This window comes from Trachemys scripta, chromosome 10, assembly GCF_013100865.1.
Source record: "Trachemys scripta elegans isolate TJP31775 chromosome 10, CAS_Tse_1.0, whole genome shotgun sequence".
NCBI lineage: Eukaryota > Metazoa > Chordata > Testudines > Emydidae > Trachemys > Trachemys scripta.
The window spans coordinates 23414324-23486412 of NC_048307.1; the positions used below are offsets into that span (position 1 = coordinate 23414324).

A 72089-nucleotide genomic window follows, 5' to 3' on the forward strand; every position below is an offset into this window, starting at 1 on the left:
TAAATTAAAAGGAGGCGTGAGAGAGGGCTCTCCACCTTACAAAAAGAAACCTCATGTAAATGCACAAACAGAGGCAAAGCCTGAGGTTTTTACTCAGTTTTACTTTATACACACTCAGCCAGTTTTCTAAGTCAATTGTACAGATAACTATACAGTTACTTGTCTGGGGGTGACTATGCCAAAGGCCGTGTTAAGCCTTTAAGCATGGCTGGCATAAACCAGATGTTCCCAGGAACCTGAGCACACGTCTGCACTGGGAGCTTATGCAGTGATTAACAATCCTCTGCAGTCTTTCAAAGCAACCTGCTTCCTCAGTTTGTTTGTTTGCTTAATAAAGCCAACCTGAGCATGCTTAAGGGTCCTTTGTGGATGATGATGTCTTCAGCAGGCTTTATGACAACATCACTGAGTCATAGAGGATAAAACAGCACCTGCAATAAAAGCGGCACTGGCCAGGAGATACAACCATTCCTCTCTGGGCTTTGAAACTACACTGGCTGCAGTGTTTGGGTTACAAACAAAGTAAGGGTGGGTGTATGAGGTAAGGAGCAGGATGGAGTTCCTTGGAACCACTCAGACAGCCAGCTACTGTGGCCCCAAAAAGAGCTACCTATTCCCTGAGCCAGTCTCCACTAGCACTACTCAGGACAGTTACCAGTCTTACTACCTGCCAGGTTACCGCTACCTCAACTCATGGAGACCCAGCCTGTTTTACAGAGTATCAGCAGTCCCCACCAACTCAGGTGAGCAGGGGAATATGCGAATCTCTGCCCCTTTACGGCCACCCACTATACTGCCCTCAGTGCGGTCTGCTTTATATGCTCGCTACTCCCCCCGTGACTGGTACCAGGCAAACACAGTTCAATACAAAGGATCGGAGTCCTGCCGGCACTGGGCTGGCCGGCTGAATGCTGATTCTTTGCGACTGATGCAAGACAAAAACCAGCTGACCCAGCAGACACAGGACAACACTGGAAGGAGCCTAGGACAGAGACTCTCTGACATCGATTTTTGGAGGTCGGAGCTGACCTATGAGCTAGAGCGTCTGCTGACGGAGACTCGTGCCCTGGAAACAGCCAAGAGGCGGCTGGAGTGTGCTGCTGATGAGGCCCAAAGGCCACTGAAGGTGGGTCAGCTACTGTTCTCTAAACCGCTTTGGGGAACAGGCAAAGCAAATGGATGGAGTTCTAGCTTAATACTGAATATATTAGTATGTCTAAGCCTAGCTCTTATTTTTACCAAAACACAGCCCTAGAGATTGCATTTTGAAGATCTAAGGTGCAAGTTAATTCCAAACAGAAAAATTGCACTAACATGGATTTAAGATTCGCTGTTTAGGAATGGATGTTAGCAAACACTAAAAACATCGGAAGTCTAGAGTTAGAGTTTATAAAAACTTGTAGAATATTATCTGTGAAAGTTATTTCTATCAAAGAAACTTGTATGCAAGTACAAATATAAAAATCAAAATTCAGGATCATGTCCTGCAGCTTGCCCTTAGAAAGAAAACACCAACAGAGATAAGCATAAATCATAGACATGCATCCGTTATATACAATGAAATCACCCCAAAGTATCAAGTACAATTCTATTCCATCTTTATTAGAAGGCCACCTCTTACCAATCTGTTCAACTGTCCCTTGATAAGTAAATTGAAGTTCCTTTGTATAGTGCAATACTGAATTTGATGCAAATTTTCCTCTGGTTTGCTTGCAGGTAGCCTTGGAATGCTTATATAATCGTGAGAAGCGGATGGGGATTGATCTAGTACATGATGACGTGGAAAAGAACCTCATACAGGTATGATGAGACTTGTTATTTTAAATTCATCTGTAGAAAACAACTAAAAATCAAAGCAGACTCTCCCTGGAATTCAGTTGCAAGACTGAAGAGAAGGGGGAAAACACATCAAGTTAAGGAACCCCTAGTAATTTTGAGAAATTAATCATGAACATGATTGTTATCTTTTGGCCACGATGGGTAAGGTGTCAGAAAGCTTTAGATACTACATCACATAAATTCTGTTCTAGTGTCTCACCATATAATTGAATACCCAGGCCAATCTATCCTGTGGGAAGTTAGTTGACAGTGAGAGACGGCGATAAACACTACGGGGGAGGGAGCTTATGTGAGTTTATGTGAATGCAGCAGGGGTCATGGAAGAGGGGAAGCTAGGGTGGAGGGATGAAAGCATACCCCTTCTTCCTCATCCAATAGCCAGGAAAGAAAGCTTCATTCTGGTGGTTCCTCCAATCACTGCTCTGGAGCTATCTTTGAGCTTCATCTGTGTAGCCACCTGTAAGGTAGTGTACTCACCACCCATCTTGTCCTCTTGTATCAGGGTGCAATGTTGCAAGCAGCCCTTGTCTCCAGCACCTTCTGCAGGCCATCTGCCTCTCACCAGGTGCTCCATAGCTTGGCCCTCCAGCCAAGTCACAAAGTTCTGCTATCTTCAAAGGTTCCAATTTGAAAATTCATAAAACATCCCAATACAAAAGAGCCTTCAGCCCCTTCTTGGACTATTCCTCAGCCCACCCTTCAGGGTCAGGCTTCAGTCCCAACCTGGACTCAACATTCTTTCTACTCGGCTTGCATGCTTCTTCCTCAGGAGTGGCAGGGGAGCCCAGGCTCACTTTCTACTCTGGGTTCCAACTCAGGGACCCTATATTAAGCAGCTAGGTCTGCTGCTTCATACATGCTGCTGTTTTCCTGGGCCACTTCTTACCTCCAACTTCCCTTGTGCTGCTTCCCCGCAGCTTGTGCTTAACTCAGCCTCCCTTTGGTTCTCAGGCCTTAGCTTCTCCCTAGGTCCTTACAGCTTTTCTATTCTCTGCTGAACTAACCCCTTTCCTGCCCTTTAGGGGATGACTCACACTCTGTGGATTTCTCTCTACAGAAGATTGCTTTCTCCCTTGTAGCTACCCACCTGACTGTAAGGCCCAGGAATCTAATGATCCTATCCTAGCTCTGGCCCCCCTCCTGGCCCTCCAATCAATCAGTCACAGGTTTTCTACTTGGCACTTAGTCCCATCAGGCCCCCTTACACTCCTTGCTTGTTCATCTGGAACAAAAACTAGTTGCTCCTGAGGGTATGTCTACATAAACCATAGAGTGTATGATTGCAGCATGTGTAGACCTATGTGAGCTAGCTTCAGTCTAGGTAAGCTTATGCATTAATAGCAGTGAAGCCACAGCAACATGGGCTTCAGTATGGTGTACAAACCTTCTTGGGATGCTGGTAATTACTCAGGTGGCTTGGCCCTGCTGAAGCCCATACTGCTATGGCTTCATTGTATCAGTACATGAGATAGCTAGATTAACGCTAGCCGGGGTATGTCTACCGAAGCTGCAATTACGCTTCCTGATTTCAGTGCAGACATATCTTTAGTGGATGGTGGGCAGCGTCAGAGGTGGAGTTCGGGGTAAAAAAAAAAAAAAAAAAAAAAATCACCTTATTGGGAAGGGTTCCTAAGAAAGTACTGGAATTGTTTTTAGAGCATTTGGAGGCATGTTTCAATTGGAGGAAGAGTGAATTACCCGATTAATTAAGCTTTTTGGAGCAGGGACAGTCGTTTTGTCCTGTTTGTACAGTACCTACCACAAGAGGATCCTGGTCTGTGACTAGGATTCCTAGGCGCTTCAGACCTACTACTACTACTACAGTCATGTGCTCTTTTAAATTCAAACTGGCCCCATATATATTTTCCTGTTGGTAGCCTTTGGACCTAAAGAAACCAGTCTTAGGCAAATGAATACAACTGTCATTTTGTTCAAAGTCTATGCCAGTGTGCGATCACTTTAAGACAGAAGAAGGTCTACTAAGAGGTGCTCTTGATGTTTTAGCATCTGTGAACATGAACATGTGTGTTCTGAGAGACTCACATTGCCTCTAAGTTTCTAGGCTTGTCATGGCAGAGGTTTGGGGCAGAGTTAAAGTTGTTCAGGTGACTGACTGTGCATTTTCTTATTTTCCTATCATTTTTTATATTTTTTTAAAGTGGGGACCTTGATTTTGAATTTCCAGCTTTGCAACATTTATGATTTTTACACCCTTAAGTCCAGGTTTAGACGATCAGATGTGTATGTAATCTGCAGAATAGTTAAGTTTATTTTATATACACTGAAGTAAATTAATGTAATCACAGTATTACCAGTTGGACATTTTTCATTATAGGAGGTTGACTTGTTCAAGTCTTGTCAAGAAAGAATGAGAAAACTTGCAGAAAGAATTGATCAACAGTTGGGGTAAGTGTTTCCTTTTAAACCCCATTTAAAAGAAAGGGGAACTGAATCCAGTTTCCTTGGGAAATGTAAAGTATTCTAGAATAAATAATATCTGATTTGATAAGTCTGATTACATTCACTTCCTTCAACTACTCAATAATGATATGGACAAAAAGATTCATGTTTCTATTCTCTCCCTGCTAGGTGCAAAACTGCCATTAGTATAACTGGAAGCAGTCACACATCAAAGGGAGATGATTATACATAATGGTTAGGCCACATGGGAAAGACATATATAAATAGATTTTATAATTACTGTTCTTGTCTATGGTACAGTTATATGAGTCAAGTTGAGGTGCATTTCTGACACTCATTATTGCAATACCTAAAATATTTTTGTATTTAATACCGATCAAATAAAAGCCAAGTTTATATTTTGGCAGCATGAATTCTACTCACTTCTATTGGCTGTGATTTCTAAGTTAATTTTTATACAGTTTTATGACCAAATATGGAAGACACAGATTATAATGTTTCAATTGAAAAGTATTGACAGAAGATATATTGCTGAGTTTAAATGCCAAGGTACTAGCAAACCTCTTACTACTGAGAAAAATAGGGTCTTGATCTTTCCCACTGAAGTCAAAGGGCCGGGTGTCCCCTGCTGTGGAAGAAGCAAAAGGAAGAGAAGTTATTACAAAAGTTCCATGTAGCTAAGAGAGCAAAAATGGAGCCACATATCCCCTCCTTGTGGGCAGGATGAGCAGTAACACTGGAGAGGCAGGGTGTGGCTTTCTCCCCACCCAAAACTTGACTAGCTTTAGGTCAATCTGACTCCAAAATCTGCAGTGTTGGGAGATCTGAACACTGTACTTACTACTTGTACATATGCATCTGAAGAAGTGGGCAGTAGCCCATGAAAGCTTATGCTCTAATAAATTTGTTAGTCTCTAAGGTGCCACAAGTACTCCTGTTCTTTGTACTACTTGTCTTTCCATTCTGCCTCCCACCCATAGAACATAGCTGGCTCAGGTGTTCCCATTGCAAGTTTCCTACCTTTTCCTCTCCAAGACAGGAGGATAGAAACTTCAAAAGCTAGTTTGTCACGCCAGCTACAGGACTTCGCTACAGATGCATAATGCATAAAACAGCCAATCTTTATCTCTATCCCTTCTGGCTATCCACCCACCACCAAAATGATGATTATTTTTAAATGTGTTGAGCTGTCCAGGTGGAAATACCAGAGGTTAAGTGGTGGGGCAGGGACAGTCCCTCATGGATCAGTAAGTGGTTAAAAGACAGTAAACAAAGTGTAGGAATAAATGGTCAGTTTAACAGTGGAGATAGGTAAATAGCAGGGTCCCTCAATGATCTGTACTTGACCCTTGCTGTTCAACATATTCATAAATGATCTGGAAAAAAAATGGTGAATAGTGAGGTGGCAAAGTTTGCAGATGATACAAAATGACTCAAGATGGATAAGTCCAAGCAGATGGCGAAGAGTTACAAAAGAATCTCAAAAAACTGGGTGACTGGACAACAAAATGGCAGATGAAATTCAATGTTGATAAATGCAAAATAATGCACATTGGAAAACATCCTAATTATATATATACACAAAATGATGAGGTCTAAATTAGTTGTTACCACTCAAGAAAGAGATCTTGGTGTGGTTGTGGATAGTTCTCTGAAAACATCCACTCAATGTGCAGCAGCAGACAAAAAAGCTAGCAGAATGTTAGGAACCATTAGGAAAGGGATAGATAATAAGACAGAAAATATCATAATGCTACTGTATAAAGCCAGGGTAAACCCATACCTTGAATATTGTGTGCAGTCCTGGTCACATCATCTCAAAAAAATATTGTGGCAGAGCACTGGCTTTGCCTGGGGGGCGGAGAGGGTGGGGTGTGTGTCCTACGCTTCTAGGCGGTTAGGGTTGGCATCAGAGGTTTGCTGTGACCCTCAGTGTAGCCTCTCTCCCCTCCTAGAGGCAAGGTTTACAGCTTACTGAGTCATCTTCATCATCGGCCAGTCAACAGGTTTGGTGTAAGAACCCTCTTTAGTCCCTGTTTTCCTTCTCAGGGAGTGTTTGTGTGTGTAGGGAGGGTTTGGGGGGAACCCGAGCTTCCAGCCCAGGGACCGTAATTGGCAGCAGAAACAGATAGTTTTCCTATACTACCGGAGCTACGGCCCTTCCCTGGGCTACTTCCCCAAACGGACCCTCCTAGGTACCTGACCACACTTGTTCTCCAGGGTCTTTTACTGCACACTTTCTTTCTCCCAGTCTTCCCACAGCACACCTTCTTACTCCCAGCTCCTACCAGTTGGCCTCTGTCAAGAGGATTCCTTTTAAACTAGTCCCAGCCAGTTCTAAATGGTCTTCAGGTGATCGGATTAGCCTGCTTCCTTTGATTGCTTCTAATTAGTTCTTAATTGGTTACAGGTGTCTCATGGAGTCTGCCTGACTTAATTGTTTCTAGCACCTTCTTGACTGCTCTGGGGCAGCGCCTGCCCTGGTCACTCAGGGAACAGAAAACTATCCATCCAGCGTCCAGTGTGTTTTCCTTCTACCAGACTCCTGCACCCAACCGGTCAGGGTCTGTCATATATCCCTTCCCCCTGCTCAACAACAAGAGGTTGGGCAGCTTGGGACGCCACACAGAGCACACGTGACAAACCATCGGCATTGCAATGGCAGCTCCCTGCTCTATGTTGCACGTGAAACTGGAAAAGCTGGAGACACAAGAACCACCTGGTTACCCTGGAGTTCTTCTCCTTGTTTCGCTGCATCTATTGAAGAGGGGCATGGTCAGTTACAAGGACAAATCTATGCCCGAGCAGGTAGTAATGTAACGCTTCCATGGCGATCCGCTCAAACGGAACTTTGATGATCAGTAGGGGTACCAGAGGGACTCTTAGATGTAGATGAGGGCTGTGCAATTGATATTTGGGACAGGAGGTGGACATTCTCATGTACCCCCAGCCAGAAGAACCTGGGCAAGATTTGCGCCTGGGTTTTCTCCGCCCTCACATGTCCTCCAAAAAGGTGACTGTGGGCAAGGTTTAATATTGCCCTCTGGTGTTTCCAGGGTATTAGGAGCTGGTGTTCCTCTTGCTCCTGCAGGCACACAACCAGGTACAGGAGGTCCTTCTTGATTATGAAGTACAGCCTGGGCACTCGAGTTTTTCCCCGCTATGGGTACCCCATCTATCTCAGCCACCTCCTTCCTGGTGCTCTCATACCTTGAATCCTCCACCTGGTCCCATCTGAAAGTCGCCCTCCCGGGACTTATCAACTGGAACTCTGAGGGATCTTCTTCTACCCTCTCGGCTGGCTCTGTGGGGGCGGGGTGTGTGTGTGTCGGAACCAGTTTCTGAACCTTCCTGCATCTCGGGGTCCTTCCTTGTAGTAGCCTGTGTCTGCCCGCCTACACAGGCAGCCCTTTGTCCTTATAGCAGGATTCAGGTACCCAACACCTAGGCAGCCCTTCTTTCCCTTTTGGTCTTCCGGCCTCCCTCGGGGGTGGGGAATAGTTCCTGGGATACTTCCATGAACACTGGGGGAGAACATTCTGCTGTTGAGGCCTCCCTCAGTTTGGGGAGCTCCTCTTCCTCCCACCCTTCCAGTGGGAGCAAGTTTCCAAACCCGGGAAAATCTCTTCTGATAAGCATGGGACAAGGAGGTGTGGACCCACCCCTACTTTCACCTGAGTGACATTTCCCTGAACTTCTAGCTTTACTGGTATGATGGGGTAATAGCTAACAGTCCTATGGACACATGTTATCCCTGTACATTCAGCCTGTATTAACAGGCTGCACTTTACTAGTTTACTGAGATCAGGGTAATAGCCCTCCTGGAATCTACAAGCGCCACGGTTTCTACCCCATCCACTTTTACTGGCCTTGTATATTTGTGTGGGGTGACTGCGACCCCCACAAGGTTGAGCAGGGAGCATGGGCCACTCCGGTCCCCAAGATTACACTGCATGGGCTCTTCGAGGTTAGGGCACTTGGCCGCTATGTGACCCAGCTTCCCACACCCATAACACCTATAATTACTTCTCCTGGGTTAGGAGGTTTAGCCTTGAGGTTTCCCCAGCCCAATCCATTCCCATCCTCCTGGATTCCCGTCTGGTCTTCGGCCTCCCTCTTCTTCCACGTAAGGGTCCCCGGGTGTCTGGTCACCTGAACCCCAGGTGTTGGCATTGGTCGCCTGCCTCGTATGGGGCCTTCCCTAGGTAGATGGGTCAATTCCTTGGCTGTCAATTGTCTCTCTACCAGCACGATTGTTTTGTCATAGGTGGATGGGTTGTGCTGGCCAACGCACGCACGCAGGTCTGGCGGTCGTCTCTGCATAAATTGGTCTATGACCAACGTCTCCAAAATTTTCTCCGAGCTGCATGCCTAAGCCCATAACCACTTCCGAGCAAGGTGCATCAGATCGAACACCTGAGACCTTGGGGGCTTGCTCTCCTGATACTTCCAATCATGGAAATTCTGGGTCCATACAGCTGCCGTCACCCCTGACTGTTCATCTTAGAAAAGAGATGAATAAGGGGGGATATGATAGAGGTCTATAAAATCATGAACCGTGTGGAGAAAGTGAATAAGGAAGTTTTATTTACCCCTTCACATAACCCAGCAACCCAGGGTCACCCAATGAAAATAATAGGCAGCAGATTTAAAACAAACATAAGGAAGTACTTCACACAATGCACAGTCAATCTCTGGAACTCATTGCTAGGGGACATTATGAAGGTCAAAGGTATAACTCGGTTCAAAGAAGTAAGTTCATGAAGGAAAGGTCCATCAGTGGCTATTAGCCAAGCTGGTCAGGGATGCAACCCTGTATTCTTTCTGGGTGTCCCTAAGCCTCTGACTTCCAGGAGCTGAGACTCAATGACAGGGGATGGATCACTTGATAATTGTCCTGTTCTGTTCATTCCCGCTGAAGCACCTGGCATTGGCCACTGTTGAAAGACAGGATACTGGGCTAGACTGACCATTGGTCTGATCCAGTATGGCCTTTCTTATGTTTTTATGGGGGAGAGAATATGCCATAGCTACCACTCCCCTAAACATGCTCTCTAACCCAATTGTCAGTGCAATAAGCTCATGCTGTCCATGCCACCCAGCAGAGGCCAATGGACTGTAGGATCAGGTGGGCGGAAGTCAGGCTATACAGGACTGAAATGAAAGGAACCAATTAATCTGTAAGCAATGCCAAAGTAAATGTGCTGATTAAAGATGGATTATATTTTAATGTAAGAACTTGCTCTTTGCAGTATCAACAGAGATGCACAGCATGCGCTGGAGAGAGATCTTTCTGACAAAAACTCAGCGCATTTTATTGATGAGAAGTGTTATAATCTGAGGAACACATCGGACAGCATCAGCTTCTATCATGGAGTGGAAAAAATAGATGGAACGTAAGTATGAATAGTTATTGTACTCTCTATCCCTGATATGACACCATCACATATCTGTGGGGCAGATTCCTGTGCATGCCTTATAGATTCATAGATTCATAGATTCTAGGACTGGAAGGGACCTCGAGAGGTCATCGAGTCCAGTCCCCTGCCCGCATGCCTTAATGTGCATCAGGGTCTCTCTGCTTCTTTAAGAAATGATAAAGAGAAAGAGAAAGAAAAAGAAGTGGCCTTTTCCTTAAGATTGCACATTTTGCCCTGGAGACCCTCCATTACCCTCAGTTACTCCTTGCTTTTTATTTATTCCTTCAGACGCTTCAGGGAATGTCTACATTACAGCAAAATACAGACAGCTGGCCTGTGTCAGCTGACTCAGGCTCACGGGGCTCAGGCTGCAGTACAATTAAATTACAGTGTAGACGTTTGGACTCGGACTGGTGCCCGGGCTCTGGGACCCTGCAAGGGGGCAGGGTCTGCACTGTAGCACTTCAGTGTAGACGCCACATGGACCGATGGGAGGGTTTCCCCATTGGTGTAGTTAATCCATCTCCCTGAGAAATGGTAGCTAGGTCAATGGAAGAATTCTTCTGTCGACCTAGCGCTGTCTACACGGGGGATGAGGTCAGCTTACCCACTCCACTTAGGGGTGTGGATTTTTTACACCCCTGAGCGACGTCGCTGGGTCGACCTAACTTTGTAGTGTTGACCACACCTATGACTGGATCTAGGTCCCTCTGGAGCTTATCAACACCCTTCATTTATCTGGCAGAGGGGAGATTAAATATTTACCAATAATACGCCACACCACCAGGTTTTGCTGACAAGGCCCCTTTGAAAGCATAGGTGGCCCAATGTGGAGCTGAATCCCTTTTACCTTCAACCCTGTCTCCACATATCTGAAACTCTTTGTTTCTTTTTAAAGAACATGATTTGAACAAGTAATTGTCATGAAAGTCTCCAACATTATTCTTGGAGACGTGTGGGAAATTGGTCATCTCTGGTGCCTGTACATAACTTAGCCTGTAGTGAGCTTTATCTTCCAGCTAGAATGGTCCTTTAAAGCCATGGGAACCTTCACAGGGATTCATGTAGATTTTCCACCACTGTTTGATTCATAAATATTTGCATCTTTCAATTAAAAAAAACAAAACAAAAATCAAAGTAAAATTTCGCTGTAACTGCAAAGTGTGATGTGATTTGGGTCAAAATCATGCAAACACACACCAAGCTTTGTACTACACGTTTCCATAAAATAGCCCAGGGTTACTTGAGAATTAGGTCTCTGGGCTTGTCAAAATTTTTTAAATCTTTCCATTAAATTGGTAACATTGAGAAAGTTCGGCATAGCTCTACCTTTACCGTCTGGATTTAGATTTTCAAAAGCTAATAAAAAAACAAACAAACCCTGGCACTAGTCAGTTAATGAGAAAACTACTGATGACTGATGAGAATCTGTCCTGAGGGTAGCCTTAGATGTAATCGAGAGACCTACATCTGGCTTAAAAATGACAGGAATAAAATAACTTCATGCAACAGAGGGCAGTGTTTGTTGTGCTAAAGGCATGTTAGCTGCCTGGTAGAGATCAATTTGTAATGCAGCTTTACTTGTGGTTCTGAGTCTACTTCATACATACGAATGATAGGTAGCACTACCTGCTGATGTCTGCTCCTGGAGGAAGAAACAAGGTGGGTGAGATAATATTTTGCACTGGACCAACTTCTGTTGGAGAGAGAGTCTATTTATTTAAATAGTGCTTTTTATAAGGGATCACACTTACTACTGAAATGCAGGCATCTCTGGGGTGGAACTTGGCAATCATTCCACTGGCTCTAGCATCACGACACATGTTGGGAATTGGAAGTGAATAAGAATATTCTAGCTAACTGAGGTAAAAACAGTCCAATGGGTAAGTTTTATACTCTTGTTACCATATAGCCATTTCCCTCTTATGCCCCCATGTTATCCACAGCAATGCCATTTTCCGTTAACGTGATTGAAAAAGCATATCTGTTCCATTCAGGAGCATAGCAGGTGTGTTCTACCTGAACCATTCAGCACAGTCCACCAGATAAATTATAGGCTGGGAAAATAGTGTTATGAACCAATTAAGATATTCAGTCAAGAATGAGACTTTCTAGGAAAGTTTGTTTTTATGATAATTCCATCAGAGCACAAAAGAGGAGAAAGTGCACAGAGATGATCCAGACCGGTAGCTGCAGGCAGGTTGGCTCAAACGAGCATGGTATTTAACCTATAAACTCATGCATCTAGCATGCTGATTTATGCACGATACTGTGGTGTGTCATGCACGATACTGTGGTGACAGAAGCTTTTCAGGACAACTGCCTAAATAAAAGTGTGGCATTTGGGTGGTTTAGTTTTCAGTGACAAGAGCTGCCAGGTCCCCTGGCTTTGTAAATTTATTATTTCAGATCTGAGAGAGAGAAACCACAAGGAAAACCATAAAATATCCATTGAGAAAACAAAAATTGACAGGATTATCTTTTCCCCGCCCCTTCAGCTGTTAACATTTAGCCCTAGTTTTCAGCTAAAATATTAAAGAAAAAATATGACTGGAACTCTAGCAATAGTGAACAGATCTTTAAGTGGTTAGATTCAAACATGTCGTTAGAGGGAAGCTTGGGGTAGAGGAAGGTAGATCTGAACTCAAACAGAAGCTTGACTTGGCACTTCAGTTTAGTCATGAAGATCTTTGTTCATTTTTGTTTTGATGGAGACAAGATCAAGTAGGCTCCACAGTGCATTACATAAATGGATTAAACTAATTCAAAGGAAGGCAGTGGTGTAGTTCCCCTTTGTAGGGTGTGTCCTTTGTAATGCTGCCACATCCAGGCTAGCTTTCCGTGTTTATCTTTCCATAATAGCCTTTAACATTTGCAATTGCACTCTTAGTAGTTAGCAGGATGAGTTGTAACTGTGCAGCCATGTTAGCTCTGTAACTTTCCAGCTTTTTGCCTTGTTGGTGACTTATTTTCCTTGTTGGATTTTCTTTAATTAAGCTAACTGTGGTTTTCCACAAGAGGATCTAGCTGCATCATTCCAATCACCCTGTAACTTAACAATTTTCATTTGAATCATCGTCATATTTCAGGAGAAGTCAGAGGAAGGAGTTGCAACTAATCCCCTTGCTGAGAAGCTAATGCTGAAAACACATGAGATCAGAAAAGTAATGATGTGGGAGAGAGAACTGGTTGACATGGCTCCTAACACACATTTACAATGGGGGTAGAGGGAGGTCACAATCCAAATGAAGGGGAGAGCCTGCTGAAAATCCACATCTGCAGGGTATAGGAGGTTTGGATACTGAAAGTCAACCTACAATCTTGTTCTGACTTCTCCCTCACACACCTATGATTTTTGTTGGGAAGCCATGCCAGTATCTAGGCACATCATCTGCACACAACCTCCCACCAATTTTAAATACATATGTTTGCAGCTATATCTGGTCAGAGAAACTCAGCTGGAACTGTATTCTGTTGGATTATGCGGCTCTAATGACATACAAACACTTTGTGAATGCCAGTCAATTTAGTCATAATTTAATTTCTGAAGAAAACATGGGGAAAAAGAATTCCAACAACGTTGAAATGCTCTATATTGACAGTCTTAGAATGAAACATTTCAGTCTTTCATTTTAAAATATTTCACTTCACATTTTGTAAATTTTGTATTATATTATAATTAATACAAAATAAAAATGAATGAAATACTTTAATAGTTTTGAAATGAGGTTTTGATCAACCTGAAACGAATTTTTATGGGGAATTTTCCTTCAAGGAGAATTTTGAAATTTTCAGGTTTTGTGCCTATTTGGAACAACATCAAATTTCAAAATCTCATATCCTTTCTGAGAGAGAACTTCTGTCCTCCACACAGCTCTATTTGCAACACGCAAAGCTTGGGAAGGGCTCAGACTGCAAATTTAGATCCAGATCCACACACACTCAGAGTTTAGTGATGTCTGAATCTGGGATTTTGGTTCACACTGTGAAGATACAAGCCAGCTGTGAAGTTTTGACATGAAACCAAACCTCCCTAAAGTTTGGGCATGTACAGTACACTGCAAAAGGAATGTTAATGGGTGCCTGAACTTTGGCTCTAAGCAGCCCCATCTACACTTCCACTCAACCTATTTACCGGCTTTTCTCTGGCAGTCACTGTATTATCCAAGTGCCTCACCAATATTACCAAATTTCTCTTCAGCACCCTTGTGAGTTAGGCAAGTGGTGCTCTCGAATTGGGCTTGTCAGCCAGAAGCGGATTCCGCAGGCACCTGAGCAGAAGTCTTATGTGTACATATACCATGATGTAGTTTGGCTTGAGGGTTGCCAAGGTTATCCCCATTTTACATATGGGGAATTGAGGCATGGGGGAATTAAGTGAGTTGCCCAAGACCACACAGAAAGTCTGGGGCAGAGGTGAGAATTGGCTCCAGTTCTGAATCCCAGTTCAGGGCCTTAAGCACAATACTCGTTCCTCCTCCAACTCCAGTCTGTGTATAGCAATTGCAGACTAGCACAGGCATTGGAAGCATGTAGGGTGCCCTACATCCGGGGTTCTCAAACCAGGGGTCAGGACCCCTCAGGAGGTCGTGAGGTTATTACATGGGGGTTGCGAGCTGTCAACCTCCACCCCAAACTCCGCTTTGCCTCCAGCATTTATAATGGTGTTAAATATACAAAAAAGTGTTTTTAATTTATAAGGGGGGAGGGTTGCACTCAGAGGCTTGCTATGTGAAAGGGGTCACCAGTACAAAAGTTTGAGAACCACTGCCCTACAGGAATACAACCGTACAATCATTCACTTCTCCGTCCTTTCCAACAACTCATCAATTCCCCTGAATCATATGTCAGGCTGAGTCAGGTAATGGCTCCAAATGTGACCTAGAATCATTGCACTAGTTGCAGCAGTGCTTCAGGGGTGGTGCTGCACTTGTTAGTACAAGGACTCAGGGACCTGAGGTAGGAGATCAGAAACACTGTTAAAGAGGGGGATAAGTCAGCAGAAACTCCATGGCTGGAGAAGAAGTTGGAGGCTACCCTATTGTTGCGTACCAGTGCTATTCCAGGAGCAAAGTCTCTTAGATGTGGTGCCTCGGGAAGGGGAGGGGCTACTTCACCTATGCACCCCACCAACTCCTCCTACAAGCATCCAAAAAAGACTGAAATACAAAAGGTCACAGAACCAGTTGTTTCACTAAAATGTAGTCTTCAAATCTGTCCCTCCTAAAATAATTACCAAGGGAGGAAAAGACCCTATACTTTGTCACTATTCTGAGATACTTTAATGGCATGTTGGGTGGGGGAAACAAAGTCAGATTCTTTGTGTTGGACAAAATGTGCCAAGTGCCAACTCACATACACCAGGCATGAACTCAGATTGCTCTATACACTTGTTAAAGAGCAGGATAGGCGTATAATGTTGACATACGTGCCTGATGTTGAAAAATTGTAATTTTGTGCTTAAGTATATGGAGGAAATTATGTAAGAACAGGTCATTCTTTAAAAAGTAAAACAAAAACAAACTTAGCCGGGTAATGAAGCCAAGTGCAATGAGACCTTAGGTTGCCTGTCTCACAAGTGTTGGCTGGAAAAGGAAGATTTGTCTGTGGGATTAATGTAAATCACTTAATTTCCTGAAAGTTGGATAAATTTTCCATTCCTCCTCCTTCTGCTGCCTGAACTAGCTTAACATCCTTCTTTCCCTTTATTCTGACCTGTTTCAAATTGTACATCTCTGGTGGTGCACTCAATGAATATATCTCCTTTGTATGTCAGTCACTTTCATACACATTTATACTTTTACAAGACAATTCATCTCTAAAGCTTGTCCTTTGGAACTAAGCTACATCAGATAAAGGATAATTGTCATTGGCTTGAGAATCTTACAAAATGGCTGTGCATTTTTTTTAACTGATATCGAGGCCTAGTCTTCACTTACCGGCTGGTCTGGCGGCACGCCATCGATGTTCTGGGATCGATCCTGGAAGTGCTCACAGTCGGCGCCGGTACTCCAGCTCGCCGAGAGGAGTACGCGGCGTCGACGGGGGGAGACTTCCGGCCGCGTCTGGACCGCGGTAAGTTCGGACTAAGGTACTTCGAATTCAGCTACGTTATTAACGTAGCTGAATTTGCGTACCTTAGTCCGAAGTCCGGACTAAGTGGGGACCAGCCCCTACTACAAAATCCAAGAAAGCTATAGGAACACTGTAAAAGCAATAGCTCTTCTGAAAGTTTGTTCAAAGTTGAAAGCATTTTTCTGTTCCTCCTGCACAAACTGGTTTTGATATGGAACAGTAAGATAATGGAATAATCCCCCCCACACACACACACAGTTAGCTCATGGATTTAAGTGTTTAATTCATTTGTGCTTTGCAGTTGTGGTAATTGAATGCAAGCTTCATTTTGGCTGAGGACTTCATTCTTTTCCTCTCAGTTCAAATTGTTTTCTTCCAGAGTTTCAGTTCCTGAGACATGGGCAAAGTTCAGTGATGACAATATTAGGCACTCTCAGAATGCACGGGCCAACTCCATCAAGCTCCGTGAAGAAACAGAAAACACACTGGAGAATGTATCTGAGGAAATGTGGAAGCAATTTACCGATACCAACTTGGCCTTTACCAATCGCATTGCTGAAACAGCTGATACAAAGAACAAACTACAAACACACCTGGCTAAGGTAAGAAAATGACTGCAGAAGTAATAGGGGTTGGAAGCTACAAGGTGATTCAGGACAGAAAGAACCAGAGTTTTCACTGGTGAGTTAAATACGCAACTAAAAGCACCTTCGTTGGCACATTACCAAATAGCTTTACTAATATTCTCCAAATGGGAGCACAAGTTGCATTTAGAGCCATAAGAAGAGCTGTTAGCATAGCAGCAAAATAAGATTTTGCTGCACCACAAAGCCATAAAGCAAAACGTGCCTCAGGAGGTGCACTGTGATGCTGCTTGAAGCTGGAATGTCAGAGGAAGGAGGAGGAGTAAGAAGGTGACTTAAGAACTGCCTCTTTTTACTAATTGACAGTAATTAAAATCACAAGGAAATGCAAGGTATTTTAGGACCTTAAGGATTTCAAGGCCTTAGCAAAGTACATTTTTTTAGCGGCTTTTGTTTGGTTAATCGTTTCCTTTGTTCTTTGTTAGTGGTGCACTAACCTTGGAGACAAATCAAATAGAAAGTACTAAAAATCCTACAAGCAGCATGCCTCAATTTTGGAAGAAGGGGAAGATTTGAATATTGCATGTTTATTTTAAAGCAACAAGGGGAGAGCCCACACAGAACATTTATTTTAACTTAAGTATTTTTAAATTTTAATTAAGAATTTTCATTAATCTAGTTCAGGGGAAACTGAGAATTCTGTACAGGCAAAACCAGTGCCCATGTGGACTTTTTAAACTTTGTAGATTTCTTTCATTTTATACCTGGGACTAGTAAAACAGATGGAAGAAGATTATGGATGACAGACCAAGGTTAGCCCACTAACCACATACCTTCCTTATCCCGAAGACCTTTCTGCACCCATAATTCCCATTGCCTGGTGGCCTGTGTAATGATTGTGAGATCAACACATTTTTATTTTCTTCTGCAAGTCAAGTCACCCTTGTGACTTGCTATCTCATTTAGCTCCAGACTCTCACAGCTCTTATATTGACCTGAATTATTTAATCCTTCGCTCTTTCATTAATAATTTAGCACCCAAAGTGAATAATTTAAGTGAGCAATAAATTCTCATTAAAAGAGACTTCTTGAATTTTTGCAAAAGACAAACAGATGACGTAATAGCTAGCAGAGAAGTTTCATTTTTCTGTGCAGGAATCTTTTTTGGTTGTTTTGTTGAAAACAATAACAAAATCTGCATTATTGTTTAGGGTCAAGCTTTCAAGGGGCCTGAAGGGATTTGTAAATTGTAGCTGCAAAAACACACACTTGCAGCACATATGCCAAACAAACTGGGTAGAGACTTTCCTCAATTTTCTCACTCAAATCAGAAGCCGGCTTGAGGCCTTTCTAGGTTTTGGAGAATAAAAATATTACATTTCTCTTGTTTTGAAGACTACCCTCTCATTTAATAGGATTATAAAATGCCAGTACAGTCTTCAGCGATTCATGCTCAAAGTTGTTTCATCCCTTTTGATATAAATATCTCCCACATCCTTAACCTAAGTTACAGCTTGGGTATGCTCAAGGAAAATAGTCTACTGTTCTTTGGTGGATCAGACAATCTGACTTTTCAAACATACATTATACCTCTCTTCTTCACACTTATACAAACCATGGATGGTATTTAAATAGCCAGTTTTGTATTTAAATTCCATCTTTGTTAGCTTTGCAGTAATTCTTTCACTGAAGTTTAAGAAGAGACACGACAATATTAGTTGATTAGCTAAAACATGTAGAACAAAGTCAACAAGAGGTATTCCCTCTGTATTGATAGATACATGTTGACTGGAATCTCGTTAAATTGTCTAGACTCACTGGGATCCTTTCATCTGACTTCAGTTACACTAGCTAGTTTCTCCATGAAAAGCCTCTTTCTGTTGCAAAGATGACAAGTTTGTTTCAACGTGCATTTGGAAACAATAGGGCTTTTCTTGCCATCCTGTTTGCCTGAAGTTCTATAAATTATTAGTATTAAAGTAGAGTAAAGAGTATCCATAGGAGTATAAAGTGCCCTGTATGATATCAGCAATCTGAACAGGAAATATGTCCCATAGTGATAGGGATATTATCAAATAATCTCCTACATTTGAAATATACCTGAAACATTCATTACAGTCTAGATGAAAAATTTAACATTGAAGTGCTTTTTTTAAATCAAGTTTAGCTGTGATTTGTGTCCCTGTAACAGTGCAGTTCTTTTCAGTAACTTGCTATATGAGATCGGAAGAAAGTAACATTCAGTTTACATAAGGAAATTATTATTTTGTATGTTACATGTTGGTAAGCAAAGTCTGCAGAGCTCCTTAGAAAACTGCATTATTTTCTCTCTCTTTAAAGAATCCCTCTGGTGTAAGTACTGCGTTACCAAGAGTTGGTGAGATATAGTGCTAATAATTAGCGCTTACATAGCACCAATTGATTAGTCAACCCATAATCTCCCAGGTTTGCTGAAGGTAATTACAAGAGAATACAAGAGAAAAGTACAACATGTGCTTGGGATATATCAAAGAAAACTGGTAGTTGGTGCCAGGTTTGGGTTCAAGGTTATGTTTCTGTTTTTCTTTAGCTTGACATTTTCATATGCTTATTTTGTGAAGCCGCTCACAATTTCAATGTATCTTTCCAATTTGTCACTACATATTTCAGGACAACCCACCAGAGCTTCAGAGAATCTCTAGCCTAGTGGTAATTCACTGCACTGCCATTTGAGAACTCTAGCTTTGATACCTGACCCTAGTGCATTGCTCCAAAGACAGCACTTAAGGAAAGGGAAAGTGCCTGGGTCACTCAACAAATCCTTTGGTAAAGATGGTTGATTGGATTTTATGGGGATGCTGTCCATGATCTATGTCCTTAAGGATGGTGGCTTTGACAATATCTCCAGAGTGAGGGCCTAGATGTAAGGAGGAGGGAAAGTGAGAGCCGGGATGAAAAAGAACTACCTGCTGAACAGTTTGGTATATTTTAGCTGTAGCTAAGGCTAGCAGACTGCTTGAGAGTTCATGCCCCTTCTCCTGAACCCTGAGAATGTGTCATAAAACAATGACATCAGAACTGGACCTAGGGGCTACCAGTCATTTGACAAGCTAACAAAGGGGGGTGGGCACTAAGCAACAGCCGCCAAAACCTATGAATGACCAAGCTTCCTCATTGCCTTTGTTCTGTCTTTGGTCTATGATTCTTCTGAAAAGCAGTTATTCATGATTCTGTTTAAATCTACTAGTCATTAGACAATGGGTCACAGAGACCCTTCATGTTAAAAATCCTTCTCCTTTCAGTTTGTTTTTGCATTCATTTCTCAAGAAATGAATACAACCGTAAAGCCCTTTGCTTGTGTGCCAAATTCTTTCCCCAGCTAAGCAGGCTACCTTTATGAAATGGGGAGGAGAGTATTGTTTGAAAAGGTTTGCTATCTTGGAACCAGTAAGAGTTATTTATTTAATGAGGTCTGGAACCCATTTCTGAATCCCAAATATTTTTCATCTTTGCAAACTGTCAGAATCTCTTCCAAAGAAACACAACCAATTTCTCAGTGTTTTTTCTAAAACCACTTCCTTGACAGAGGAAAGGACCAAAAATTATCTGAAAGGGCCAATACCATGGTTGTGGGGATGATAATCTATGCAACTGATACTCTGATGCATTGTTGCATTTGTGTTCTGTTTTGTATCGCTTGTGTAAAAAAAAAAAAAAAAGTCAGTCAGTAAAAATTCAGACCCATAAAGAGCTTTAAATTTCTAAACCCCTGGGCCATTGGGTGTGTTTTAAACACACAGTCCTGGATGAATAGCTTATATCTTACTCTGTGAACTTCATGTAATGCCTCTAAAAAATTACTTGGTTTCCTTTGGAATTAGGCTTCTTGTAAAAACTGATCTAATTAAACTTATAAAATCTTGGATCAATGCATTACACTGGCATAGGACTGTCTGTAATTGATACTGTAGAGATGACTATGTTGTGTGCTGTGGTTAGTAAATACAGTGTCTGCCTTCAAAATGTTTCTACTGGTCTGAAAGCTTTTACTTGTTTTATATTCCTTAAATAATGGGGAATACCAGTTGAACTGGTAAAAACTCAAACTCGTAAAAATTGCACCCATTGGACCTTTCCCCCAACTTAATCTAAATAAGTAAATCCCACTAGGAAATTCTGGCTATTTTCCTTTTGCCCTGTACAAAGTCTCACTTGCGTATTACACTTTTCCATTAAATTGCATGGACACAACATGTCACTTTTTATCTGCCTTTATATCTTGTCTCTTCACTGAGAAGGCAAAATACTACCCTTCATCTTCACATGTGCAGATGTTACCAGTTCTGCTCATAGGTCAGTGGAACTAGCCCATGACCTCATCACAAGAGCACTGTGCACTATTTCACAATTCAGTGAGCATGCAGCGTGGTTGCCAGTGTTAGCTGGAGAATAACTGCAGGGACAGAAGAACATCCTCCATTTGAAAGGTGGAGCTCTGTACTGCAGGTTGCAGCTAACACCAGCTTTTTGTTGCTATTATTAGAATTGTGTAACATTTAGATAAACATAATGTTACATACAAGCTCTCTGCATTCCAGTAAAGAGAACATTGCAACGGGCATGATTCTTTTCTTTTGGACCATAAAACTGGGGATAATACCAGGGAATATTGAAGTAAATGGGATTGAGGTGCATTAGTAGAGCCAAGTGGGAAACCTGTTCAGCTCCTGCCTGTTCCATAGTAAGGCTGGCTTTGGAACCACCACGTTACATTCCTGGCATTTGTGTGCAAGAAGAACGTCATTGCCCCAACCCACTGCTTAGAGAAATCAACTACAAAAACGCACACTGACATTGTTATGATGCGTTACAGCATTGCTTTTCAAATGTGCACAGGCTATGTTCTGCCACCCTTACTCATGCTGGACAGCACCGTGCTCCACAAGGGAGGAGGTATTAGGACTCTTTCCCAAGTATGGTACTATTTACTTAGTGCTAGATTGGGTGGAAGAATCAGGCCCAAAGCATTTAAGTGGTTTGGTGTAGGCTGGCATTTTAGGTGTTTTTCATACCGGAATGTCAAAAACACAGGAAAATTACAAAGGGGAACAAACCTGCACTGGTCAGGAGATGGACTGATATTCTAAGACGTCTTCATTTCCAGTGTCTGTGATTCTGTGTGATGTTTAGTTCCTGACTCATCCTGAGCAACCTGCAATGTCAGTGGCTGGAGCATGGCAGGTATGCTTAAGGTCACAAGACTGAATCAAAGCCTCATACCTCCCTTGGCCAGGTACAGAGTCTCCCTGACAGGAGGGCTTGGAGAGGAGAATGAAAGGGCCAATTCTTTTACAATGCAAGTAGGCTGGTAAATCCCTTAACAGGTTATTTTAAGATGTAAAGAGGTCAGAACATGCAATAAAAACCCCACACCCCACCAGTGTCACAACCATTGCTTTTCTGCATACAAAAGCCAGGGCCAACATTAAGGGATTTTGTTGCCCAGTCACTCAGGTTTGTGAGATCCCCCAGTAATCTTTGCAGTCAGCTTTGGACTTAACTATCTTGAATAATTTTGTGTCATCTGCAAACTTTGCTACTTCACTATTCCTTCCCTTTTCCAGATCATTAATGAATATGTTAAATAGCATAGGTCCCAGTACAGATACTTGGGAGACCCTAATGTTTACCTCTCTCCATTGTGAAAACTGACCATTTATTCCTGCTCTTTGTTTCCTACCAATTAACCGGTTACTGATAGATGAGAGGACCTTCCCTGTTATCCCAGGGCTACTTAATTTCCTTAAGAGCCTTTGGTGAGGGACCTTGTCAAAGGCTTTCCAAAAATCCAATTACATTATATCACCTGGATCACTCTTGTCCACATGCTTGTTGACTCGCTCAAAGAATTCTAATAGATTGGTGAGGTATGACTTCCCATTACAAAGGCCATGTTGACTCTTCCCCAACAAATTGTGTTCATCTATGTGTCTGATAATTCTGTTCTTTACTATAGTTTTTACCAATTTTCCTGGTACTGAAGTTAGGTTTACCAGCCTGTAATTGCCATGATCACCTCTGGGGCCCTTTTAAAAAAACTGGCATTACATTAGCTACCTTTCAGTCATCTGGTACAGAGTCTTGTTTCAATGATAGGTTACATACTACAGTTAGCAGTTCTGCAGTATGGGTGAATACCATCTGGTCCTGGTGACTTATTACCATTTAATTCATGAATTTGTTCTAAACCCTCTTCTATTGACACACCAATGTGGGGCAGTAATGCAGATCTGTCAAAGTTAATAGCAGTTCTGCTACAGAACTCAGCAGCTGCAGACGGAGCCTTCTGATTCCTTCCAAAAGAATACTGAGTTTGTGTTTTTAAAATACAAAGTGTGGAGACAAACTGGGCTCCTCTAGTATTCTGTTTAGCTTCCCTGTTCCAGAATACCCTTTTCTACAAAGACCAGACCTGCACACACTATTGCAAAGGAGACCTCATTTACTTCAGTTCCTTATACACTAACGGGACATTTAATGTATCTATGTAATGAAGATTTTTTCTTCCAGTTTTTCTTATGTCAAGCGCAGTGCCAAAATTTTGCCAGGAACTTGCCCAACAGTGACAACATCTCCAACTCTGGCATCCATTAGGTAACGACCTATACAAGGCTCAGAGTAATGACTACACAGTAACCCATCTGTATTTGAAAGTATTTGGTCTCCTAACAGCACTGCTGGTATGTTACCAGGCATGCCAGTCTCTTATCAAAGATGAGTGCTCTGTACAATCTGTTCCCTCTTAGGAAGTGAGAAAATGATCCTGTAGTACAATTAAAAGATGGCCAATAAAACTGCACTCCTTCTCCCGGGGGAGTTTTGTCATTGATGTCAACCCAGGTAGGTTCACATCACAGGAGCGTAGCTACTAGCTCTCTCCATTCAGATGTAGCTCAGTTAAACTCAGCTGGTCCCAACAGACTTCACAAAGTTTACCTTAAATCAACTTCAAAATCCTTAAGGTTGTAACATCAAGGAACGCATCTAAGAATTTATTATTGTGGGTTTTGGAAAACAGATTGTGTGGATTTGATGTTATATAAAGAGCACAGAGGGAAAAACACACACCAAATCTACTGGCACAGCCCTTGCCTCTTTGCTGCATTACTTTAATTCAGCAGGATCAAGTGCTTTCAATTTCTAGTCATCAGACACCACACAGGATGAAGATAATCCATGCTGTATCATTTTACAGGATATATCAATTGTTCCACCACATTTTTGACTGTAAAAACTGACTGAATGCAAATTAGTTCAAGGGAACAAGCGAGGAATTTGCAGACATCTTGTCTTAGCAAAGATCAGCTTTGTACTTACCCTTTATGCTGTTGGAGACTTGGCTATTTGTCTGAAACCTAAAAATGGTCAGGATCCAAATTCAGAGCAAACATCCAAGCCAGTAGGAGGGAAGTCTCATAAGAACACTTGTAGGCGGTCAGTAAGTCTGCTTTCATTCTTACATTTTCTGTCCAGCTGCTGTTTCCTGTTACCTTTACTTCACCTGGGACTCTCCCTCATCACTGACTTATTCTGGAAGTGAGCCATAGGTTCCCATCCATGGGATTTTCAGTGGGTGCTAACTAGCTGCTCCTTCCCGGTACTTCTTTTGGGGAAGCTGCCAGGTGAGGCTAACACACCCATAGTTCAACAGGAGTCTTTCAGGAGCTGATTTGCATGGGGAAATAGTACAGACTCACTAAGTTGCTTTTTTACAGCATGGAACAGGAAACTATTAGGACAAGAAAAATGGTCCTTTGACATCCAGTCAGACTCCTTCTCGTTCATTGTGGAGCTTCTGTGTAGAACAGTTCCCAGACCCCCTCCAGCCTGGTTTTCTGTTACAGTTCTAAGACATTTTACAAATCATACAGTGGTAAGGAACCTGGCTCTTTCCTTACACATGAGGGAATGGGGAGAGGCACAGGTCACTTTTCAAAGATGCTAAGGGTGACTTGGGCAGTCTATAAGCACCAACAGGGGGAACAGAAATGAGATAATAGAAGGCTCTTCAGCCTAGCAGACAAAAGTATAAGAACCACCAATGGCTGGAAGTTGAAGCTAGACAAATTCAGACTAGAAATAAGGTGCAATTTTTTATTCATGGGAGTAGTTAACCAATGGATCAATTTACAAAGGGTCGTGGTGGATTCTCTACCCCTGGACATTTTAAAATCAAGACTGGATCTTTTTCTAAACTATGTGTTCTTGTTCAACTACAGCTTTTGGACTGGAAGCGGGCATTAATTAAGGGAAGTCCAATGGTCTGGGTTAGTCAGGATGTCAGGCTAGATGATCACAATGATCCCTGCTGGCCTTAAAGTCTGAAGTACCTCTGTGGTTCTCTAGCAACTGTCGCAGGAAGTAGGTCTGTAGATGGGGTCTAAATGGCCTTTTGGGGTTTTCAGCATAGATATCCCCCAAGAAAAAAATAAAATTATGTCCTTTAGCCTACTGGGCTCTCAAACTGGGTTCTGTAGTGCCCCAGGACCAGAATTTGAAGCTGGTGAACTGAATAGGCCATGGAATATAGTTCAGAACCCTTGGGATGTAATTGTCACCATTCCTCATTACAAGAGAGACTGTCCAGTTATAGCCTAAGGACCCCGTGCCAGATTCGGAGAGAGGCCCATTTTAGAATTGGGGAGAGAGGAGGGGAAATACATCCACCCTTTCACACCAGGAAAGAAAAGGAAAGTCTTATCATAGTGCCAGTCCTTCCTTAAAATGCTTGCATCTCTTTTCTCTAAGATCTACATTAACATGAATAATTACCTTGGCTTCACTCTCCCAGAAATCAACAACGGAGTAGGATGTTTGCATATGGGAGGTTCCTATAGTCACTGTGGGAAGCAGTCATATCAGACCACAAGTGACATGTTTACATAGTCCTGTTTTATACCATACCTAAACAGTTGAATATTTCAGTCGGCAAAGTACAAGACAGAACACTTGTAACATTTTCAGGAGTGTTTGTATTTCCAAAGGTAAAACACAGCCCCACCCTTCCTGCAACACTGCCTTTGTGCCACTCATCTGTACGTGGATATAAAATATATTATAAAATCAGACACGATTAGTAAAACTATGAAAATATAAATAAGTAACTGCAGCTGGTAAGCCACATGCCTAAGCTACCAATTCAAGCTAGATTTTATGTCTCAGCCATACCTATTCATTGGTCTGCTCACAACAAATTGTAACTCATGTGAGTAGACCCTTTGAGATCAGTGAGAACTTTTGTGACTAAAGGTCACAGTCCTCTATATTTTCTGATGGTAAAACACAGCATAGTGCACCAGTGACAGTACAGAACTTGATCCTGGTGAGTAAACTCCGTTTTTGAGTTGGACATTTTTACTTTATATGAGTGCAGAAAAGCATTTACAACTAGAAGAGTTGGTTTATTTCTCCCTGCTGCCAAATTGGTTTGATTTAAAAACAAACAAGTGCTGGTTTGTCAGGACAACATTTTGGAGAACACTGGAGAGAAGAAATAAAAGGCAATTTCAAAAAGAGTAAACAGATTGTATTTTGAAAGAAGTCAAAAGGCTCCAGGCTATTTATTTAGATGGTGTCCATTACTCTTTCACCTGGGCCCTTCATGTCAAACAAAAACTATCACAATACAAAAACACAAAGTCAGCCACAGAAGCAAGCTTAATAAATCACACCTTCAGTTTGATTTTGTATATCTAGCCACTTCCCCTCCAACTTCTTTAAATAAGATTTTCCATCACTCACCCCCCAAGGACAAATAATTTATTTTTAGACAAAGCTGAAGGGTTTTTTTCCTTCCTTAGCAACAATAGAACATGCTTACATGGTGGCTAGAAAGAAAAAAACAAATACATTTTACATTCTTATACCCCCATTCTTTATTAAGGGGATCAAAGGAGGTTGCACTGCTTCACTCCTGGTTCTAGATTTTATGATAGTTGTAAGGTGTCCCACACATTCCCTTGCAGTAAAAATCAGAATCTGGATACCTCCTTCGAAATATTTTCAGAGGTCCGCTGCTATAGATCTGTCCATTGAGGCTGATCTGAGTGCTCGTGAATTTAGTAACAAGGGCAGGGCCTGACACCTCAGCACTTAGCTTACAATAGGCTTAGATAAAAACATATTAAAGCTTGATGGGGGAAGGAAAGAAGTGGTTGCGAAAATGTGTTGGACCTGCAGTCACGTTGAAAAGCACACACAGTGGGTGGTAAAAAGTTGGGGTGGAGTGGGCAGGTGTGGGACTCATTCCCCACAACAGGTTACACCGCTGACCCTGAGTTACACACATGGGGCATTTTCAGCCTTCATATCTCAGGCTCTTACAGCTTTCCACACCCATTCCTGATAGTTGAACAGTTAATTTTATTCTTTAATATTGGAACCTGTTTAAGAATAAAAGTCTCAGATGATTAGTGAACTGTGACTAAGAAGTGATTGCAAAGGTGTGTGCTGGTATGATCAGCTCAAACTTGCCCAGCAAAACCTGTTTAAAGGGGAAAATATATATTTTTGTCCACAAATAGACACATATTGGGCCTGTGCCGACAAACATGTAGAGGTGAAAAATAAGTCACTTCATGCATTTCCCCTGAACGCTACCCTGTGAGGAAGAGCAGGGTTCTCTCACTGGAACGAATGATTAATTTCATGATATTGGAGGAACAACTCCTGCCCTCACTGGTGAGCAGAACCACCGTGGTTCCTGCACGTGGGGCAGAAGGAAGGGAGTGGTTCACAGACAGGCCATGGAGGAGAACCCTGCCCTCCCAGCATGCCATGGGGCAGTACTCCATAGTAAAGCACTTCATGACAGAGCATGGGAGAAAGGGGAAGTTGGGAGCGTGGCCAGAGAGACCACAATTGAGTGACATTGCCATGGCTACATGGGTCTGTTCAGTTTGGTATGAATCTAAGTGATTTGATTTGCAATGTAACATGAACTCTCCTCACAGTCAGGGTATATGTACACTGCAATCTGAGGTGTGATTGCAGCCCAGGCAGACATACCAGCGCTAGAACATCTAAAGAATAGTGTACTGTAGGCTGTACAAGCACACCAGGGGCCCTGCGTTCAGACCTGCATTGCTGAAGATGGCACCCCTGTATCTAACCTGCTATTTTTAGCCATGCTAGTGCGGGTATGTCTAGCCAACCTGCAATAACATCTTGGATTCCAGAGTAGACATAGCCTTAGGGCTAACAGGCTAAAAATAGTTGTGTGGGAATCGTGGCTGTGGCGGAGATTCGGGTTAGCCACCCCAGCTCAAGTGCAGAGGGTTGGGTGGGCTTGAGCCTTGCTAGCGTGAGTGTGTCTGCTTAGGCTGTGAAGATCCCTCCTAGCTGCAGTGTCGACATACTCATAGAGGGACTTTGCTAAGCTGCTGTGTGAAAACAGATTGGATTGACCATCTACCATGAGTGAAATTTTGTAATACTGTAATGGAGATGAAGACATTCTCTCTCACACACATGGCTGTGGCATTATTATGCAAGAAATCTGTAACTGGAATTGCTGATGCTCTGCTACTGCTCAGTGGCTGGAGGGAAAATCCCTCCCCTACAACCACTGCAGTGCCCATCTGTGCCAAACCGGTTTACACAGGCTTGGCACAGGGACCAGAATTTGGCCCAAGGGAATGTCAATCTTCTGAATATGCAGTAGTAAAACCTTCCCTTACACTTAGCAAGGGCTGTATGGTAGGAAATACAGTGATGGACATATTAAGTAAGTTACCTAGAAGAGAAGCATTTAGGGATGTAGTATTTTCAGACAGGGGAAATGGTCTTCTTCATCAGTTTAGAACCAGAGTGAATTGGAGGTGCTGGAGGTAAGAGATTCAAAATTAAAACTTTGTTAATGATTGCAAAGAACCTTTTTCCTGAGACTGAAGACAGTATACTTAACACATGTCTTTTCTAATGGTCCTACATTTTATAATTTGACTTAAATTAGAAGATCAAAGTACATTTCTTCAGCTCTCTACCTAAGGTTATCTCAAATTGATTGCCTCACCTGAGAAACCACAGTTATCTTACTACTTATATCTCAGCTTCAACAGAATCTGAAGTAAACAATTCTCAGAACTCTGTCTAGGGTTACTGTTGACAGAGGACTGGCTAACTAATTTTATGGACGAGTTGTTGAGTAGCAACCTTTTCTCTAATTGTATTAACAGTACTGGTGTAATATAGATTAAAGTCTGATTCTTAACAGTCCAGTCTGATTGCTTGAGAAATATTTTTTCAAAATTAGCTAGAGCAAAAATTCCAAACTTCATGAAAAGAATGTCTGATCTCCAACAATGAATGATTTTCATGTGTGTGTTTAGTGAACAACTGAAAAATAAAGTAAGAGTAGTACAGTTTTAATCAACTAAATTTCTTACTTTTTTTCCACATTACTAACTCTTTTGAAGGACTAGCTTTCTTACAGTCTTGTTTCCAATAGGTTGTTTTCCTTTGTTAAATTACTAAGATACAGCTTTTGTACCTCTTTCAATATAACTGGAATAATGTTTTCAAAATTTAACATTAGTTTGAGCTGGGGGTCATATTCTTGAAAATGTAAAGAGTTATTATGTGCTCTGCATAAATATTTCTCCCAGTTAATTTCCCTGTTGACAGATGTTTTTTTCCCTTTAAAGACTTAGAATTTCTGAGCCTCATGTTAAGATACAGATGAGTCTCATTTTGTTTTTTAAATATATTTATAACTTGACAGTCTTTTCTAGTCTATGCAAAAAATCAGTTTGCATAACTGAGCTATAAATAAAACTATTAGGATTTCACGGGTACTTTTTGGCATCTCTACAGCTCAAAGATTGCTCTGGTATTGAACTCTGAAGATTGTTTACTGTGTTTATTTCAGCCCATTTAGTTTTATTGTGAAGCTTTGTAAAGAAAGGTTTGCAATGGTCTATCAAGTCCACAGCACCCTCCCCACACACACTGTGCCTAATCACTTGTGTAATGCTGTACATGGAGGGGGAAAAAAATCTTCCAGGCAGGCTCCACGTTGATCAGTTGATGCTCTAAAGTATGAAATTTGATTACCCCTGTCTTAGCATGCACAACTACTGTACAAATGTTACTATTGATACTTATTCAAACCTCTTTTCAATCCAGCTAAAATATTTGATTGCATGACCTGCCTGGCAAAGAATTCTATAGGCTGATGATGCACTTTGTAGAGGAGTATTATAATTATTTGTTTTAAATGTACCTGCCTTTATGGACCTTGGGACTCTACCCCCTTCACCGCCCCTCTTTCCCCCTCCCCCCCCCGCATCAAAACAAAACTTAAAAAGCCAGAAGGCAAAAAGTGACCTGAAACTAAAAACAGATCAATCAACCAACCAACCAAATCAAAACACTACCCCCAAGCAGTTATTTTGACCCTGAAAAGAGAGGAGCCAGAGACACCATGAAGTTTCCCAGGTACTTTTCTATTGCTAATTGATTTTACATAGAGGACAGCATTCAGATCTCAGCAGCAGCATAAAACCTTAAGATAGATACAGTTGAAAAGATGTTGGGCCAAATTCATCCAGCTTTGACTTAATTTAAATTCTGAGTTATACCAGGGATAAATTTAGTCAAAGACTATTACATATAATCATTAAACCTTGAAATATTATACTCATGTGTCGTAACACTAATTGTGAAGTCAACCATAATTATACTAATCACTCAGGGAAATGAAATAACTAGCAAAAAATTACTTAAACATGAAATATGTACAACTAGAACATTAGATCAGACTATGAAACAAACAGGAAATTATAAAATACCGAGGCACAATGCTGCAGCTAACTTGTTATTACCTGACTGTACCTTAGTGTATTCAGCTCCAAGCAAAAAACACAGAAACAAGGACATTCACAGCTAGGGACTGAGCATAATATTTTAAAAATATGTTGTGTGTAAGGTTATTCTGACCACACCATGAAGTATGAGTGAGATTTCAACAGCTCTTGTTTCCAGTAATATTGAATCCAGCCAGTAATAGCCACAGCCTTGATGAGGTGGAAGTGAACAGCAGTTTATATAAACCCTCAGGAATGCCACAGCACAAAATTCTGCTTATTTTCTGTAAGTGAAGGGTGTATGATGGGCAGCTGCTGAAGCCAATCTCTGGTTAGACTCTTTCAGGAACACACAATTCAGGATTTATTGTTTTTTTTTCCCTGCCTTTGGAGGTCCTCCAGAAATGACGTGGACTGGTGCAACACTATCTGGTGATTCTCCCCACCAATCCGGTTATGCATTTTAGATTATTTGAATGATTTAATCCAATGTGTAGCTAGCATGTGTAATCAAAGGCTATTTGTATAGAGCTGCTACCATGCGTTGGAGGTGATTACCCTAGGGCATTTGTCTTTGTGTGTTCTAGATGATGAAGTTTAAAAAAAAAAAAAAAAAAAGAGAGGCCAGGAACATGGAATAAGCCTAAACCACATCTATTAGAAACATGAGCAGTCACAGTTTAAAGATGGCTGCATGTCTTCAGTTTGTATTGTGAGTTCACAGGCAGGTTCAAATAATATTTTTTCAGTGACTGAACAGGGAGGGAGTTCTTTGCTCAGTGGCAGTAACCAGTTTCCTTGACTGAGCATAATATGCTTTCACAATATTCTCAGCTCTGTGAGCAATACATCTGAACATTTACTGAAGCCATATGGTATAAGGAGTGCTTTGTAGTTATTGCTTTTTGTGCTAATTTAAAGGAGAATTATAGTTGAACACATAAAACTGTGAAAAAATGTAAGTGATTTACTTGTATAATAAAACTCTCATAACTCCTTGAGCATTTCTAGTGACGACTGCTCTATAAAGACAGCCACAATAAAAAGAAATGCTTCCCAAGTACAGTCACATCTTACCCTTCTCAAATTTTAAAAGTTTGCTTACTGAAAGAATGCAAATTGCACAAGCCCCATGTAGCTTGAGTGAAGTCTAAACATGAAAAATGATTTTCCTGTACTTGTCACTTTATGTTACTTGAGGGGAAAAACAAACATGCATTCATTCAATTTCCTATAAGAGAACAAGATAATCCCATGCCTTCCATGTTATGAAGGGAGCAAATGCACGTTCATTGCCTATACAGGAGGCTGTGTGGCCTACGCAGATGTGGTTATACAGTATGTTTCATTCACCCTATAGCTGTCACTCACAGCAACTCCAGTCCAATAATGTGACTCTAGAGAAAAGTATCAGTTATGGGGTCCTTGCTGCCAGGAAGAGAGATGGAAGAACTGCAGTAGCAGCAGTGTGCTTCTATAGAAAACTGTACAGAACTTGGAGGGAGGAGCACAGTTTGCAGGAGGTCTCAGGAAGTCAGTCTGTGTGCACATGGCTAGAATTTTAGCTGCAGTTGCAGCACCTCTGTAGCTTTTTTAGTAAAGAGCCACTTTGGTTTTACAAGCATGGAGTCATCTCCTGTTATTACCCAGAACATGGTACATAAAATAAAAAACACCATAACTAATCTAGGTACTACCCATAAGTAGGGCCCTACCAAATTTACGGCCATGAAAACTGCATCACGGACGGTGAAATCTGGTCTCCACCATGAAATCTGGTCTTTTGTATACTTTTACCCTATATTATACAGATGTCACAGGGGAGACCAGCGTTTCTCAAACTGGGGATCCTGACCTAAATGGAGGTTGTGGGAGCAGGGTGTTACAATGTTATGGTAGGGGGGGCCGTGGTATTGCCACCCTTACTTTTGCACTGCCTTCAAAGGTGGGTGGCTGGAGAGTGGTGGCTGCTGGACGAGGGCCCAGCTCTGAAAGGAGCAGCCCAGAAATAAGGGTAGCAATACTATACCATGACATCCTTATTTCTGTGCTGCTGCTGGGGCAGTGATGCCTTCCGACCTGGACTCCCGGCCAGTAGCTGCCGCTCTCTGGCTGCCCAGCAATGAAGGCAGGGCCACCAACAGCAGCAGCACAGAAATAAGGGTGGCAGTACCCCAACCCCCCTACAATAACCTTGCAATCCCCTCCCCCCAACTCCCCTCTTTTGAGTCAGACCCCTACAGTTACAACACCGTGAAATTTCAGATTTAAATATCTTAAATCATGAAATTTAGAATTTTAAAAATCCTATGACCGTGAAATTGACCAAAATGCAACATGAATTTGGTAGGGCCATACTCATAAGATAATGCTATCAAACTTCAGAACTACATCTCCCTCCATGGCTTTCAGCTGATGTTGGAAGCCAATAGGAAATATGGCTGTGATCTGTGTATCACAATGGGCTCTGTGTATCACAATGGTTCTCAATTTTTTTTCCATTTGTGGACCCCTACAACATTTGGAGGTGTGGACCCTTTGGGTATCTTAGACAATCTATGGACCTCCAGGAGTCCGTGGACCTCCAGGAGTCTGTAGACCACAGGCTGAGAACCACTGGTGTGTAGGAAACCTCTTGCCTCCTTCCACATCACCAGCACCAGCACATTCAGGGTGAGAAGTGGAGTGTAAGAAAACTAATACAAATAAAAGCAGCTTTTCAAGAGTCACGGGTTTGACACATACCAACACACACACACAGGGCTGAAAATGTTAACACTTGTACACAAAGGTACAAACTGCTCCTGCACACAAGTGGAGGTAGGGTAGAAATGGGGCCAGAGTGAGAATCTGGCCCTAATGTTCTCTTTGCTCATTGAAGGTGAAATTCAAGACAATGGGCTTTTCACAGGAGACTAAGAACAGAGTTGTGGGATGGAGTCTGTCAAGCTTAGACATTTGTAAAACACGCACTGCCATATATTGGATCTGCTCAGCACTGTCCATAGTAGATAATAGTGGGCTCTGCTCTGTCCCTTCCACATCATAAAAAGCTCTGTGCTTTTAATAGAATACTTCACTCAAGCTGGAGGAGAGGGGGCAGGACACAGTCACTATCACAGCCTATAGGTTACAGTAGTGGCCATGCTTTGCTCTCTGGGACTGTGGCCAGTGGAACTGCACTTTTCACATTTGGGCATATCCCCACCCTTTCCCTGCTCCTCCCACAACCGCTCATGTGCTCACCCAGACTAAGTCACCGCAGTGAACAAGGGGCCACTGAGTCCCCCTGTTTCTTTTCCCTCACAAATACATTTCAAACTGCCTCTCTCCTCCAGGGTGTGGTGCCTAGTCTACTCTGGGCTGCTTCAATTGCTCAGTAAAGCAGGCAGGAACCACTTGCTCAGCTAAACTGAATCATCCCATCCACCTGCGCGTGAGACAAACAAGGGAGGGGCTGGTAGTTGGGTCTGGCTGAAAAGGCACTATCGTGGCATGCCTCACTCAGAATGCACAAGTCCTCCATTCCATTTTAAGCAGAAATCCAGGACCCACCAGCGGGTAAAGAATTACTTATGAATACATTTTTGCCTGATGTTTTATGTGCTGAGGAGACTTGGGCCAGATTTTTTATTTGCATTACACACTTTTTTTAATTCAAAAATATTTGGAATGAATTGTAGTACTCACGAAAGTGAGAATAATATGCTGGACTAACATCACCCCAAGCGTAGCACTGCTGGAGGCAAAGATATTACACCCTAGTGAATTTGGCCTACTGGCACACAACCAGGCATAGCTGGAAAGAGCTACTGTGGAGACAGAACCTGCAATACAAACACAGGAAAGGAGGACCCTGATAAGTAATGACTGACCTCTAGAAGTAGTGTGTGTTTTTTCCCCTCAGATTCCTGTTACACCTATGCAGGCTGAAGTAATATTTGGTTTGCATTAAAGGTAAATAGTGATTTTAGTAGCCTGAGCGAGGCATAGTAGTAAGAGGCTCTGTAAGATCTCACCCACAAACATCTGCTAAACCACTGACAACATAGCTAGAAACCAGATCTTTTGTCAGGGTAGAAGGAGGGAGAGCTCCTTGTAATATTAAAAACAACCCTAGGAGCACTGAGCAAAGCTACAAAGGGCGAAGGCGATTCTGCTGACATTAGAAACTACTCAAGTTCTACCTTTTGAACAACAATAGATCAGAAACAAAATCTTTTGGACTTACTGCATTTGCTACATGGGAAGAACAAGGATGTGGATTTTGGATCCACTTAACTTCATTAGGTCTCTTGCCCTAATTTCTATCCTGAGGGGTAAAATAAGCTATATGAAGCTGGTAGCACAGTATGTACAATATCTGTTTATATAACACTACAATCTTATCACTAAGTTTTTCTTTTGCAGAATAGGTGGCTACAAAACTCTTACTGTTAGTGGTGTAAGTATATACAAGGTTACTTATATGGTGATTACTAAATTACAAAAGGAAATGCTAAAATGAGCAGAAGAGACATGCTAATCTTAGCTTCACTTCCTTTCAGTACAATTTTCATTCCAGTCATAGAATCAGACTGTTTTGCTATAGGGAAAATCCTGCAACACTTTACAAACAGACAAAGCCTCCTTAGGGATCAAAGTTTCTGGGCAGCCACCTGCCATCCTGACACTCCTCACAACAGCTATGCGTCCACATATATCAGTTCTTGTCTATTCCCAAACTTGCACCAGTTTAAACTAAATCAGTTTAAAGAACAAACCTTCAGTGATAATGACTCTTAAGCTAAATCATGTAAATCACTCAAACTGAAATAAGTAGCCACACATGGGGTTGCACTGATGTAACTACGTCAGTTTCTAAACTGTACAACTAATCAATACAACTCGTGTGTAGGTACGGCCTACGTGGCTTATTTTAGTTTAGCTTGACCTGGCTTTGTCTGCTCTAAATATAAAAGTTGCACCAGTTTAACTGAAGGGTGTTTAAAACCCATTTGATTAAACTCATGCAAATCTCTGAGTGGCCAGCAGTTTATATAACTTATAGTGGTCTGTACTCAACTTGCATAAGCCAGCTGTAAAAGAGATATAGATGTCCAGGCAGGGGTTTGCACTTGTTTAGCTGAACTAGTTTTTAAACAGACTTCAGTTAAACTGGTGGAACTGTTGTGGGAAGACAAGCCCTAGAAAAGGTAGGAGTTCTCTGAAACATAGGGACATCTATCTGCATTGAAAATTTCCTTTACATCCCCATGCTGGAGTATTGTGTCCCGTTCTAGGCACCGCATTTCAAAAAAGATGTGGAGAAATTGGAAAGGGTCCAGAGAAGAGCAACAAGAATGATTAAAGGTCTAGAGAACATGACCTATGAAGGAAGGCTGAAAGAATTGGGTTTGTTTAGTTTGGAAAAGAGAAGACTGAGAGGGGACATGATAGCAGTTTTCAGGTATCTAAAAGGGTGTCATAAGGAGGAGGGAGAAAACTTGTTCACCTTAGCCTCTAAGGATAGAACAAGAAGCAATGGGTTTAAACTGCAGCAAGGAAGGTCTAGGTTGGACATTAGGAAAAAGTTCCTAACTGTCAGGGTGGTTAAACACTGGAATAAATTGCATAGGGAGGTTGTGGAATCTCCATCTCTGGAGATATTTAAGAGTAGGTTAGATAAATGTCTATCAGGGATGGTCTAGACAGTATTTGGTCCTGCCATGCGGGCAGGGGACTGGACTCGATGACCTCTTGAGGTCCCTTCCAGTCCTAGAATCTATAACATGCCTACTACCTCAGGAGAAATCCAGGCATTTTTCAGGGTCATCTAAGTCCTTATCAGCATCGCCATTTCCAAAGGCTATGAATGTGCTACAACTACTAGCCTTATTTTGTTCATCTCATGCTATCAGATAATGGAGAGCACGGAGTGGGAACTGTCGGATACCAGACAGAGTGCACCTCTGGCCACACCTGGTGTCTCCGAGAGCACCCCACTGCTAGGCCTCAGGCCGTCATCTCTCTTGGGATGGAATCATATGATTCTCCCTGTGTAGTCCCATGTGTACCAACCATGACCACCCAAACAGGTCTAAGGTTCCTTGAAGCTAAGTTTCAAACAGACAATTTACAGTGACAGAATGACCAGTGCAGTTATAGGTTAGTGATTTTTATAATGGGGATTCTTCTCAGGTAAGTATCTTCATTTAAAGATTGGATGTATAAATAACTGGCTTTGTACCAGTTCCCTTCTAACGTAATCTAAAGAGGACAAGATCAGATAAGTGGTACCAATGGCCATGTGGATTAATTTAGAGTGTAAAATTGGGTGAAGGGTTTCAAAAATCACTCACGCTTGGCAGTCTCAGCCAAAAAGAGGCAAGGAATCTAAATGGGCACTCAAGTTTACATATCCTCCCACCGCTAAAGACTGTCACCTCCAGGTCCAGGGTGAGGCAACCTGAAGAAGATTGTACTGTCAATGCATGTGCTGTACTGGTTTTGTGGATAAAAAGGACTTCAATTACTAGTCACATTGATGCCTCAATACAGATTATAAAAGTGTCAAGTAACGGGTTGATCACATTGGCTATGAAGATTTAGGATCAGTGAAATTAATGCACCATAATGCAGTGGATGGAACATGTTACCTTACCTATAATTGCATCTGCCACTGTACAGGCAAGACAAAACTTTGATTTTTCCCCTGCTGTTTTTCCTATTTTTATTATAGTTTAAATCAAAGAGCCTACAGGCTCTAAGGCATAAAGGACACTGTTATTGGAGGCGATCATGCTACTTTACAGTTTAAAATTATGCTGCTCTAACTGCACTGGGATCTCCCCTTTGGGGCTCCTTCCATTTGAAAAAAGGTTGGCTTTGCACAAAAACTGCTTTTTTTTTTCCCTCTGTTCAGAGAGGAGTTTTTGAAAACTTCTGAATTCAGCTCCAGTGTCAAAGAGTGAATGTGATTCATGTGTTCTTGCACAAGGCATTGCTGAAACATTTGGAGTATGCAGTGGTATTCAAGGGGCCAAATTGAGTCTCTGTCCTAAGATTTTTGACACCATGACACGGGTAGAAATAAGGAAATCAGTGTAAGCTTGGAATGAAAATGGTAGCTTATCCTTGTCTATGAGCACCTGTGCAACACTTCCAATGCTCAAGCTGCATCTTTGTGATGTGGGAGCAAATTGGAGAATGGAGCAAAAGGGAAATAAATTCCTGTAAATCTCTAACCCATTACTCTAACAAAGTCCTCTTTGAAACTGGCTTTAGACAGTATGACATTATTAGAAATTGTTTCCCAGAAAAGCTCTGTGTTTTACTTCTGCACATTCAGGAGAGGGGTCAGGAGCCAGTCTACGGAACTTACACTCCATTTTGTTTACAAAATTCCCAGTCTGCAATTAGAAAGACATGGCTTGTTTTCAAGTAGACTTACCAGAGTGCTCTGGTGTTGCTAGAAATGACTGCAAATAATTGACATAGCTTTCTGAGATGCAATTGTAGGGGCCTCCACTTGACTATTCTGTGTGTGTGTGTTCATATGTCCCTCAGAGGAAGGGACAGACACTCTCTTCAGTATTAAACCAATGCAATATGGAACAAAGATACTTGGTTGTCTTAATTTAGGAGATTTATTACTGATTAACAACAAAGTGATGTCAGAAACTAGCTAGTTTTAATTAGAAGTTGCACATTTTAAAAATAAAACCAGAGTCTGATAACCCTGAACTGTTCACTAGCCTTGTCATTTCCAGCAGCAACTTCTGCTGTTGTAGAGGAGATCAGTTTCAAAGAGGAATCTGTGGATTCCAACCCCCAGGCCTACAGACCTCATGTGGCTGAGGGGCTTCTTTCCTGCTGATGGCCTGGGGTTGAGACAGTGCACATTCCATGATCATATTGACTTTTCAAAGGTTTATAGTTGGTCCTGTAATCAGCGAGGCAATGTGACGTCAGACCTAGGAAAAACAAGGACAAAACAGAACCCAACATTCTGTTTAACAGCTATTGAACATTTTTATCAATGGCCTGGAAGAAAACAAAATAATCACTAGTAAACTTTGCAGATGACACAACAATTGGGAGAGTGGTAAATAATTAAGAGATCAGTTTGCTGATACACAAGCCGGGCGCAAGCAAACAATATGCATTTTAATATGACTAAAGGCAAATGTCTACATCTAGGTACAAAGAATGTAGGCCATACTTACAGGATGGGGGACTCTATCCTAGGAAGCAGTGACTCTGAAAAAGATTTTTTCGGGGCGGGGCGGGGGGATCATAGTGGATAATCTGCTGCACTTGAGCTCCTGGTGAAGTGTTGTGACCAAAAGGGCTAGTGCAATCCTCCAGATACATAAGAAGGGGAATTTTGAGTAGGAGTAGAGAGATTATTTAACCTTTGTATTTGGCACTGGTGCATGTGCTGCTGGAATACGGTGTCCAGTTCTGGTGTTGACAGTTCAAGAAGGATATTGATAATTGGAGAGGGTTCAGAGAAGAGCCACAAGAATGTTTAAAGGATTAGAAAACATGCCTTATAATGACCGACTATCTACTTAAGTTAACAAAGAGAAAGTTAAGGGGTGACTTGATTACAGTCTATAGGTACCTACATGGGTAGAAAATGATAATGGGCCTTTCAATCTAGCAGAGAAAGGCATGCCATGATCCAAGGGCTGGACGTTGAAGTGAGACAAATTCAGACCAGAAATTAGGCATACATTTTTTATTGGTGAGGATATTTAAACATTGGAACAATATTCCCAGAAAGCATGTTTCTAAGTTCCTATGAGCACATTTTCCTCTTGTTCTGGGCTCAGAGCTCCCATTAATCATGATCTTTACACAGAAAAGGGACAAACATATTTGCATAGGGATTCCTATCTTCTGTTCATTATCCCTTTGAGAACAGTGGAAATTATTCCCCTTAGCTCAAGGAAACTGCTGTCCATATGTTGGGCTAATTTTGTTGCTCATATATAGCTCAACAGAAATGCTTACATATAAACTGAAGTAGGGCAGGGTAATAGTGTAGAATTCCAAATAAGTATATGGTGAGGACTATAAAAATGCTGTTGTTTTATTCAGACACTTCAAGAAATCTTCCAGACAGAAAATACAATCATGTTGCTGGAGAGAGCTATAATGGCAAAGGAGTGCCCACTGAAAGTAGCTCAGTCCCGTCTAGAAGGAAGAACAAGACGACCCAATGTAGAACTTTGCCGTGACATACCTCAATTTAAGTAAGTGCATGCTCTGGTTCACCCACTTCTCAGATGGTAGTTCTAGAGATGAATTTCAGATGGATTAACTCTGGGCTATTTCATGAATGCAGTTCCCGCAAAGAGAGAAGTCACACAATACTTCAAGATTAGAATGATGTTGGTTAGATGATGATAACTAAATTAAAATGGTAAGACCTAGAAGAATGAGGTATAAATCCAGACCAAGTATGTCCAAATTCAAACCATGGGCCCAAACTTGAGATTCTGAGCATGTGCAATTCCCATTGAAGTCCTCCTACCTTCAGTGTGTTGCAGGTGGCTGGCATCTCTTGAGATTCAGTCCTGTATTTGATTTCTGTTTACTGAACTGTTTTGCAAGCCTATTCAATAGGTAATATTAGGTTCTCTTCAACAATTGCTTAATTTAAAAATGTTAAGTTTTAAACAACATTTATCCCTGGTGAGCCTGTATCTCTGTACCATACTAAAAAACTTATTACAAATGATTGATAGCTGGTCCCCATCTAAAACTTCGTTATACATAATAGCATGAGATCAGCTCTCAAAACCCTGAAGTAATTCTCCAATGCTTTTATACATTATCTAGTCACTTTAATGATCACCTTTTAAACAGATGCTCTGCATATGCAGTTACTTTTGTGTACAGTGTTTTCTGTGATAATGGATTTGTGCAACCTAGGATGTTTCCACTCCTTCTCTAGAGGCTCATGAGGCAGTCCAACTTTTTCCCTCTTCTCCTGCTCATTTGGAGAATACCATCTATGTGCAAAAGTTTCCTGCTGAACGTCATCCAGTATCTAAACCCTTTAAATGTTACCTTCAGAACATGCAGTCCTGGTTTTCTCAAGTAATGGTGTGATGCCAACACTCAGTATTTCTCCAGTAGATAGAGAGCACTTCAGACTCCAGCAGGAAGAATTGTGCAGGTTTTTATTAAAAGCTGTGCAACAATGCCTGTTTGATTTTAGTCCAAAGGAAAAAAACAAATGGTGTAGGCAGCAGCTTCATGTAGGATCAGTGGATTAATAATACATGTAGTGGTTGGGCACAGGTATTTAGTTACTTTTTTAAAACTGCATCAAAAAGCCTTTTTTCAAACTGGGATGTAGTAGTGAATCATTCATTATACTGTCACCTTCACACTTTTCCCTCCAACTCACTGACCCATGAATTGTGGAATATAGTTTATTTTTCCAACATTACATGCCTCCTCAGGCATCGGTATGCAGGGCCGGCTCCAGGCACCAGCCCACCAAGCTTGTGCTTGGGGCAGCACCTGGAGTGGGGCGGCGCAGTGCGGTGCTCTGGCTCCGGCCGCCGGGGAGAGTGGAGCCCCGGCCGGGGCTCGCCGCCCTCCCCCCAGCGCTCTGGCAGCCGGGGACAGCGGAGCCCCGGCAGGGGCTCGCCGCCCTCCTCCCAGGGCTCCGGCCGCCCTCCCCTGCTGCGCTGGTGGGGGGAGGGGAGGGGGGGCGGCTGCCAGCTTTTTTGCCTGGGGCGGCAAAAAAGCCAGAGCCGGCCCTGTCGGTATGGATGGCTTTGAAATTCTTCTGAGCATGTCCACATATTAGGCGGCTTAATCTTTATGAAATTCACAAATCCAAGAGGGAGGCGGGGGAACTGCTTTGGCTCTAGAATTGGATATTACCTCAGCAACAGTTTCCTTTCTGCAGCTGCTGTCATATGAAACAAACTTTTATTACGTGTACAGATAAGCTGCAGTTTCATAGGATCAGCCACTGTTCTGTATTTCCCCTTACAAGAAAAACAGGTGAGCATAAACATTCACCTCTAGCTCAAATCGTGCCTTTACTCGGAGGCCTTGGGTGATTGCCAAGATAGCCCACAGCGATGATAATGATTTGCCATTTACCATACCTAGATGATAGGATCTCACTGCTTGTGCTTGTTTTCCCCAAGCTACTCTCCTGAAGGTCCCTTTCATCTCTCTTCCACTCTTTGTGCCGTTTTTCTTTACTGCCTCGTTGTACTCAAAACCTTTTGATCTTCTGTAGCATTGAACCACCACCTTCTCCTTTAAAATGATTCCTTAAACACACACCTTGAAAATTTGCTGATGAAAGTCCACTAGAGAAAAATATTTATCAACCCTCCCTCTTCCCTCCAAAACCCTGCATCACTAAGACTTACCTCCAACGGGGCTTTGTGTATCTGAACTGCATGGCTTGCCTGATTTAGAACGTAAGCTCTTTGGAGAGGGGCCACTTCATCCTTTGGACTCTCCACTACATCAGGCTGGGAGAACTCGGCATGGAACAGAACACAGTGGTGCCACACCATACACCAAGCCACAGCTCACTTTGAGGGGAACAGACGTGCCCATGAGACAGAGAAGTGACAAAGGAGGAAAGAAATGGCACAACGCTCCAGCCAACAACTGTCTCCTCCAAGATTACACCTGTCACTTCTATGGGAAAATCTAGAGGGCATTAATTGGGCTCCTCAGCCACTTGTGAACCCCCTTAGCAGATGTCATCCTCGCATCAAGGGATAGCCGAAGAATTCCACTTCCACAGTATAAGCTGTACAAGTATAAACACTTATATAATGATACAACCGTGCCCACCCTTGGTGGGCTGTGACACTAACTATGCTTGGTAAAGTTAGAGATGTAACTCAGTTGAGGAAGATTTTTAGCTTCTATCACAATTTGATTGTAAACATGCTGAAGTCATAATTACTGCATTTCAAACACAGTTATAGGATCATAAAAGATTCATGAAAACCACAGCTGCGCTGGTTGGTTCTGATGAAATGAGCTGAGCAGAAAGTGAAACTCAACCCAAACACCATTTCATTTTGGACACTAGAAAATGTTCAGCAACTTTGCAAAGGGTGTGTACAGGGTCTAGTATTCATATATTAAACTTTCAAAGCCTTTTTAGATTTTTCTGGGAGACATTTATGAAGCTAAAATGAAATCTGGCCTACAAGTAATTCAATTCTTGGATGGTGGAAATACTGTAAAGAGCTCAGATAGCCCACATAGTACTTTATTTTCAGCTTAATAAATACCTCTGGCAAAGACTGTCATCATCAAATGTGCACAGTCTATTGAGGACTGTTGCACCAGCCAGAACGATGACAGTTAATTGCATCACGCCAAGCATTGTGCAGTGAAGTTCCCAGATCTGGCTCAATTCTGCGAATCCACCAATCTCTGAGGCAGCCCTGTGGGTGGCACCAGGTAGGCTCAGGGCATGCACCCATTCACACGTTGATGGAGAGATTGAGAGCATGGTGTGCTGGTGACATAGCCAGACAGCACTGCTGCTTTTAAATATAATGAGTGATTGAAAGAAGGCCAGTCTCTATGAGATTATGACACAAAGTCAAACAACTTATTGCTCATGGATTTGGTACTACTAGAGCATATGGAATGCCTCTAGCCACTTCAAATCTGCCTGTAAGTGGGCCCAGGTTTCTGATCTGTATAGCAATATAGGCTGTACATGCACATTTGATAAATCCTAAACTTTGTCTCAGCACAATGGCATAAGCGAGTGTCATGGGGTGTATGTACCCCATGCTAGCCCAGCAACCAAAGGGCTAATACAGGCATGCCAAGCACTGCTGATTGGAAGCCTCACAGCAGCTGGAGGATAAAAGGGCTGGGAAGCAGAGGGGCGGGGCGGACACCAGACAAGTAAGCAGGCTGGAGAAAGGAGCTCCTGCCAGCAAGCTATTAAAGAGCTGCCCAGAGACAATAGCCCAGGAGGGGACAAACTGACCGACAGGCAGGAGAGACTGCAGAATCCAGGGGCAGGTAGGGAGAAACTCAGGGGGGCACTGTCAGAGTCGATCAGCCCTATCCTGCTTATCTAGCTTGAGCATCCTGAACTGGAACCCAGGGGAGTAGGTGGGCCTGGGGTCCCCTACCAGCCCCCTGACCGACTTGGGAGTGAAGAAAGGATTTTCAGACTCCTGGGCATCAGGAATAGACTGACAGCCCCACTGGGCTGAGAGTGCAGGGGCTGTGCCATGCTTGGCCAGAGTGGGGTGCTGTTGTACTGATGCCCCCCTCACAGCAGGACATGGACTTCATGCAGGAGACAGCAAGACCTATTCATCGAAGAACATCTGGTTTGCTGTGACTGAACTCTGCTTGCAGCCCAGGTTGATGAACTTGTCAGGGATCTCTGTGGTACATGACCCTGCCTGCACCAGGGGTTCTGATGGCTCAGCCCCGAGGTTCTGAACCTTGATCTCCTGCCATGAAACATTCAGCCCCAGTGTGGGGACAGTGTCTTGAGACCTTGGAGCTGGGGCTGAAATTCTCTGACTTCTCCACAAGCAAAGCAGAGTTCTCAGTGTCTTGGTCAGTGAGCACTTCTTGACCAACCTAGATTCAGACAGGAGTAGCGGCAAGTTCTAATATCCAGCTGATGGCTCTACAGAATAGTACTGGGGTGTGAATGCATCCCTGCGGCATACCTGAGGTCATGTAGAAATGTAGCTGGGAACCAACGTGCACTCTCACAATGGCACCTTTGTGAAGATCAGCAGACTTAGAATGCCAGCTCCTTTCACTGCGAGCCAACGTGCTGATTGGTCAGCTGAATCAAAAGCTGTTTTGATTTCAATATATGCCACATGAAGCAGGGGGTGGGGGGGTTAAATTCTCAGTGCAGCTTAGCCAGGAGCTGAAGGATAAAGACAGTGCCCATTGTCAACTGCCCAGCTGTGAAACCTGATTGCTGTGGACAACTATGTCTGTTAAGGAGAGGCTGCATCCTGCTCAGCAAAGACCTTTCCAGGGCACAACAGCAATGAGATCAATCTGTAGTGGTCACTCTCAATGTGAGATCCGTTGCCCTGGTACAAGGACATTATGAGGGCACCTTTCTATTCTGCTGGTACTTTGCCTGATGCCCACGCTTTTAAGAACAGTTGAAGCAGGCCAATGCTTACTGGTTCAGAGGCATCTTTGAGTGACTCGAACCCTCGGCTTCAGCAGCATATCCATTTAGTAGCTTTTGTATGACTTTTCACACAGAGGATCAATGTTCATTCCTGGGTCCACAGCTGTGTGGGTTGCTAGGTCACGTAGCTTTGGAGAGCTGTCAGCAGGTCTGGATTCAGCATGCTTTCATAATGTGTTTTCCATCTATCCCGGACCTCATCCATCAATGAGCAGGGAGAGCCATCTGGTTTCATGATGGGGATGTTAGAAGGCTGTTCATGGCTGCCAGCCAGGTGCGTGATAGCTCTGTAGGCAGGATGCAGACTGATGTACTTCAGGCAATCCTTGATTCTGTCGACCAGGGATTTGATATAGATCATCCTTTTATGTTCTTGGACATTTCCCTGCTTGCATGCATCTGCCACCCTCCCCATTTTTTTGCTACTATATCAGGCCTCCTCAGAAAGCCAAGGTTTCTTGCATGATCGTCTGAAGCTGTTTGTTTATCTACTAGGAAGTTGTGCTTCGTGTTTGGTGCAAAAGTAGAAAAGGAAATGGGAGAGTGTGTGTGTGGGGGGGCTAGATAATCTTAACATTCTTTAAACTTAAAGCCAAAAACACCCCCTGATAAAAACAAAACATCAACAAAGGAACAAGCTGCAGGAGTAAAAAGAGAATGCATGCAGAAGTCCAGCAACAGAGTGGGGACTACCCAGTTTATTGCACCCAATGCAGCATGTATGATTACCTGCCCTATGGGCAGGTGGTGTATGTGTGCATTTGGTGCAAGGAGCCCCTGACCTTCAGAGACCATATACGGGCTTCAGAGTCCAGAGTGGCTGAACTGAAGGAGCTAAGGGAGACAGAGGTACATAGACGAGACTTTCCAGGACACAGTAGAACAGTCCCACCCCTGCCTGGTTCGACAGCCTCTGTGCTGTTGAGGAGAATGAAAGTCTCAGGGAAGGAGAACATCCAACTGGAGCAGAGGGAAACAATCCCATAGTTGGGACCCTCCTTCCAGATGATGTTGTGGTGTCCTCTCGCACTGAGGATACCTCTCCAGGGGAGGGATCTCCAGTTATTAGGAAGAGATAGATAATAGTTATGAGGGATTCAATCATTAGAAACATAGATAGCTGAGTTTGCGATGACCAGGAGAACTGCATGGTGACTTGCCTGCCTAGTGCGAAGGTTGCGGATCTCTTGAGACATCTAGATAGACTTATGTGTAGTGCTAGGGAGGTGCTGGTGGTCATGGTACATGTAGGTACCAATGACATAGGGAAGGATAGGAGAGAGGTCCTGGAAGCCAAATGTATGCTGTTAGGTAAGAGATTGAAGTCCACAACCTCCATGGTAGCATTCTCTGAAATGCTTCCAGTTCCATGCGCAGGACCAGTTAGACAGGCAGAATTGCAGGGTCTCAATGCGTGGATGAGACGATGGTGTAGGGAGGAGGGGTTTAGATTTAGTAGGAACTGGGGAAACTTTTGGGAAAGGGGTAGCCTATACAGGAAGGATTGGCTGCACCTAAACCAAAATGGAACCAGATTGCTGGCACTTAAAATTAAAAAGGTCATTGAGCAGTTTTTAAACTAAGGGCTCAGGGAAAGCCGACAGGTGCATAGAGACATCCCTTAGGGGAGGATCTATGAATGGAGATTCTCTATGTCTTAGTAAGGAGGAGAAGATGGAAGATGATAAAATACAGGTAGGATCTGACGAGAAACAGTCAAATGAAAAAGAGGCCCATTCAATTACATCATGTAATGGCAGACAGCTAAAAAGTGACAAGTTTTTAAAGTGCTTGTATACAAATGCTAGAAGTCTAAATAATAAGATGAGTGAACTAGAGAGTGCCTTGTATTAAATGAGGATATTGATATAATAGGCATCACAGAAACTTGGTGGAATGAGGATAGTCAATGGGACACAGTAATATCAGGGTGCAAAATATATTGGAAGGACAGAACAGGTCATGTTGGTGGGGGAGTGGCACTATATGTGAAAGAAAGAGTAGAATCAAATGAAGTAAAAATCTTAAATGAACCAAACTGTACCATAGAATCTCCAAGGATAGTAATTCCATGCTCTAATAATAAGAATATAGCAGTAGGGATATATTACCGACCACCTGACCAGGATGGTGATAGTGACTATGAAATGTTCAGGGAGTTTAGAGAGGATATATAAATAAAAAACTAAATTATAATGGGCAATTTCAACTATCCCCATATTGACTGAGTACATGTCACCTCAGGATGGGATGCAGAGATAAAGTCTCTTGACACCTTAAATGACTGCTTCTTGGAGCAGCTAGTCCTGGAACCCACAAGAGGAGAGACAATTCTTGATTTAGTCCTAAGTGGAGCACAGGATCTGGTCCAAGAGGTGAATATAGCTGGACCACTTGGTAATAGTGAACATAATATAATTAAATTTAACATCCCTGTGGTGAGGAAAACACCACAGTGGCCCAACACTGTAGCATTTATTTTCAGAAAGGGGGACTACGCAAAAATGAGGAAGTTAGTGAAACTGAAATTAAAAGGTACAGTGCCAAAAGGGAAATCCCTGCAAGTTGCATGGACACTTTTAAAAAGACACCATAATAGAGGCTCAACTTAAATATATACCCCAAATTAAAAAACAGAGAACTAAAAAAGTGCCACTGTGGCTAAACAACAAAGTAAAAGAAGCAGTGAGAGACAAAAAGGCATCCTTTAAAAAGAGGAGGTTAAATCCTAGTGAGGAAAATATAAAGGAGCATAAACTCTGGCAAATGAAGTGTAAAAATATAATTAGGAAGGCCAAAAAAGAATTTGAAGAACAACTAGCTAAAGACTCAAAAAGTAAAAGCAAAACAATTTTTAAGTACATCAGAAGCAGGAAGCGTGCTAAACAATCAGTGGGGCCACTGGACGATTGAGATGCTAAAGGAGCACTCAAGGATGATAAGGCCATTGTGGAGAAACTAAATGAATTCTTTGCATCAGTCTTCACGGCTGAGGATGTGAGGAAGATTCCCAAACCTGAGCCTTTTTTTAGGTGACAAATCTGAAGAACTGTCCCAGATTGAGGTGTCACTACAGGAGGTTTGGGAACAAATTGATAAACTAAATAGTAATAAGTCACCAGGAGCAGATGGTATTCACCCAAGAGTTCTGAAGGAACTCAAATGTGAAATTGCAGAACTTCTAACTGTAGTTTGTAACCTATCATTTAAAACAGCTTCTGTGCCAAATGACTGGAGGATAGCTAATGTGACACCAATTTTTAAAAAGGGCTCCAGAGGTGATCCTGGCAATTACATGCCAGTAAGCTTGACTTCAGTACTGGGTAAACTGGTTGAAACTATAGTAAAGAACAAAATTGTCAGACACACAGATTAACATAATTTGTTGGGGAAGAGTCAACATGGTTTTTGTAAAGGGAAATCATGCCTCACCAATCTACTAGAATTCCTTGAAGGGGTCAACAGGCATGTGGACAAGGGGGATCCAGTGGATATAGTGTACTTAGATTTTCAGAAAGCCTTTGACAAGGTCCCTCTCCAAAGGTTATTAAGCAAAGTAAGTTGTCATGGGATAAGAGGGAAGGTCCTCTCATGGATTGGTAACTGGTTAAAAGATAGGAAACAAAGGGTAGGAATACAGGGTCAGTTTTCAGCATGGAGAGAGGTGTCCCCCAAGGCTCTGTACTGGGACCAGTCCCATTCAACATATTCATAAATGATCTGGAAAAAGGGGTAAACAGTGAGGTAGCAAAATTTGCAGATGATACAAAACTACTCAAGATAGTTAAGTCCCAGGAAGACTGCGAAGAGCTACAAAAGGATCTTTCAAAACTGGGTGACTGGGCAACAAAATGGCAGATGAAATTCAATGTTGATAAATGAAAAGTAATGCACATTGGAAAACATAATCTCAACTATACATATGAAATGATGGGGTCTAAATTAGCTGTTACAACTCAAGAAAGATCATGGAGTCATTGTGGATAGTTCTTTGAAAACATCCACTCAGTGTGCAGTGTCAGTCAAAAAAGCGAACAGAATGTTAGGAATCATTAAGAAAGAGATAGATAAGACAGAAAATATCATATTACCTCTATATAAATCCATGGTACCCCCACACCTTGAATACTGCACACAGATGTGGTTGCCCCATCTCAAAACAGATATATTAGAATTGGAAAAGGTTCAGAAAAGGGCAACCAAAAAAGATTAGAGTCTGGAATGGCTGCCGTATGAGGAGAGAATAAGAAGACTGGGACTTTTCAGCTTGGAAAAGAGATCACTAAGGGGGGATATGATAGAGGTCTATAAAATCATGACTGGTGTGGAGAAAGTAAATCAGGAAGTGCTATTTACTCCTTCTCATAACACAAGAACTAGGAGCCAAAACCAGCAGGTTTAAAACAAACAAAAGGAAGTATTTTTTTCCACACAACGCACAGTCAACCTGTGGAACTCCTTGCCAGAGATGTTGTGAAGGCCAAGACTATAACAGGGTTCAAAAAAGAATTAGATAAGTTCATGGAGGATAGCTCCATCAATGACTATTAGCCAGGATGGGCAGGGATAGTGTCCCTAGCCTCTAGCAGAAGCTGGGAATGAGTGACAGGGGATGGATCACTTGATGAATACCTATTCTGTTCATTCCCTCAAGGGCACCTGACATTGGCAACTGTTGGAAGACAGGATACTGGGCTAGATGGACCTTTAGTCTGACCCAACATGGCTGTTCTTATGTTCAATTGTCATGGGCTTTAAGAACAGAGAGAAATCAGGAAGCACTGGATAGTTCATGAGTCTGTTCTCTTGTCCAAGTCCAGTTTAGATAGAAGAGGTTCCAAACCCCCTAAACTCAGGATATTTGCAGATAAATATCCAAATATTTAGATGCTTCCCCAAAGTATATCTGAGCTATCCACATAATCTGGGTCTGCAAGAGATTTCCAGTGTTTTCCCCCCACACTTGAACAGGCTCAAACTATTGCTAAGGAAGCAATTCTTACGGTATTTCATCACTTCAGCTTCTGGCCTCAATCTGAATCAGTAGCAGTATAAACGCATATGGAAAATATTCCTGATCCTCCATGAAAGGATCAGTAACAGGTTGTCAGTTTCAGGTACAATTGCAGTTTTGCAAGTCATTTTACCCAGTCTTGCTCCCCCAGCCTTTGTTCATACAATCATCTGAATCCAAGTCATGAAGTCCTTACGTGGGCAAAACTGTGAGTTAAACAAAGTTTTACTGGGCTAAAAATTATACAATCCAGCTCGTGAACTCCCATCTAGCGAATGTAAAACCATTTACTGTCGATTTCCCTACTTGAAGGATTTATGCTCCTGGAATAATTTGTATTGGTTGTTTCCTCTCATATGGTTAAAAACAAGGATAATTCAACCCAAAAGCTCAACTGTTATAGCTAGAGGAAGAAAATACCCATTGAAACACCCTTTAAAAGCTGAAAATGTTATCAGAGTTTGCTGTTTATTTAGAAGGAAGTGCTAATATTGGCACTGGTTCTCTGACTCGGTGCGTTGCCAACAGTACAGCTGAAGGAATTAGATAAACTACTAATTAATAAAGGAAAGTTAGCTTTGCTGTGCATTTTACTGCAGCACCTGGGAATACTCTTATATGGTAAATTAAGGTGGATCCTGGGAAAACTGCTGTTTATTGTTTTACAGAGTAAGAAAACAGAAATATGCTTTGAGCAACTGACAGAATTGATTGATGAGGGGCTATCCTGTATGATCTCTAAAGCTGCACACGTTCAACAACATCCAGCCCAGAAATATACTAGAACAGTGATTCTCAAACTAGGGCCGCCGCTTGTTCAGGGAAAACCCCCTGGCGGGCCAGGCTGGTTTGTTTACCTGCCGCGTCTGCAGGTTTGGCTGATTGCGGCTCCGAATGGCTGCGGTTTGCCGCTCCAGGCCAATGGGGGCTGCGGGAAGGGCGGCCAGCACATTCCTCGGCCTGCGCCGCTTCCACAGCCCCCATTGGCCCGGAGCAGTGAACCGCGGCCAGTGGGAGCCGCGATCGGCCAAACCTGTGGACGCAGCAGGTAAACAAACCCGCCCGGCCTGCCCGGGGCTTTCCCTGAACAAGCATCAGCCCTAGTTTTGAGAACCACTGCACTAGAACACCAGCTAATAGGGGGTTGACACTGCAGTGACATCCCTGGAAATGCTGCATTGACAATTGGCAACGGGGGAGAGAGAAAGTTATTCTCTCAAACTGTCTCAACGCAGGCAGCCCAAGCTGCTGTTGAAGGGGCTCCCCTTCCTACCAAGTGCTCAGTCCAATTCAAAGCTTCTTTTTAACACTTAAATTCCCTTAGTCCTGCAGACAAATCCCGGCCATCCATCACCCCGAAGAACAGACCATGGAAAGGGTTTGTTAGGCATTTGGGTAACTTGTCTCCTCTTCCCTTTTCAGACTCGTCAATGAAGTGTTTACTATAGATGACACATTACAGACCCTGAAGCTGCGCCTGCGAGAGGCCCATGATACTCTTCAGCTATTGGTCCTTAACAAAGCAAGACTGGAGCACGACCTTTCTGTGAAGGCCAATTCCCTCTTCATTGACAAGAAGTGCATGGACATGCGCAAAACCTTCCCCAGCACCCCACGGCTCGTTGGCTACACTTGAAAGGGCCCGAGTCTTCCTACATCCTTTCAGTATGTGACATAAAGGTTGCAAATTATGAAGGAAATACTTTTCATTTAGTTTTTTTTTTTAAAAAAACACAACCCAATAGAAATAAACATACCAAAACAAAAACTGTCATAGTGCGTTCCTTACAGCAACTTGTTCTCAGCAGCTGCAGTTAGTCTGTGTAGTAGGAGGAGAAACCATTTCAGACAGAAGCAGATCAACATGAAAACAGTCCAAAAAATCTGTGTGTAAATGTATTGGTGGTGAAAGGTGCGGATGGTTGCCAAATCTAGTGTTATAGTGATGTGAACATCTATCAGTTGGGAACTAGAGTCAGATGAACCAAGCTTGATTCATACAGGTTGCAGAACAGCTAGAAGGCAATGACTTCAAGTCACTGCTCACCTAGGCGGGATTGAAATTTATTTTGGGGAATTTTTATGGCTTGGGTGTGACGTTACACTCCATATTCTTTATGGAAATATGCCTATGATACGGATATGGCATAACAGATATACTTTATGCAAGATGGCTTGTGTAAGATATCATGGAAAGGTTATGATTTACTGAATGCGATTATCCAATTTGTATGCCTGTATCATTTCTGTATCTGAAGTTAGGACTATTAACCATGTATCTGTATTTCAAATGTACTACTTTGGATGTCACCCAGAACTAGCCTTTCAGGTACAACAATGACAAAGCCAGGCAGGGCTGATGGCCCATTAGCAAAGACAATGGACTGTAAAAAAGAGATTAGTCTTCCTGTGGATAAACAGACTGCCTGCGAGTAATGGCTGCTACAACCCTGCAGAGACATGGGTTTGAGTCACCTGGTACTGGACCCCCTGCCAGTGTTTTTCCACTGGAAGACAAAGGGATCACGCCATACACAAAAGCTATATAAGGCACGGGAGTGACCATTGTGGCTCTCCTCTGCCTCCCCACCCAAAGAGACTCTGAAAAACACCTGGAAGCAAGAACTGAACTGGGGGAAGAAGAGTTGAACCCAGGCTAGAAGGGCATCTAGCTTGTGAGTAATAATACTTGAAGTCTCAGGCTGAAGGCAGAGCAGCTGACTTTCAAGACTCTCTGTAGTCTGCCTGTGACAATATTTAGGGCGAGAAATTACTATTTGTAGCCAATTTCTTTAGTTGATCAAACTTACATTGCATGTTTTGTTTTATTTGTTTAGTAATCCCTTTGACCACTTAAAATCTGCCTTTTTAGGAAGAGGGTGAAATTTTATGAGCTTGCGCTGTGCAGATTTTTCTATACAGTGTAAGACAGTATTATTTTGGATTTATCTCCCAAAAGGGGCGTGCACGTGAGTCCTCTCACACAGAGCTGACTTCAGTCTGTGTCTGCAGCTGGGTGTGGCCCTACTTGTGTGTGTGTACTGCAAGAGGCCGGAGGGCCTAATTCAGCAAAACAGGGAGAGGGAATCCAGGCTGGTGGAGCAGGAGAGGCTCAGTGAAACCCCAGTACATCAGGTGGCATCCCGGACAGGTGCGTCCAACCCATCACACTGGGTTATATAGAAAGTCAGCCTAGATGATCACAATGGTTCCTTCTGGCCTTGGAATCTGAAATTGGTCACCTAGAGGTGAAAACCAACAGACTCCATCTAAACCTAATTTTTAAAATTAAGTTTCTTGATCACGTGGATATGAAGAAAATATTTTACATATGAATTGAGTGTGACTGATACAGTGATATCTGTTTGAGTCTGCAGGTGGCATAAATATTCAGAAATATGAACTGTACATATTCAGCTCAGAACGTTAACTCCAAAACAAAACATATTAAATGTTAACATTGACTCTCTATTGCTGATCCTTTTGGGAACAAATAGCCAGGTAACCCAGGCTCTTAGCTAGGTTTTAGTCCTAATCCTCCTATCATCCACACAGAAAAACCTCTGACCTGGGTTTGGAAGTGCTTTAAGACCAGGCTAGTTTACAAAGGTGGTGATAAAGCTCTGCTTTAACTCGGGCTGGAACCTGCCCACTTGCAGTGAGAGTACAGGGAAAATCACCCAAGTATTGATAGTCCTCCTGTGCCTTTCCACAGATCCCCCTCCCCCAAAGTACAGACATGTTCTCCAGCGAGAGCCCTAGAGCATCTCATCACAAAGAACCACCCACAGACACGGGGAGTGCAGAAACAGTGAAGACACAGTAACGTGGGGGAGCGCACTGCAGGGGGAATGCTCACAACCAGGCTAGGATAGCCTTGATGCCAATCATCCAGATTAACTGTGCAGTGTAGACATAATCTAAGGGTTTGTCTATACCAAACAGTTTGCGGCAAGCTGGGGTATGAATCTACTCCGCACTAGATTGCCATGCATTGTGTGCCTGCGCGGGCCCTCTCCACGCACTAAACGTTCCCGTGCGCTTTGATTTACCCCACTTTGAAACAGGCATTTTAGCACACAGCAGGAGGACATTTAGCGTGCACCAGGCTAGTGCAGCGCAGATTAATAACCCAGTTTGTTGTGAACTTAGCATTCATATTGACAAGTCCTGAGTGTGCTTATCTGACTACTGCCCAAGCCTCCCAAGGGCCAAAAGCCACAACTGTCCTCTGCCAAGCTGCCTGTGCCTTCAGCGTCCCTTTGCCAACTTCTCTATTGCAGTTTGTGTTCTCAATATAGAATTCTGCAGCATGCTGAAAATTTAGGGGCAGCATAACATGAATCTGTAAAATTGTAAGCTCTTTGCGGGCAGACACTGCCACTGCTGCTTAGCCATTTGTTTGATTTTATTTTTATGGAATTATTTTCTATTTAATTCAATAAAAGCCTTACATTTTTTAAAATCAGCTGAAGATACCTAAGAATTTCCTGCTGCAGAAAGCAAGGCATCTTATTCCCGTAGTTATCAAGTTTATGCACAGTTAATGGGTCATTAAGCTTGTCTAAAGTATGACTAGCAGGGGATATAACTATCCACAGGTATTGATAGAGTATAAATGCCACGGTGTGAGACGAATTAAGCTTATACAAATGGTTCTAACTACTATGATTAGTTGAATTTAAGAAAACATTTAGACTAAAAGGAAAATGTCCCAATTATGAGCCATTGAACTATGGGATAGTTCACCAAGGGAAATGGTGGAAGCCATGAATCATGAATGGCCTGTAGGGAACAATTCTTCTCTGGCAGGAGGGGTATTGGTGATGTTTTGGGCCACTGCTATGGTGATGATCCTCAATACAAGCCTTGAATCCAGATCTTACAAACAAACAGCAATTGGTGGCTTTCAGAGTGAAGCTTCAAAGACAGTTGTCTTGCGACTAAAACTTTCTCTGAGGCTCAAATGTTGTTTCCATTGTGGTGCATTTTAATATATGTTACTGTGGTGCCTGGCGATCCCACCGTGCTAAGTACTGTACAGGCAGTCTGTGATCTCCAGTCGAGTACCCTATCCTCTGGGAAAACACAGAATAACACAGAGCTCCATATTAATCTCTAAGGCATAATTTGACTGTTCCTGGAATGGCTTCCCTATAAGTATAGGAGGAATGCCAAAAAGTAGTCATTTTCCTTTCCTGACTGAGACCCAGGTATAGCCCAGAATTTATATTCCACTATCTGGGCTACATTCAGGGGCGGCTCTAGGCACCAGCTAAACAAGCTGGTGCCTAGGGCAGCAAAATGTATGGGGCGGCAAAATGCTGGGGGGGAAGTGGCCGCTGCCCGCAGGAGAGCGGCGCGAACAAGCCGAGGAGCAGCCCGTCCTCTGCAGCCGGGGCAGGGCTGCACTACCGGCTCCACCTGGGAGGTGGGCGCTGACAGCGGGAGAGCGGCGGGAGCCGGTAGCGCAGCCCTGCCCCGGCTTCAGAGGACGGGCCGCTCCTCGGCTTGTTCGCGCCGCTCTCCCGCGGGCAGCGGGAAGCGGCCCCCCCAGGCGGGAGCCGGTAGCGCGGCCCTGCTCCGGCTGCAGAAGACGGGGGGAACATGGCGCCCAGGCGGTCCGCTCCTCCTTGGCTTGTCTCCGCCTCTGCCTCCTCCTCCTTCTCCTCCCTGTGCCGCCTCCTGCCAGGGGAGGGGAGAGGGGAGTGGAGCGGCAGCCCGGGCTGAGCCCAGCTCGTGCCAGAGCCAAGGCGAAGCCCAAGGATGAACAGGGCTGGGATCCAGCAGCAGCCCTAACCCCTGGCCCTGGGAGCGGCGGTGACCAGAGATGACTCCACCTCAGGCCAGATCTGCAGCAAGGTAAGAGTCGGGCCAGGCGGGAGGGTCCCCAGGACCCCTGGGGAGCTTCTGCGTGCTGGAGCCCCAGAGGCTGCTGCCTCCCTCCCCAGCCCCTCACAGCACTCCAGTGCCTGGAGTCTCCTTCTGCCTCCCCTCCTGCAGGGGGCGAGCGACCTGGCAGAGAGGGGCAGCATCTGTCCAGCAAGCCCAGCACCTCTTCCTTGGCTCCTCCAGCCACAGAGCTCTCTCCATTGCATGCCCCTTGGGCTCCCAGCTGGGCGGCCTCAGCGCTGGGAAAACGCCAGCAGGGCTGGGTCCAGTGTGTATCCGAGCTCGTGGGGAGCTCTCTCGCCCCAGTGACTAGCGCCTTATCTACGGCAAGTACAGTAGTGCAATAGGAGTGTGACGTGAAAAATATCATGTCATGTTGTGACATGGTCACTCAAATCACGATTACGTGTGTGTACTGTGCTGCCCTATCGGCGCCATTTGCGCTAATTTCCGTTTCGCGTCGGTGCCAGTGGTTATAGGGCTAAAATGCCGGGACAAAAATGAAAAAGACTTTCTGGTGCTGCTTACCGGCAACAAAGAGAGAAACGGCAAAAAGAATTAGAAAAACTCTCTCGTACTTCAAAAAAGTATTTTAAAAAAGTCGACAATCAAGGAGAAAGCTCTAAGCAATGCACTGAAGGTGATTATTCATCAACTGATGAAGACCGATCCAACCAAAGATTACCTTTATCAATTGATAAAGATGAACAACAATCTGACCAAAGATTATCTTCACTAACTGATAAAGATGAACAATCACAATCCATCCAAAGATTGACTACTTCAGCTGAAGAGTCCAGAAATGAAGAACTGTTATCCAAATCTAAAACTGAAGAACAATTATTGGAAGGTGGAGAGACTGACATAGGATCGGATCCAAGTACATGGCCGACAATAATTACTGATACAATGCGAATTATTATTGTGAAAAAAGGTCCTTCAAAACTAGATCCTACATTTGAATATCCATTTAATGAGTCAAATCGTCGATTTATGCCATCCAGTATGAAGAAAAAAAATGAAAAATGGGGAACAAATTAATAGATCGTGGTTAGTGTATTCACAGACCAAAGATGTAGTTTTTTGTTTTTGCTGCAAACTGTTCTGTAACTTGGACATTTTTCTGGCAACTGCAGGTTTTAATGACTGGCGAAATTTGCATCAGCATTTGAAAGAACATGAAACATCAAAAAATCATTTACGCTCATTGACAAATTGGATTGAGCTGTCAAACAGATTACGTGCCAGTACAACAATCGATGCGGTACAGCAATGTCAACTAAATTCAGAAATTCTACGTTGGCAAGCAGTGTTGGAACGTTTACTGGCAATCATTAATTTCCTAGCCGAACAGTGCCTCGCATTCCGTGGAGCCTCGAATATTTTATATGAGAATAACAATGGAAATTTCTTAAAATTGGTTGAGTTATTGGCAAAATTTGATAATGTTATGGCGGAGCATGTACGAAGAGTGAAAGATGGAGAGATTCACACCCATTATTTGGGTAAAAATACACAAAATGAGATAATAGAATTAATTTCTAATGGAGTGCGTAATGATATTTTATCGAATTTGAAACATGCCAAATATTACTCAATTATAGTTGATTGTACTCAAGATCTGAGCAAAACCGAGCAAATGTCAATAGTTTTACGATTTCTGAAAATTGATGAAAATGCAGAAGTGAAAATTTGTGAACACGTTCTAGAATTTATACCAGTGAATGAAACTACTGGGAAAGCCCTCACAGATGTAATTCTACAGAGATTGGAACACTATGGAATACCTTTAGAAAATATGCACGGCCAAGGATACGATAACGGCTCAAACATGCGAGGACGACATGCAGGTGTACAGCAAAGAATATTGAATTTAAACAATCAAGCTTTTTTCATTCCTTGTGTCAGGACTGAGATCCCCACTTTGAACTTTAGGGTACAAATGTAGGGGCCTGCGTGAAAAACTTCTAAGCTTAATTACCAGCTTAGCTCTGGTTCGGCTGCCACCATTTTCAATGGATTCCCTCCCTGGGAAACCTTGAAAAACCTTCACCAAATCCCTGGTGAAAACAAATCCAACCCCTTGGATTTAAAACAAGGGGAAATTAACCATTCCCCTCCTTCCTCCCACCAACTCCTGGTGAATCAGTTCCAACCCCCCTTGGGATCTACAACAGGGAGAAATTAACCATTCCCCCTCCTTCCTCCCACCAACTCCTGGTGAGTCAGGATCCACCCCTTGGATCTTGAACAAGGAAAAATCAATCAGGTTCTTAAAAAGAAGGTTTTTAATTAAAGAAAAAGGTAAAAATCATCTCTGTAAAATCAGTATGGAAATTAACCTTACAGGGTAATCAAACTTAAAGAGCTCAGAGGACTCCCCTCTAGTCTCAGGTTCAAAGTACAGCAAACAAAGATAAACACTCTAGTAAAAGGTACATTTACAAGTTGAGAAAACAAAGGAAAACTAACACGCCTTGCCTGGCTATTTACTTACAAGTTTGAAATAGGAGAGACTTGCTTAGAAAGATGTGGAGAACCTGGATTGATGTCTGGTCCCTCTCAGTCCCCGAGAACGAACACACTCCCAAACAAAGAACACAAACAAAAACCTTCCCCCCCCAAGATTTGAAAGTATCTTGTCCCCTTATTGGTCCTTTAGGTCAGATGCCAGCCAGGTTACCTGAGCTTCTTAACCCTTTACAGGGAAAAGGATTTTGGAGTCTCTGGCCAGGAGGGATTTATAGTACTGTACACAGGACAGCTATTACCCTTCCCTTTATAGTTATGACACCTTGCCATGCGCATTCGCTCAATCTGGTTGTCAGTGATGCCGCCAAATCATCTAAAGATGCCGTTTCATATTTTACCACAGTGCAAGCAATTTACAACTTTTTTAGTGCTTCCACACACCATTGGGCAGTCTTGAAGAAGCATCTTGAACAAAAACTCACACTTAAACCTCTGAGTCAAACTAGATGGGAAAGCAGGATAGAAGCTATTAGACCATTCCAATATTCATCAGGAGAGATTTACGATGCACTATTCGAAATAAGCCAGGACTTGTCGTATGATCCTTCATTTTGACATGAAGCTGAAACATTGGCTCAGAAAATGATGCAGTTTCAATTTTCATGTTGCACGGTTATTTGGCACAATATTCTAAATCAAATTAATTTGACCAGCAAAGTTATGCAGAACATAACTATAGACATATCCGAGGCAAAGATGATTTTGAATAAAACGCTGGAATATTTAAAAAAATACTGTTCAGATGAAGGATTTGAAGAAACTGTCAAAGGAGCAACAACAATAGCAGAGGATCTTGATTTTGAACCAACGTTTGCACCTCAAAAATTCATTCGTCCTCGGAAAAAAACAAGACAGTTTTGTTATGAGGCTCATGATGATCCTATTCTCGATCCAAACGAAAGGTTTAAAGTTGAATGTTTCTATTGTATTTTGGATGTAGCTATAACTTCCACTGAAGAAAGATTTTGTCAGTTGCATGGTCATTGTGAAACTTTCGAATTTTTATCCGATATTGGAAATATTAAAAATCAGTTTTCCAAAGAAGACCTCATGAAGCAGTGCCAAGACCTACATTTAGTGCTCAGTACTGATAACACTGCTGACACTGATGCAGTAGAATTGTATGATGAATTAATAGCTTTATCTGAGCTAATAAGTCCTAAAACTTCTCCTCTAAAAGTATTAGAATTTATAGCAAGAAATGATTTTTTCACTCCAAACACTGCTATAGCATTATGCATTCTTTTAACATTACCAGTATCAGTGGCTTCTGGTGAGCACAGTTTCGCAAAACTGAAATTACTAAAAAATTATTTGAGGTCCACCATGTCTCAAAATCGTATGTCAGGACTGGCATTAATTTCAATTGAAAGTACTATTGCAAAAAATTTAGATTTCACTGACTTATTAAAAGACTACGCAAGTATAAAAACCAGAAAAATTCAGTTCATATAAATTCTTTTAATTTATGAGAAACTGGAAGACACTAAAGTTTTTCATTACAGTGTATAGTTGAACTCAAATTGTTTGTTATTGTGTTTTTGTTAAAATTAAATGTTAAAATTACACTAGTAGGAAATTGTTTTATTTCACTAATTACAAATTCTCTGTTTTCATTTTTTTTAAATTTTAAACAGTCAAAACAAAACTGCAAAGTGCAAACATGAGTAAAAGCCAAAAAAAAAAAGCGCGGGGGGGGGGCAGCCAAAAATTTTTTTGCTTGGGGCAGCAAAAAACCTAGAGCTGGCCATGGCTACATTGAGATAGACTTGGATGGTGAGCAAGTTTTCAAGCCATGTGACAATGGTAAAGAAACACAGGAAGAGCTGGTTTATTTAAACAAAGGACTTTGTCAGAGTAAGGAAAAAGCTACTGGTTCATTAGAGAACTTCTGCCTCAGACTTTCTCCACACCCCTTGCCGGTCTGGCTTCTTATTACAGCTTTAAAGACAGAGTACGCATCCTCCCAGCAAGGAGGGTATAAGCCTACATTACCTATGTGGCCACACTGGGTAGTTATTAGATTGTAAAGGTCTTAGGGTAGATACTGTCTTGATCAGCACCAAGCTAACTGTTGATACGAAATAATATAATTAGGGTCGTCTCTGCCCAGAAACACACTGCTATAGCCCCAGTTTCTGGTGTGGAGACAGCAGGGGGAGGCCACAAAATCCTAATACATGGCCATGCAAAACCTATAGATTACCCTGATTACAAATTTGGGTTCAATTTAAAGGATTTCCATTACATAGATAATTGCTAGGAGTCCAGAATGGCAAGGGAACCTATCCTTTTGTCTAATTATTAAGAATAGGGTGGTGTACTTTTTTCTGACAACCCTAGAAAGGAGACTCCATATGTACCATGTTTGTTTAGAACCAAAGAAACTGTAGCTTACAGATAAGGAGACAAAATTGTTTCTGGTGTAACTCCAGTGATTGCAAACCAACTAGGAATTGTAATTATATTCCTCATTCGGAGCACTAATATTCAGGGCAACCACTGCAGAGACACTGTCTTTCCTTTGCAAAAAAAATAAATAGAACTACATATTTCATTAAGGTGAGGACTGCTCCAAGCATGTGCAAGTCACAAGCTGGCCTAAACTAAACAGGTTTCCTGGTTATCTGGGCAGCTCTGGCACATGCTTTTCTTCTTCGACAAAGGGAAGCTCTTTTCTTCTTCGACTATTACATTGCAGCCTGATTGGTTTGGATGGAAATAGCTGCATCAAAGAACACTCCACTGGAATAATTATTTCTTCTCTGGAAATTTTCTTTTTTTAGTTATTGGGTTTGTTCATGCCTCTTTACAGAGTAACCTGAGGAATAGGAGTTTTATGGCATAGTTGGACAGTAGTTCTCCATGAACATTCAAAATCCATTTTACTTTGTATCAAAGCCAAATTTGGGACCAAAGCCAGAGTTGGAAGACTACTGTATAAACCTGCTCTGCTCCTTATTCCCTGTATTGTCTTCTAAACTATGGTCTAAATCTAACCATTGCAGTAAGTAACATGGTCTGCGAGTGGCAGGACTGAATCAGGAAGGAACTCTTGAAGTTTAATCCTGATTCTAACTCTAAAGTGGCTTGTTCGAGGCCACAAAGTCCCCCTCAGTTTCTTCAAATAAAAAACAATTCTGTGTCATGTGGCCATTGTGAGAATTCATGTCACTAAATCTCCCTTTGCATTCAAATAGGATGTTATATTTTCAAAGATTCAAAATCTGAAAGAAAAAAAAAACACTTTACAGATGAAGAGGGCAGGGCTGAATCATTGGCGCACAGGACTGGGAGCCAGGAGATTTGGGCCTGTTCCTATTTCAGCTTCTGGCACACACACTGTAGGACTTTGTACCTTAGTTCCCCCATCTCTAAAATGAGGATAATATCTGCATCGCCATTGTGGAGTGAGCAGTAGGCAAGTCCAACAAGCTGATGCTAACCAGGGTTGCAGTGGCCTCTTAAGGATGATTTTCCCCTCATTCTTCGGAGAGACTGCAACATCTCATTGTTGCTTGGATTGTGATTTGAGGATGGGGAACAGTTCTGGGTTCTTGCCCCTATCTGTACCCAGATCTGGAAGAAGTTCTGTTCCCGGAGTCCTTACTAGTAGACTGCTCTCTGGGCTAGTAGTAGCATGTCACTGTATCCTATTGTGAAACGCTCCCTAGCACACCCCTAACCATAAGGCTCCTGTTTCAACATGTCCTTGGATTGGGGGAATGCGGAATTCTCATTGTGCTCCTCTCCTTGAGTTGGGTGTCAGAAAGGGAAGTTGATTCTATGGACACGGCTTTCTCCCTGTGCTCTGAGGTTGAGGGGATCTCACTGCTTGCTTCTGTTGCTGCCCATCTTACTAGGGGATAAAAGAGTAGAATTTGGTGGCACTTGTTTTAGAGAGAGAGAGAGAGATGTTTGTCTTAAACTATTAAATGCTGATAGTATACCATCCCATTTACCAAACATTGCCAGCTGACCACGTGAAGGAGTAGACACTGTTTAGAAATTTTGTCCCATTTCAAGCCTTAAAATAAATTTAGGAAAATTGGAGGCTTCCCCAGTTCATACAACTACTAATGGCTAGAAATAGTTTCTCTCTCTCAAGCCAAGAACTCTTATTTTGAAACACGTAGCAAACCAGGTGACATTCTGAAAAGAGATGAGCTCTGATCTCTGTCTGTGGAGAAGAGAGGAGGGGGACTCTATCTTTGCCTGAAAAGGTGCATGTCAATGAAAATAGAAGTAGGCCTGAATTAAAACCCTAGATTTGAACACTCTAGGGTGACCAGAAGTCCTGATTTTATAGGGACAGTCCCGATATTCGGGGCTTTTTCTTATATAGGCACCTATTACCCTCCCCACCTCCTGTCCCAATTTTTCACACTTGTTATTTGGTCAACCTAGAACACTCTGAACTGTGTGTGTGTGGGGAGGGGGGAGGAGGATTTCAGACACTGGATCTAACCATCATATGTTCAAATTCCTTTCTAATTAAAGCTAATCAAACTCTTCAGTGCTTCCACTTCTTCAACAGTGATCTCTCTGGTCTGCTCCACTCAGGTACCCTGTCTCTAGCTCCCTGCAGCCAGGCCCTTCTCTCTCTGAAGGCAGAGAGAGAGTCTGTCTGCTTGAGCTCCTGGCTCAAGCCTTTATAGGGCCAGCTGGGCCCTGATTGGGGCGTGGTCCCAGCTGAGCCTGCTTCCTCCCAATCAGCCCAGGCGTTGTGTCCTTCCACAGCCCTCCTCCAGGGCTGTTTTAAGCCCCTCATGGCAGAAACAGGTAACCACTCCTCTACACCTTGGTTGTATTCTCAGCTCTGCTATTGATTTTCTGTGTGTTCTTCATAAATTTTTTCACTTCTGTGTCTTACTTACCCCCTCTGTGAAATAGGGATAATGATACTTCGCTACCTCTGTACACCACTGAGATTGGTGGAGGGCAAGTGCTCCATGAAAGCAAAGCACTATTACGAAGTATACCAGAATCTGAGTCTGGGAGAACAAAGTCCTCTAACTCAGTCCACAGGAAAAATACAGCATGGGCAGCATCAACAGTTCTCCTCCACTACCCCACGCATTCTTCCACCCTGAGCTGGAGTGAGTCTCTAGCTATGATGGTGCCACGTTCAGTTTCCATTTTTATTCAGCCTGTGGTACTTCTTCCACAACTAACAAGAGCAGTGCCAATGAATTCCAGTTGTGATGTGGATACTAGTCTATGTAAAATAGATCCAGTTCTTAATGGACAACTAGATGCTCATTCCTGGCTTTTGGAGAGGTTCTCAGATACAATAAAATCAAAATAAAAACTGTGCGGCTTTTTAATTTTTGGAATCTCTGCTAATGAACCAAATTTTGCCCTCATTTACATACATGAAACAACAGATTTCAATAAGTAGCCCATCACATTTTCATGAAATTTAATGAAAGAAGTTTAATGAGCACCCAGAGCTGGTGCTCAGAAGATAAGATCTGTCTTATAACAAATTGGCTAACACAGGCAAGACTAAAACCTGCCCCTGCCTGTGTCAAACAATGAGATTATTTTAGTTTCAGGCAAGATATTTCCTTTAAATTATGTAACCACAGCTCATAAAAGTGAATGGACTCAATATTAGCATACAGCATGAAAACAAAGGATTTAATAACTTAATTAATGATAACCTCAGTGCTGGGCCACAGGGTGAATAATTTAGGGTGAAGAGCACCGTAGTCTGACAAACATAGCAGCAGCTTGGCTTTTTTGTTATTTCGGGTTTGTCTAGTCAAACACTTGAGCTTGCAGCAAGCTAAGGTGTAAATCTACCCCACACTAGCCTGATGCACATCCAGGCTTCACGTGGACCTTTCTGAGGCACACTAAAAGTTTCCCAGTGTGCTTTGATCCACCCTGCTTTGAAACAGAAGCAGACTAAAGTGCACTACAGAACTGTTAGTGCACGCTAGCCAGATCCACATGCACACTTAGTGTGTGGCAGGCTACTGAGGGGTAGATTTATATAGACAAGCCCTTATTTAGCATGACAGAGGGGAAGCGCGTCTGACAATCATGATAAAGATGATTCCTGGCCCCAAAGAGCTCACACCTGAAGCCCCAATCCTGCAAACCCGCAGGCATGTGACAAAGGTTACTCGTGTGATGAGCTGTCCCATTAGAACACTCATATGAGTAAAACTAGGCATGTGCTGATAGCACTGGCCCTAAAGTTAAAATGAGAACCACAGAAGACAAAGTGCTAAGAAATGGTAGCGGTTTCACTGCTGCTGAATTATGTTCCCGCAGCATGTAGGAACATGCATCCTGTTTTTTCTTAGAGTCATAACAATAACTACTGCCTCCTGATTATGTGCATTGCCAGTTCAGATCTGTTCTCTGGCCTGAGGCCTGCTGAAAATCCTAATACATGCATTGCTTTCTGCTCTTAAATTGTCACTTTGAATTTAGTCAGGAGAATAATGTACAAGTCAGAGCACAGAAAAAAAAATCATTTGGTGAATGGGGATTCCCTTAAAGTTATTTGGAATCCTCAGCTCAGATGAGTGTTGGATCCATAATGTTTGTCCATCACATACATGATCTCCTTTAATCTCCTGTGATCTTATTTGTTAAAAAAGACCAAATACAATTCCTGCATTCCTAACAGACAAATAACCAGGTGGGTCGAAGCACTGGTTTGAACTTTTGATGTTCAATTAGGACTTATGAGCACTCCTGCAGCCTTTTACTTGCTGGCTGTGGCCAAGGAGATCAGTGCCGATAATGATATATCCTCACACCTAAGATTTCCAATGCCCATTCTTAACCTTTGCAAACAAAGCAGACAAATATTACATAACAAATAAGGCTTGTAGTGGTGAAAAGAGGCATCCTCTGTAGTATTACTATCCAGGCAGTCTCTAAACTGAGTGGAATCTCAAGATGAAAGTCAGCAAGGGAATATGTTTGGACAACAAACAAGGGGGATTTCTGATGGGAACTCTCAATTATGAAACACGTTTTCACAACCAAATTCAGCATGTGAAAACCAATTTTTAAATGAATACAAGCAGCTGTGAAAATAGTCTTATCTAAATCAATGGGAATTTAGCCCTATAAGCCAAGTGTGGTCAGGGTAGGTGGTATAAAGATTGTGGAGTATTATTAGAGGCAGTGGTGTAGGAGCTGGATTTTATAATGTACTATGAGAATTAATGTATGATTTGATTTCATCCTGCCAGCCACCCTTTTTGAATAGCAGAAAGGAATGACAGACCAGAACAATCCTTATGACTAATTATGGTCATCCTTTTGTTTTAGAATAAGTTATAAAGCTACTATGGTTTCCTATATGTATTACAAATTAGGAAGTAAGAGACAGGATTCTCTATTGTGTCTATGTTAAGTAGCTTAGAGGAACATTGAAGGCATGGGTCTCAATGTAAATTGGCTTGGTTATTGATTGTAAAACTTAGCAAGGTTTAAGTTGCAATGTTCTTCTGCTCAATATAAAATACTACTGTTTGTATTCTCGATCTGTTTGTGTGAATGAGGAATGTATGCATTAGAAAAAGATAAGGTGTGAAGGCCATTGTTATAGCCAGAGTCAAGGAAGAAGGAGTGAAGAAACTTAAAGGACATCAAAGAATCATCAACACGCATCCATAAGGAAGGGCAGATTGACGACCCTGAGGTAAAGGCTGGCACCCCTAAAGACAATTGATTAAATCGGAACAAAGAACAGGATGACCCTCTCGGAGGCGTATTGGAATGTTTACACCAATTAAGAAGTAACCGGTCACAAAGTGACACAGCAGAATCCATAGGCTTCAACAGAGAAGAAATCCTATAAGAACAGGGTGCTTTGCCATAGGACTTTGGGTTCGTCTTGCCACACTCCAGAAGCATCGGATCGCGACCGATAGAACCCCGCTCCTCTCTGCGACCAATCTGGCTGGCCACTAGATTGATCCAGACTCTGGACTGGTAACTATAAACATCACTGCAGAACTGTGTGTGTGTGTTTATTATATTAAAAGCATATGCTACTGTGGTATTCTCAATAAACGCTGTGTGTATTTACCTTCCTCTATAAAGATCCCGTGTGCTTTGTATGAGCATAACAGTGGTTTCATTGGCTAGTTCTCCAGAGTTCTGGTTTAAGAACACATTGAGCGGTTTGTTTAATGTTTTGTATCTAAATTGAGCTAGTGCAGTCTGTAGTAGAAGAAGGGAGCTCTATAGGCCAATTTAACTGAAAAGTGCTTCATGATTACGGACACTACAGCCATCCTACACCCCCTAAACCTCACTAGCAACCACAGCCAGCCTGTAACCAAGCCATGACGATGGTACTGTTTGCGGAATATGTCTTGTTTTGGTCTCTTGCAATAGGAATATACAATAAAGATACTTAGCAAACTTCAACAAATAACCGATACATCCGTTAGAGTTGGGCCAGACACAGGACCCCAGATGCGACGGGAACACTTTGGGATGGTTCAAGACCTCGACCTGACTTTTGGGGCCCAGGCATATCTAAGTAATGACACTAATTAGGCAATGAGGCACAGAAAAAAAAAAGTCTGACTTCATAATGAATTTGGGGCTTTATGAATTTACAGTGTTATCATTTGGACTATCAGTGCAGGAGCTATCTTTCAGAGGCTTGTTAACCTGGCGTTACATGGGCTACAGGACTGCGCACATGCATATATCGATATCACATCACCATTTTTGAAGCACTTGGCAAGACCACAAAAATCATGTGGTATTGTGTTGCAAAAACTCAAAGTGAAGGTTTGACTGTTAAGGTGTCAAAATGCAAAATAGGATCAGCTAAAATCCCTTATCTTGGTCATTGGGTGGGGGGCCAAATTCATCCTAATCCCCTAAAGGTGGAATCTACTGTCAAGTGGCCTGTACCCCGAACTTAAAAGCAAATACAGTCCTTCATAGGATTGGCTAATTATCACAGGTTTGTAGAGGGATTTAGTGATAATTGTATCAGTGAGCACAGATGTTTGTAAAACAAGTAAACCAGAAAAAGTCATTTGCTCTGAAACCTGTCAAAAGGAGTTTTGATAAAGTAAAAAAAAAAAAAAAAAAAAAATCCTGTCAGAAAAGCCAGTTCTGCAAGTCTTGATTTTAATAAAGTGTTTGAGCTGTGCAGAGATGCAGCCAAATATTGGATGGGGCGGGGTGGGGACAGGGATGGGGTGGGTGGGCAAGGGGCGGTTGTAATGCAAACAGGGGAAAGCAACAAGAAACACGCTATTGCATTCTTAAGTGAAAAACTAACCTCCAGTGAACAAAACTACTCTGACAGAGTGAGAGTGCTATGCAATTGTGTGGGCAAAGAGTTAAAACATTATGTGGTCAACAGAAAATTTAGGGCATTAACAGATCACTCTCCATTGATGTGGTTACACAGAACCAAAGGTACCAGTTATAGGCTGTTGCGGTGGTGCCCAGTGCTGCTGAAATATGAGATAAAGATTGTGCTTATCAAAGGGAAAGAAAACATGGTAGCAAAATCCCTATCCATGGTAGCAGAAGTCCAGAACGGATCCCTGTGGAACAGCCGGGGTAGCCCTACTGGGTCAATATCCCAGGGGAGGTGTGACACAATGACCCCTTGACAAACAGTCCCCTGTTCTTTCTAAATCTCTCTCACTTCAGACCTGTCAAACTCATTACACCAAACACATAGCTTGCAGGGTATTTATCCATAAGGGATATTATCTGAGGTATCTATAGAAAGCTCATAACTTGCCAAGACACAATCATTGTGAGATGTACATACGGATAATGTACATATGGATAACCCACGACAGCTGGATCTGGGCATCACAGAGTCTCTGGCTCTGCAGGGCACACACCTAAGTGCACACTCCTTGTCTGCAACCCTTCCTTGGGATGCAAGACACTGCAGCCCAACTGCCTGGAGCTTCAAAACCAGTACTGACGCTCCCAAGCCTGCCCTGTTGCTTATGCAAGCTCCTCCACAGCTCCACCGTTGTGAGCACTCTGGTGTTTTCAGGGACACCCGGCAAGTAAAGTGAGGAACTGAGGCTTTCCCAGCAACTTCTTAAACAATCCTTCTCCACCCCCACACCCCTTTTAGGGTTTGTCTATATACTGCGGCTACACACACTAGGGGTTCCCCAGTGCATTTTAGCATAGTAAAGCACTATGTTAAAGCGCACTAGAGTGCACACCAGCAGGGTCTACATGGACAAATGAATGAGCAGCATGTTAGTGTGCTTTAGAAATCGCATGACCATGTAATCCAAAACACGTTAATCTGCTTTAGAAATGACACCCCAGAGTGCGCATTACCCCACCCTGTAGACAAGCCTTTAGAAAGCATATGAGAGATTTACAGATCTATGCAAAATAAATTTGTGAATGCAACCCTCCCCTCCCCCTGGGGCCTCAGAAGTCCTTCTTGCTTTCACTTCTCCAGACATGTTTTCTGTTGGTCCCCAGGGACTAGGGTCCTTGCTTAGAGCACTTGTCACCCTTAAAAGCAGGGTCTTGCACCGTTTTCTGTCTCTCTTCTTCTGCTGGGGGTTTTCCATCCCCCTCTGGGAGTGCTGGGCTAATAGTTGTTAAACACCAGTGATTCTGCCAGTTGCAACCCCATTGTTCTACGAGGGTAGAGCTATTCCCCTTGGATGGCCCTGTCATCCTTTTGCAGACATACCTCCTCACTGAGCCAAGTGCTGGCCATCAAGTGGTGATCTAATTCATGACTAGCCCCAATCAGAAATGCTATTCATGAAGCACAAAGAAATTAATAAATTAACAGATATTCCCCAAGTCGTCATGCTTACCTTTCATCTAAGGCTTTCTAAGCACTTCACAAATATCAGGTAATACTCAACATCAGAATGAGAGAGGGCAGTACAGGTCTTTTTTTTTTTAATTAAAGGAATTTGTAAACCGAGTCCATAGCAAAGCTGGAAACAGGCATGGGTGCTGATCTCTAACCTCTAGGTGACACTGCCTTTTGATGGGTCAATTTTCTCCCTTTTCCCTACTATATGTTGGGAAAGCAGAGGTTAATTTCAGTGAATTTAAAATAAAGTGAAGTCAGTTTTGCCTCGGTACATTAAGCTAGCATATTCATAAAGATGTGGGGCTTACCACCTTCACGGATCCACCTAGAACTGTAACACTTGCACAAGTTTTCACTAGCAGGGTCATTCAAGTCCTCAGCAATGTAGGATTTAAGTTGTGCCTGATTTGGGCAAATACACTAACATAAGTACATTATAATCTAAGCACTGTCCCACAGCCAACTATTTTTACAACCCGTTCCTTTAACTTTAAATTGGGTAACAGAAACATTTAAATCTGTCAGTGTGATGTGTACTGATTCAACTGTATGAAAATTGTTACTCTCGACTGCAATACAATGCATCTGCTCACGTTTAAAGCCACACAAACCAGCACTAAAATGGACTCATTGGTTGTCAGTCTTAGCAAACAGGCATGAAACCCGAACTAAATTTCTTCCCTTGCAATGTGTTTTTCAGGTCAAGGGTGTAACACATTGGTGGGACAGCAAGGGGAAGGCTGCATTTAATGGGAGATTCTTCTGTTCTGAATCCACAGCTACAGGAGATATTGACTTTTTATCACTGCTTCCTGCTGTATAGCATTGATGTGCGCTATTACATTGAAAATATGTTGGGCCACCAGTAGCATGGTACCAACACATTCACTGTATGAATGATAACAAGGCTCAAAATATAACCAAGAGTTTTAAGAAAGTATAAATCCTCCTGCTTCAGAGCATAAACCAAACTGTAACTAGTGGGCATTGGAAAGAAAACCACCCTCTGGTGAGGTTATTTGCCAGCTGGCTACCCTGTAGGCTTCCTTGCATGTTTCCCTGAAGTACTTTGTCAGCATGAGGGACTAGACACGGACTAGATGAACTACTTGTCTGATCCAGAATAGCAATTCCTATGATCTGAGCTAGCGTAACAGTCAAGTCCTCCCATGCTAGGTAGGGTGAGATTTAATAGTGCCTGAATTCATTCTCTGGAACAATGGTTGCTGACTTTGTGCATATTTTACCTTTCACTGATAATAAAGGTGAGTTATCAACTTGTGTGGGAAGTTGATTAGATACTTTGGTCCCTTACCAATAGCTGGGAAGGTAAGTAGCTAGCAAAGAAGGCTGAAAGATCGATGATAAAAACAGAAGGAATCTGATAAAGGGACTGATTTTTTTTTTCAACTGGCAAATGCTGCATCCTAAACCTTTGCTGTAAGAGGGAAATTCATTCTTTAAATAAAAGCAATTGCAACACTTGCCAGATGCTGTGAGAGTAATTTACATGCCAAAAAGATATTGGGAGGGAATAAAAACTGCTAAGACTGATTTACAAGGACCCTAAAAGCAATGAATTTATTTTTAATAATAAAATGGTGAGGTAGTTGATTGATTTTGTGCTCTGGGACCAAGTGGTCTTACTGGCATCTTTTCAGAACAGCATGCTTCTTGGTAATATGTTGCTCTAGAGACTTTTTAACAGCGAAAAGGTGGCTAAGGGATGGAAAGATCTCCCTGCCCTCCCAATTCTGCCATAGTGCCTTTAATCCATCTGACTTAGTTTGCAACTCTTACAGATGGTGAGAAACAGGTTATCTGGAATCTGAGTTTATGTAACAGTAAAAGAGGCCCCATTCTCAAAAGCTATGTACCACTGAGATGGAATTTAAGTGAATAACCTGGGACTGCTTTTTAAAAAATCTTAAGTTTAATATAGAAAAAAACATTTTAATTAAAGTTAACTCAAGAGTCTTGGCACTGATATCAAAAACCTAGGGCTGACATCCCCCTAATGGAGAACATTTGGGTTAGCTGCAGTAACGAGAGTTCTGATATTTAACAGCCTATTTTTATTGCCTAGCAAAAAGCAGTGAAGTCATACACTGCAGATATTACACGTTTATTCCTTTGTTCTTTGCCATGGAATATTTTGGCTGCCATATAACTGCAAAGATCAGTAACTGTGTAAAGGCAAGGGAAATTTTCAGAGTCGATATGAGGAAACGAGAAAGATAACCCTCATGTTCGGTGGTATAATTTTTTCTTCACAATCGAGTCAAGGACAAGGACAGGCCTTGAAGTGAAACAGCAATCCCCTGAAGGCCTGTAACTGTCATAGTGAGAGATCTTGGAGGTCCCTCTGTGGTTCGTCTCTTGTCATATTAAACTTCTCTGTTTTTTAAACTTTACATTAAAACATGACCGCTAGACAAGTTCACGGTTTCATTTTCTCTTGAAATGATGCCAGTGGTAGAGAGATTAACAGCTTCTCATGAAATCAATGTAAGTTCTGTCACCACCAATTCATTATCTGTCCCAGAAGAATTAACTGATCATTTAATTGTAACGAACTGGCTAGTGCATTTAACGTACCACTAATCTTTGCCAGTGGGAATCAGAGCTGCTCGACTGCATGTCATATACCTTATGATACTAACATCTAAAGGCAAGTCTCCTTTCCTCAGGCATTAGTGGTTTGTACTATTGAAGCAAACAACAAAGGTCCAAGTTCTATCCTGTGAGATATGGCTGCACTTACAGCTCTTCTGCTGACTAATCTATGAAGAGCTACAGACATTTCGGTTTATGAAGGCGTTATTGAAAGGCTGAGTACCACTGCAGGGACTCAGAGTTGGGGAGGGGAGGCGAAAAAAGGGTAATAAAACTCTAAAGAAAAATATAGATAAACCAAACTGCTATTCTGCTATGAAATTAGGGATGTAATTGAAAACATATTAGTAGAAAAAAAATTGAATGTTTATTTCTGGGGTGCTCTTTATTAATTTATACCCATATGAACACTTAAAATATGCCTAATCAAAATATAACTAGGCCTGAGAACAAACATTTTCTTTTTATTTAAATTACAAATGGCCAATGTGGCCACACATATCAAACAGCTCCTCACTATCCTCCCAGGCACACCCTCTATTTAAATAAAACCCCATGCTAATTAAAAGCCATATTGTCCTATGCCTGAAAGTCAGCACAACTTGGCCTTGGTTAAATAAGGGCAAGCTCCAGAGAGGAGGTCCCTCCAATGAGAGTGACAAGCCATCAAGCCCCTCAAGTTTCAGTCAAGGGAACAGACAAGAAGAGTATTTCAGGAGTCTGGAATTACCTTAGAAGCAGAGTGATGTGTTATTGTCTTTTCTTAAAGAGAATCCATTGAGATAGTAGGTGGGAAATGAGAATGGTAATTAAATATGGATTCTAACTTTAGGTTACTGATTCAA

At 42.4% G+C, this 72089-nt stretch overlaps 1 protein-coding gene across 1 annotated transcript; it reads left to right on the forward strand.

Moving 5' to 3' along the window:
• The first annotated feature begins 553 nt into the window (after positions 1-553).
• On the forward strand, positions 554-51018 carry TEKT5 (tektin 5). Its single transcript, XM_034784655.1, has 7 exons — positions 554-1126; positions 1717-1800; positions 4175-4245; positions 9513-9656; positions 16135-16357; positions 39271-39425; positions 50805-51018. Exons 1-7 carry the CDS (start codon positions 554-556, stop codon positions 51016-51018), a joined length of 1464 nt encoding a protein of 487 aa, XP_034640546.1.
• The last annotated feature ends 21071 nt before the right edge of the window (positions 51019-72089 follow it).

Bases quoted from the DNA above. Each gene is read 5' to 3' on its own strand.
- TEKT5 (XM_034784655.1), top strand. From the start codon at position 554: ATGGAGTTCCTTGGAACCACTCAGACAGCCAGCTACTGTGGCCCCAAA. The intron at 1,801-4,174 runs GTATGATGAGAC...TTTTCATTATAG, and splicing joins TGGAAAAGAACCTCATACAG to GAGGTTGACTTGTTCAAGTC. The intron at 9,657-16,134 runs GTAAGTATGAAT...GTTTTCTTCCAG, and splicing joins GTGGAAAAAATAGATGGAAC to AGTTTCAGTTCCTGAGACAT.